Source organism: Oncorhynchus mykiss, chromosome 27 (genome assembly GCF_013265735.2).
Source record: "Oncorhynchus mykiss isolate Arlee chromosome 27, USDA_OmykA_1.1, whole genome shotgun sequence".
NCBI lineage: Eukaryota > Metazoa > Chordata > Actinopteri > Salmoniformes > Salmonidae > Oncorhynchus > Oncorhynchus mykiss.
In genome coordinates, this window is record NC_048591.1 from 13576360 (window position 1) to 13637656 (window position 61297).

Here is a 61297-nt window from a genome sequence, read left to right on the forward strand (position 1 = left end):
AAGCGCAATTGCTGCCACAGGTTAAACTAAGCAGCACGTGGGTGACCCAAATGCCTTGTGCTTCCTTTCTTTATTCATAGTACAGAATAACTATCCGTTTGTTTCATAACGCCATATTTATGGCCCATTGGTCTGAGGGTGTAAAGGCCAGGTCCAGACAGACAGACGGTGCACAACACCAGCTCCTACCACCGTGCCACAGCTCCACAAAATAGCCTGCGCGGTTGCTAAGAGATAGGGCCCAATGAAAACATAGCAACATCTGCTGTAATGATCTAAGAGAGGCGGACCGGCCGGGCAGCGGAGCCCCTTCTCAGCCTGGCACCAAGCCTCCCCTGGAAACCCACCTCCAGGGGAGACAAGTTGGAAGGGGAAGGAGAGAGAGGCGATGGAGAAGAGAGTGAAAGGAGAGGGATAGCGAGGGAGAAGGGAGGGAGGAAAAGCATAGGAGAGGGAGAGTGAGAAAGGAGGGTCTAGGTAAGAGATATACAGAAACAGACAATTTGCAGGTGTGACATCAGCCTACACACTCTCCCCTAAAATCTGTTCCCGTTTCAACTAAAACAGCATGGGTTGAGCTAAAATAATCACATTTGCTTTTGATGAGGCTTGAAGTGGTTATGTAGCCAGTCCTCAGAGCTGCTATAGATAAGGTGAAGCTGCCATTGTTTTTACACTATTTATATGTATCTACATATAAATATATTGCTGCAAAGAAATCTCTACTAAAGTACAAGCAATGGACATTAGACCGGTGGAAATCTGTCCTTAAGTCTGATGAGTCCAAATTTGAGTTTTTTGGTTCCAACCACCATGTCTTATATAGATCCCTCCCACTTCTAAAACCAAAGTTGTACCCCTGCCTACTACACATACTGTACCACCCAATTACAGAAAGAGGATGCACACATCTGAAGAGGTTGAATGAATGATTGGACTTGTTCATTCATATCATTGTGTGATCATCACTTCCCCCGATCATCCCGTCAATCAGCCAGTCTTCTCCGTACAGACCACAGCCAATGCAGAGGGCGAGTTAGGACTCGCTTCCTGACATTTCACTGCTCCTACTGTTTCCCTGCCCCGGCCTGAGGACAGAAACCAACCCACATAGACTATCTATAGCAGAGAAAGAAAACACAATGAATGTAGTTTACCCTTCTACTTATTCATTGCCTTGATCGTTTGCGTCTTCTTTCAGCCGTACAAGGCTTCACGACAAACCCACAAGCGTCAAATCATCTTTCTGTGAACAGATTGAGAAACAACACTCAAAACGGTCCTATGCCTGTGAACTGTGACTAGAGCTGTTGCTGGTAACTTTCCCTCGGTTCTTCTTAAAGATGTATGGTTTTCATTGGGAGTTTATAAAAACGAACAGCAACACTGCCTCCCTACTTGTTAAAGAGTATATTGGTGTGATATCTCACCATAAGGAACTCACCAGGGACTCGGCTAACCTCTAAAAGCTGTCCAGTGAACAGGAGGCACTCCGTCTCAGTCTGTGTTGGTGAAAACATCATCGCCCCTGAGAAAGCAGCATCATTTGCTGTTTTGTTTGTTTGCTTTCAAGAACCACAGCCCTTAGAGGAGAGACGGCTCTTTATTTTATTGTCCAGTGACCTCATGTCACTGGACATTTACTGAAGAGTCTCTTAAAGAGATACTTCAGGATTTTTTTCAAGTCCCCTGAGACAGATGAACTTGTGGATACAATTTCTGCGTCCAGTATGAAGGAAGTTACCATTGGCTTGCGAAACTGCCTCTAACTATGCACAATGACTTTTGTTCAATGTGCAAGGCAAGCAAAAACAATGTAATCAAAAGACCTCCAGTGAGGCAGGCTGGGTTTGATCATAGTTTATTGTTCCTATGGCTGACACCCTTATTCACACAAACATTGAACAGTGATTACATTCACATGGCCTGGCTTCACAATAAGGGCTCCTTTTTAGGGCTTTAACCCTGTAAAGGCACACAAAGACTACAGCAACTCCTGGCTCCAAGTAGAGGAAAAGGTCAACTCTACAATAAAGTCTTGTGACACAGCTAGACAAAAATACTTTTACCTGGTCAGGTCATGTGGTCAGGAAAAAAACTCCTGACTGATAACACGCATCCTGTAAATGAGCTAGCATGTGATGGTTAATTAGACTCCATCTTATATTGGGATTCTGCACGTGCTGTTAAGGGCGTTGCTCTACTGTCATTGTCCAGTTTTCCTCAGTGGGATATATCGTTTCTCTCATATACACAAAGCACTATGCAACAGAACCAGAGTCACTATCTGATAAATAAAATATGATAAAATGACCCAGACCTTATTTACTTCAGATGACAAAAAAACAACCCTGTCAAGATCAACATCTGTGATGACAGCAACTAGGGAGCATCTGAATGGATGTGTTGTTTGTTTAGGACATGGGGTCCATCCAGGCATCATGACGAGACCCTCAGTCGGAGTATAGTGGGAGAGCTCTCTCGATTTTTTATAGAGCCTAGCGCCTGCTCAGCTCCCAACCAACCGCAGGGAACTAAAAATAGCTCAGCCTCTCTTGGAGCCATGCATCACACCTCCCCGTCCACCTCCCCCTCCCTGCTTGTAATGGATTAGAGAACACAACACAGCATAAGCCTACAACACAAATCAGCCAAACAACAGCTGAGCAAACAGCATCCTCCACAGTGTTGTACAGGACATTAATAATGAACAATTGAAAACGACTGTATACATTGGGTAAACGCTGGTTAATATATATATATATTTTTAAAGGAATATAGACACTGTGGTGTGTGTGTGTCTGGTCAGATGTCTTCGCTGGGTGCTCAGGTCTGGTCTCAGGTAGGAAGAGGACACAGATCAGCCATAGCTGAGGCCTACAGTACCAGTACAGTACCAGTGCAGTACCAGTACAGTGCTCAGAGAAAGGAAATGTAGTGCCTGACACCTGTTCACAAAGAATGGTACTGCACTGCTGTCTGTGTATACAGTATAGAAGTGTGTGGGAGATTGAAAAAAACTGATTCAGCAGTTAATGCAGGTTCAAATCCAATCTAATTGTTTGTTACATGCGCCAAATACAACAGGCGCAGTAGAACTTCCAGTGAAACGCTTACCTTACAAGCCCTTAACCAACAAGGCAGTTTAGAAAAATACATTAAAAAAATAAGAAATAAAAGTAACAAATCATTAAAGAGCAGCAGTAAAATAACAATAGCAAGGCTATATACAGGGGGTACCAGTACAGTCAGTGTGCGGGGCCACCAGTTAGTCGAGGTAATATGTACATGTAGGTAGAGTTATTAAAGTGACTATGCATCGATAATAACAGAGAGTAGCAGTAGAGTGAAATAGTCTGGGTAGCCATTTGATTAGCTGTTCAGGAGTCTTATGGCTTGGGGATAGAAGCTGTTTAAAAGCCTCTAGGACCCAGACTTGGCGCTCTGGTACCACTTGCTGTGCAGTAGCAGAGAGAACAGTCTATGACTAGGGTGGCTGGAGTCTGACAATTTTTAGGGCCTTCTTCTGACTTCCTCTGGTACAGAGGTCCTGGATTGGTGGAAGCTTGGCCCCGGTGCTGTACTGGGCTGTACGCACTACCCTCTGTAGTTCATCCTTTCCCCTCTAGATTAGAGATGGTTGTAATCTCCACATTTGTCTCAGATTATATACTTTGTTACACACGTAATTTCCACAGCTGGATACTGTGGTCTATTCCATGAGACAGAAATATAATGAATAGAGCAGACAGACACGATTCCCTGTTCTACATGACAGGTAACCTCACAGAAGCCTTGTGTTACAATAAGGAGTGGTGTTCAAAGAATGACGAAGACAAATGCTAAACGGCTGTACATAACTTTAACCAACAGTGTACTTTCATGGGCATTGATGTTGGCAGCAATGTCTTATTACATAGATGTCAAGGAATTGACTTGAATCAGGTATGTTTCTAGGTATTTGTAAACAGGCCTTTAATGAGTGGAAAAGAAAGCGGGATATTGGTGCATTAGTCTACTCTCAGATCAATGGGAGACAGTTAAAAGGACCACAACTTTGTTTTTCCATGCAAGAAATCAAATCAATACTTTCCACAAAGGCTCTAGCTGAACATTGAAAGAGGATATGTTCTTTCTCCAGTCTTACTGTTCATACTGTATACTATAGTATAGCAGTAACAATGGTTGCGATGGATGTTAATACTGTGTAAATACTATACCCCTACTATTCAAAACTGTGCTGAATCGATTGAGTGATATGAAAAGGTATGGTTTGACCCCCACCCCCCCACCCACCCACCTTTAGTCCCATTGTCTTGACATTAAACAAATGTGTTCCGTCCACAATTAATCACGCTTATATAACAGTATTACTGTACAACTCACACAGAAGGAACTTAGTTCATCTTGCTACATTAAACAATTATTAAATGTTAGACAATCCACTCTTGACCGTTCCTAACAGTACAGAGCCAGACATCCATCCTACAGCTCCTGTATCAATCACTATGATTAAAATGTTTCAGAATAATTCTCCCCAAGTGCATTACATCAAATAGAATCCTTAGAAAGAGTACATGATGAGATAACGTCCTAAAAGAGGAATGGGATGGGCCATCTGGAAATAACCCACGAGTCACTCAATCATTTGAATGATACATTTTCCTAATCACTTAAGGGTTTTAAACATTAAATATTCATGAACATTTCAAGGACTTTGAAAAAATGGTGGCAGCTTACCTTGATCAGTCTGCATTGAAGTGAGCAACAACAACAAAAACAAGCTTGTCATATTAAAGTTGAAATATTTAATTTTAAAAATGGGAACAATTATACGCAGATACATCGTTTTTAGTATATCATACAAAGACATTATTTAAATGTTATTGAGTACTGTGTGTTTCTCATCGACTACAGTGAGCGGCAGTTTGAAAGGCTGGCTGAGCTGGTTGGACTACAGGCACAAACCAAAGGGTGAGGGGTCAATAACCAGGAAGTACACGTTAAATCATCATTAAATACCCAGTGTCACAACTTTTTATATAAAACAACCAAAAGCAGAGCAGGATAATAAAACCTCAAAGGGACATTAAGACACGCAGGAAGACAAACTCAAAGAGCATCACACACAGAGACAGTATACTGTGATTAAACCAGATCAGGGTCCAAATAGGATTCATACATTTTTTTGAATACTTCTTGAATATCATTGCGTTTCATTGAGCCTGACTGGAGTGCCCGATGGGCGTGTTTTGAAGTACATTTGGGACTCTTTCATTGGTTCCATTGCACCAGGCAAGCTCAATCAAGCGCAGCTAAAGTATTTGAAAGGAAAACAAATACTGAATGAAACCCTACTAATCTAACTCATGGTGTACTCAACAACATACGATATTCCCATATCTTTTCATAAAGCCAGATTGAAGAGCAGTAGTGACCACTGGCAAGACAGGCGAGGAGAATTTATGATAGAGTCTCTAATGTGGTAGCTCTGCGGTGCAACACTGCCCTCTTGTGACAATGTAACATTTAACACAGGTCCAGGTATACCCTCCCTGTTTCAGTCTGTTTTCTTCCATTTGGTGCCTAATGAACACAGCCCAGGTGTTATTGCTACTGTAGACAGATGGAAGTTGTCGGTTTCCCTTTCTAGGCTTTACAGCTACGTCGTCTGGGGAAGCTGATAAGAACCCAGCAGTGTGGGTGTGTAGGGCTGCGTTACAATTCCCTGCCTTTCTGCTTATTACTTGTTCACTCCCACCAGATTTCTTACACAAGTCCATTCCTTTCAAATCAATAAAAGGGGTGGTGCCTCGGAGAAGAGTAAATTATCAGACGTCAGCTTATGGAAGTCCTTTTTCCAGCCACGCTAGACACCAAGAAGCCCAGAGCCACACAGCCAATTAACGGTCCAGCATGATCAGTGTCCTGTTCAATAGGACACTGCGTAGCATACCATTTAGAAAGTGGAAACGAGTGTTTCATATTGGACACGTTTAGGTACTACCTTTTCATCCGTGTTGTGCCTAATGAACACAACCAGGGGCTCAAAGCAGCCCCAGACATTCTCACACACACACACACACAACTTAATCTCTAGCTTCAACTCCAGCAACAGTCCTCTGGCTGCTCAGACACGCTACACTTGTGCCTTTAGCAAACCTAAACCCCATTAAATGGGTCGGGGCTTTTTGGTATCCACAGGGTAGTTGGGCGTCTAAACAGTCAACTCTAATAATAACAACAACAACAGTCATCATGGTCTTTAAAACAGGAGGCGAAAAGGCAGAAGTCCGTATCCCGGTGGGCGTATAGCTTAGATGGGGTGTGGGTTGGACTACTAGAGATGTAAAAGCTCACAGTGAGTGGAAAAAGAGGATCCAAGAGAAAATAAAAGTGGGGAGGCAGTGAGGGAGGGAAGGGGTTAGCTCTCCCTCTAACACAGGGTGCAAGTTAACAACCCCTACCACTTAGAATAACAACACAACCGTTTAGTGGGAGAAAAAAAACGCCTGTTTTCGTGGCACTGATGAGACATGGGTAGGCAGGTGGAGGGCAAGGGGTGGGGTCTATGTGGCAATCAGTCAAGTCTCCCTCTCATGAGGGATTGGCCCTTGTGCAATGCATTCCAGGATGTCTGGTTGTGAAGAACTTGTGCTCGCGGTGGGTCGCTCCACAGTCACACTGGTGGTGCTCCGACTGGGATAAAGTGAACCGTTGGAGAACTGAAATAAATACTTGGTAGAAGACAGAGGAACCATCAGCTGGTGTGGTATTTCTCAAGGGGCCCAGGCAGGTAGTCAATCCATCCCGCCGCTTTCCCTCCTCATCAATGTCCAATTAGAAGCAGCTGGAAACAAGATAATTTTTAAAAAGCACCTTTTTTATTTGGCTTTCATAAAAGATAAAAAATAAAGGGAAAGACCGAAGAGAGTGTATAAATGGGGCAAGAGGCAGAGCGAGAGAGAAGTTAGTCTTGTGGTTGGAGGAGAGGTGGGGAGCAGACCTCAACCTGTACCTGTGAGTAGAAAAGAGGGATATTAGACTGGGCTTCAACACAACCAATTATACACAATCGCTATTTCTGCCATAGTGCCTCTGCGTAATCACGTTGAGACACACATACGCACCTTCGTCCTCCTCCCCCCAGCCCTCGGCCACCCCGGCCAGCTCGTAGTGCTTCTTCCTTAGCTCCCCTAGACGCTCTCGCTCCTTCTGCAGCTTTGTCTCCAGCTCTAGAACAGAAACCTGACAACACACACAAAAACACGGTTTACTTAGACCTGTAACACACACACACACAGCCACCCCACATTGCTCTTACCTGTGAGTCCATCTCCTGCCTCTTGATCTGAGTGAGGGTCATACTGGAGAAATCCATGGTGTCTGAAGCACACAGTCATAGGAGGGAGAGAGATGGAGAAAAGAGAGAGAGAAAAGGGAGGGACATATGAAGAGAAAGGAGAGAGAAAGAAATTCAGCATTCGCTCACAAAACATTCAGTCACAATACATCTCACGTTGATCGCTCACTGTGTAAATCCACGGGCACGCTACTGTTAATCCACTCACCTTTCTCCTCGATCTGGGACTTCCCGGACTTGGTGGAGGCTACAACCCCGGCGGTGGCCTGTGTGACCCCTTTGGATGCCAGCTTCAGGCGGCCCAGGTTGGCGTTATCTTTGTCTGCCTTCACCTGCCCAACAGACCAGAGAGTGGATGGGTCACCAACGGGAATGGGTCACAGGTGTGTCTTAAACACATGTAGAGATATGGTTGACACACTGAGTGATAAGACCGATCTAACTTGGCATGTGTAGATCCGGTTGTGAGTGAGTGTCTCAGGCTTGCACGCACAAGCACAGAGTTTCAGTTACCACAAATCATTACATATAAGAAGTACCGTCTCACCTTGGATGCGGCCACCAGCTGTGCAGTGCTGGCTGCGATCTCATGCGAACACACCATCAGCTCTTCGTACTTGCCCTTGCCCTGCACCACCAGGTCTGCTGCATCTCTATGGGATATATTACGCAGAGCATTATGGGTACTGTAGTGCATCATGCTTCGAGTTCAACGGTTATAGGCTATACAGCACAGGGTGGAGTTTTTTTTCTGGTCAGGTCATGTAGTCAGGAAAATCTTCTGGCCTAAATGGGTGTATTCCAGAACACAATGGTGTTGTGGAGAGGTAACAACACTGCTGTGATACAAGGTTAAGTTAGAAGAGAAAGGGTGATACTACTTACACCATGACTGTGGCGCCCCAGCCCACGGCTTTGGAGGCTGAGATCAGGCCTTCCGTCCAGCGAGAGTTCTTGACATAGAAATCCTTCATGGATGCTGCCCCCTGGTGGAAAAAAGATTGTATTGGAATATACACTGAGTATACACTGAGTATACAAAGCATTAGGATCACCTGCTCTTTCCACGACAGACTGACCAGGGGAAAGCTATGATGATCCCTTATTGATGTCCCTTGTTAAATCCACTTCAATCAGAGTAGATGGAGGGGAGGAGACGGGTTAAAGGATTGTTAAGCCTTGAGACATGGATTGTGTCTGTGTGCCAGAGGGTGAGTGGGAAAGACAAAAAATGTAAGTGCCTTTGAATGGTGTATGGTAGTAGGGGCCTTTGAACAGTGTATGGTAGTAGGGGCCTTTGAACGGGGTATGGTAGTAGGGGCCTTTGAAGGGGGTATGGTAGTAGGGGCCTTTGAAGGGGGTATGGTAGTAGGGGCCTTTGAAGGGGGTATGGTAGTAGGGGCCTTTGAAGGGGGTATGGTAGTAGGGGCCTTTGAACGGGGTATGGTAGTAGGGGCCTTTGAAGGGGGTATGGTAGTAGGGGCCTTTGAACGGGGTATGGTAGTAGGGGCTTTTGAAGGGGGTATGGTAGTAGGGGCTTTTGAAGGGGGTATGGTAGTAGGGGCCTTTGAACAGTGTATGGTAGTAGGGGCCTTTGAACGGGGTATGGTAGTAGGGGCCTTTGAAGGGGGTATGGTAGTAGGGGCCTTTGAAGGGGGTATGGTAGTAGGGGCCTTGAACGGTGTATGGTAGTAGGGACCTTTGAAGGGGGTATGGTAGTAGGGGCCTTTGAACAGTGTATGGTAGTAGGGGCCTTTGAACGGGGTATGGTAGTAGGGACCTTTGAACGGGGTATGGTAGTAGGGACCTTTGAAGGGGGTATGGTAGTAGGGGCCTTTGAACAGTGTATGGTAGTAGGGACCTTTGAAGGGGGTATGGTAGTAGGGGCCTTTGAACAGTGTATGGTAGTAGGGGCCTTTGAAGGGGGTATGGTAGTAGGGGCCTTTGAACAGTGTATGGTAGTAGGGGCCTTTGAACAGTGTATGGTAGTAGGGGCCTTTGAAGGGGGTATGGTAGTAGGGGCCTTTGAAGGGGGTATGGTAGTAGGGGCCTTTGAAGGGGGTATGGTAGTAGGGACCTTTGAACGGGGTATGGTAGTAGGGGCCTTTGAACAGGGTATGGTAGTAGGGGCCTTTGAAGGGGGTATGGTAGTAGGGGCCTTTGAAGGGGGTATGGTAGTAGGGACCTTTGAACAGTGTATGGTAGTAGGGGCCTTTGAACGGGGTATGGTAGTAGGGGCCTTTGAAGGGGGTATGGTAGTAGGGACCTTTGAAGGGGGTATGGTAGTAGGGACCTTTGAAGGGGGTATGGTAGTAGGGACCTTTGAAGGGGGTATGGTAGTAGGGGCCTTTGAAGGGGGTATGGTAGTAGGGACCTTTGAAGGGGGTATGGTAGTAGGGGCCTTTGAACAGTGTATGGTAGTAGGGGCCTTTGAAGGGGGTATGGTAGTAGGGGCCTTTGAACAGTGTATGGTAGTAGGGGCCTTTGAACGGGGTATGGTAGTAGGGGCCTTTGAACAGGGTATGGTAGTAGGGGCCTTTGAAGGGGGTATGGTAGTAGGGGCCTTTGAAGGGGGTATGGTAGTAGGGACCTTTGAAGGGGGTATGGTAGTAGGGGCCTTGAACGGTGTATGGTAGTAGGGGCCTTTGAACAGGGTATGGTAGTAGGGGCCTTTGAAGGGGGTATGGTAGTAGGGGCTTTTGAAGGGGGTATGGTAGTAGGGGCCTTTGAAGGGGGTATGGTAGTAGGGGCCTTTGAAGGGGGTATGGTAGTAGGGGCCTTTGAAGGGGGTATGGTAGTAGGGGCCTTTGAAGGGGGTATGGTAGTAGGGGCCTTTGAAGGGGGTATGGTAGTAGGGGCTTTTGAAGGGGGTATGGTAGTAGGGGCCTTTGAAGGGGGTATGGTAGTAGGGGCCTTTGAAGGGGGTATGGTAGTAGGGGCCTTTGAAGGGGGTATGGTAGTAGGGGCCTTTGAAGGGGGTATGGTAGTAGGGGCCTTTGAAGGGGGTATGGTAGTAGGGGCCTTTGAAGGGGGTATGGTAGTAGGTACCAGGCGCACAAGTTTGAGCCATAACACCTTGAAGAAGAAAAAAAGCTTGAGGCATGGAATGCATAGATGGAACATGTCGGCCATATCTTTAGTGTACAATATGACGTTTCTCCCTCCACGTCAAGTGATAGTGGGAGCACTGAGCAGAAGCTACATTGGCAGCAGAGAAGGCAGCAGCTACATAAAACAAAATACAGCACATGTGCATAAATGGCCATATCAATAGACCCGGCAAGTCAGGTTCCAGAAAAGCCGGAACAGCAGCCACTGTGTCCGTATATTATATTATTATGCACATATGATAGGTTTCTGTTTCTCACTCTGCCACTCTCCACAATGTCCCTTTGCAGATCTTTGGAAGACAGCACGAGCACTTTGATGGCCTGCATCAGGTCTGTACAGGAGGCCAGGATCCTATGTGGGGCGATAGAGGACACATTCGTTCAGCATCTCCACTGCGCAACACATCTTGATATGTTTCACTCATTTGAAAGTTATGCGATTCTCAAAGCCAGGGTTGTGTTTATTAGGGCACGCGATGAAAACAATGTAAAAGGGGATGAAAAAAAAATTGCGTTTCTTACTGGACATGTTCAGGGAGTCCCTCCCTGTTTCAGTCCGTTTTCTTCCATTCGGTGCCAAATGAACACAACCCAGGAGTGGGAGACTCACCTCTCGTTGACCTCCATCTTCACCCCTGTGTCGACAGCACGCGACTTGTCGAGCATGTCCTGTCAATAGTATACAATAGAGGAAATTAGACACCTTTTGGTTGGTACTACTGTAAAATGAAACCAGAGGATTCTTTTCCCACACACATTTCTGTTTTAGTTTGGGTCTTCCTTGGTGATACACACACACACACCCATACACACGTTGAGCTGGTTACCTCTATCCTGGCAGCTGCTGACTCCACGGCGGCCGATGTGGCGGCCATTTCCTGCTCCACCAGATCTCCCAGCTCCCCCTGCTGCAGCTCCAGACCCCGAGGACGCAGTTTCTACAGACCAGAGAGAGGGAGATAAGAGAAAAAGAGAGGGGGCATTGGATGTTGTTTTTAATGGTCCCCCTAGATGCTGTCAGTTTGACATTTCGGCAAAATATTTTTAAAGGACATAGGTCAGTTCCCCCTCCCTGTGCCCAAGTTCAACTTCTATCATAAGCAGGGTTGTGACCTCTCCTCCACAGGTCACATACTTCGTTGAAAGGATATGAGGCACTGAGACTCATCTTATCATGATGACATCCCCTGGTTTAAATGTGCACAAATAGGCATTATGAAGAAGTTGAGGTTCTCAGAATGATTGCAGGGTGTGGACTTGTGGTAAATTTAGTAGACCTAGAGTACCAGTCAAAAGTTTGGACACACCTACCCATTCAAGGGTTTGTATTATTTTCTACATTGTAGAATAATAGTTAAGACATAAAAACTAGGAAATAACACCTATGGAATCATGTAGTGACCAAAAACGTGTTAAACAAAACAAAATTGTTTTGTTGTTTTGATAGTCCCACTAAGTGTAAACCAGATGGATGGCGTATCGCTGCAGAATGCTGTGGTAGCCATGCTGGTTAAGTGTGCCTTGAGTTCTAAATAAATCAGACAGTGTCACTAGCAAAGCACCATCACACAAAGCACCATCACACATCCTCCAAGCTTCATGGTGGGAACCACACATGTAGAGATCATCCATTCACCTACTCTACTTCTCGCATGGCGTTTGGAACCAAGAATTTGAACTCATCAGACCAAAGGACAGATTTCCACCGGTCTAATGTTCATTGCTCGTGTTTCTTGGCCCAAGCAAGTCTCTTCTTCTTATTGGTGTGCTTTCGTAGTCGTTTCTTTGCAACAATTCAACCATGAAGGCCTGATTCATGCAATCTCCTCTGAACAGTTGATGTTGCAATGTGTCTGTTACTTGAACTCTGAAGCATTTATTTGAGCTGCAATTTCTGAGGCTGGTAACTCAAATAAATGAATCCTCTGCAGCAGAGGTAACTCTGGGTCTTCCTTTCCTGTGGCGGTCCTCAGGAGAGTGCTTGATGGTTTTTGCGACTACACTTTCAGAGTCCGGATTGACTGACCTTCATGTCTTAAAGTCGTTGCTCTTTGCTTATTTGAGCTGTTCTTGCCATAATATGGACTTGGTCTTTTACCAAATAGGGCTATCTTCTGTATACCACCCCTACCTTGTCACAACACAAAAAATTGGTTCAAACGCATTAAGAAGGAAAGAAATTCCACAAATGAACTTTTAAGAAGGCACACCAGTCAATTGAAATGCATTCCAGGTGATTACCTCATGAAGCTGGTTGAGAGGATGCCAAGAGTGTGTAAAGCAGTCATCAAAGCAAAGGATGGCTACTTTGAAGAATCTCAAATATACAATATAACACTTTTTTGGTTACTACATGATTCCATACGTGTTATTTCATAGTTCTGGTGTCTTCACTACTATTCTACAATGTAGAAAATAGTACAAATAAAGAGAAACCATTGAATGAGTATCTGGTGTCCAAACTTTTGACTGGTACTGTAGGTAACAGGAGTTTGCAGGTCAGGTATGTCACAACCGTATGTCACAACCGTGTCAGTGAATTTCACAACCAGAGAGTGGCAGGCCAGAGAGTGGACAGCAGCACTAATTCTTCACATAAAGCTTTATATCATAAAACTTCCAAGGGGCAAACAAGAGCCCATGTCTAAGACATAAAACAAACGCCGGTGGACACCAGTCCCCAACAAATGCTGGGACCTAACCAGTGGTCTATTGACATTTCTTTAGGTGCCGGATCGCAAAATAAAAACAAATAAATGTCATCATTTCTCAATCAAAGTTTGTCCTGCAGTAGATCATTGAATAATACCATATTAAAATATGCAGAAATGCATCCTCTATGCAACATCTGCCTATGCCTACACATATTGGCTCAAATAAATATTCACAAATACCAAATTAGGCCAACCACTTGATCTCAATCAGTTTCGTGGGAATAGGCATTTAGATCTACTTGAATGTTGTAACTAACTACTGTTTGAACAAATTTAACGTGCCCTCCATTATTACCAAGACAATAAACATGGGAGTTTGCTCCTCATCCCCATAACTGATTGAGTAAGTACGGTTAGGACATACCCAAATTCTTCCATAAAATGGTGAGTTGGGGACCAGATCTGCACTCCTAATCATCCAGATTCCAGCTAAGATTCAAGCTACACCAACGTTCACCATGGACAGAAAAGGCCTGGTCTGCTCTGTCCTCCAGTTGCTGTCCCTGGTCCAAGTCTCTTCAATCAATCAATGACCTGAGAACCATAGAGTTGGGCAACAGCTATACACGTCACGGCCTCAAGCTGCTCTACTGGGTCGCTCAACAGCTGACCACCAACGGCCGCACAGACGCACATGTCTGTTGGTTGACGCATATCTGAAGTGCTTTGACAGGCTGGTCATTGCTCAAATCAACACCATTATCCCAGAAACCCTAGACCCTCTCCAATTTGCATACTGCCCTAACAGATCCACAGATGATGCAATCTCTATTGCACTCCACACTGCCCTTTCCCACCTGGACAAAAGGAACACCTATGTGAGAATGCTATTCATTGACTACAGCTCAGCGTTCAACACCATAGTGCCCTCAAAGCTCATCACTAAGCTAAGGACCCTGGGACTAAACACCTCCATCTGCAACTGGATCCTGGACTTCCTAAACAGGCCACCCCCAGGTGGTAAGGGTAGGTAACAACACATCCGCCACGCTGATGCTCAACACAGGGGCCCGTGCTCAGTCCCCTCCTGTATTCCCTGTTCACTCATGACTACAAGGCCAGGCACGACTCCAACACCATCATTAAGTTTGCCGATGACACAACAGCGGTAGGCCTGATCACTGACAATGACGAGACAGCCTATAGGGAGGAGGTCAGAGACCTGGTCGTGTGGTGCCCTGACAACAACCTCTCCCTCAATGTGATCAAGACAAAGGAGATGATTGTGGACTACAAGAAAAGGAGGACCGAGCACACCCCCATTCTCATTGACAGGGCTGTAGTGGAGCAGGTTGAGAGCTTCAAGTTCCTTGGTGTCCACATCACCAACAAACTAACGTGAAGAGGGCATGACAAAACCTATTTCCCCTCGGGAGACTGAAAAGATTTGGCATGGGTCCTCAGATCCTCAAAAGGTTCTACAGCTGCACCATCGAGAGCATCCTGACTGGTTGCATCACTGCCTGGTATGGCAAATGCTCGGCCTCGGTTACACAACGTTACAGCAAGTGGTACCGGAGCGCCAAGTGTCGTGGCAGAATCAGAATTATTTAGGTAACATTTATAAATAAAATGTTTTATTTATTTTATGCTTATGTGAGATATGTCATTAGAATGTCTATTTTTGGATAATACTGTTGGCCGGTTGCAGTTATCTGTTCTCTGTCAGGGTTCAGTTACTTGGGCTGCAGAGAGGGGAGAGGTCAAGCTTGTCTTCATATGTAAACATATCTTTTAAACCATGTGAATGGATCGATTGAGGGGGAACCAATTATCTCTTGGCTCCACAATGTCTGTGTGCCAGTCACTGTGTCTCCGTGAGCTTGTCCAGAATGGGAGTGTCTAAAATGACAATTGATATATATCCTAATGTCTTGGTACTATGTTGTACCAAGAACGAGAAGTAGAACCTCATTTTAGGAGAGCAAACGGAACGATAATTTATAGCTAATGCTGTCTGGCTATGGGATACTCCTCTCTCAAGTAAAGTCTTCCTTTGAGATCTGTTATTCGTCATGTGAGTTGAGATGGGTGTGTCTTGGCTATAAATGATACTAAGAACTGTTTTGTAAGGACTCTCAGAGAATTCATTTATAGACACTGAATTGATCTGAGAGTCACAGGGTTGTGATGGAGCTCATATTATTAAAGATGGACTTTATGATAACTCTGACTTGTGTGGTGGTTTGCTCTCATGATTTGGTAAATACAGGAAATGTCCACTACACAAGTCTGGGTCCGAGAGGCTTCTAAACAGCTTCTACCCCCAAGTCATAAGACTCCTGAACATCTAATCAAATGGCTACTCAGACTATTTGCATTGCCCCACCCCCTCACCCCCTCTTTTACGCCGCTGCTACTCTGTTATTATCTATGCATAGTCACTTTAATAACTCTACCTACATGTACATATTACCTCAACTAACCGGTGCCCCCGTACTGGTACCCCCTGTATATAGTCTCGCTATTGTTATTTTACTGCAGCTCTTTAATTACCTGTTCCTTTTATTTGTTAATCATATTTTGTTAAACTGCATTGTTGGATAGGAGCTTGTAAGTAAGCGTTTCACTGTAAGACCTACACTTGTTGTATTCGGCGCATGTGACAAATAAAATGTCATTTGATTCAACGCACACGCGCTGCATTATGGCTTCCATTACTTTGGGAACACCGAGGGGCTACTCCCAGCAATTGATCGGGCCACACGACTCTACTTTGCGGTGGTCAGCCTCAATCCAGAAATCAACCCCGATGCTAGAACCCTGCCAAATGACGCCGTTTGTGATAACAGACAACCCTTTACTGCAGAGAAGAACATGGATCGGATCATTGTCACGATCGCCTATGACCCGCGTCGTGTAGATGTCTCGGTTGTGGAAGACGTGTACATAACGCAGCACCAAACGCCAGGGATACCTTGAGAGAGATACGCAGTAAGAGATATCGCAGCTTTTAAGCAAGAGGTAGGTTGTTGATAGACACCAGGGCTGAAAGTAGATTGACATTCTTGCCAGTAGGCATAGTACAGAATCTTTTGAACATGTAGTCAACTTGTGATTGTTCTTTTTTGATTGTGATTCTTCTTCTGAGATGCCAAGTGTTTACTAACAGCCTTGTTGTCTTTTTCTAGTTAAAAAAATGGACATGTAGTCTATTCTAGTTTATACATGAATCCCTTCATCCCTGCAGGTTGAGGTTTTTCAATGGTTCTGTATCGTTAGTATCAACGTTAACCTGGGCACTGCATAGTATAAAATTTGTTTTTCTCCTCCTCCTTTTAAATCGGCTAGTAATGGTATAATAATCAAATGTTTTTATGAAATCAAATTACTGTAATTTGCACCTAAACTGTACCACGTACTCATATTTACTCTTAAGAATAAAGCAGCAACAATACTTGTATGACCATAAAGACTGGGCTGACCTCTGCGGTGGCCAGGATGCCATCCAGTGCTGCCCTCAGCATGGCGCCATCTGCCGTTGCCAGGCTTTCCTGCTCCTTCATCTGACCCAGCAGGGACAGGGCCTCGGCCCCACACGCCTTCACACTGTCTGACAACGCTGTGGGGGGGAGATACAGACACAGTATGGAGACTTAGAGGAAGTGGGTGGCTAACCGCTAGCCTGGTCTCTGATCTGTTTGTGCAGTCTTCCCAACGCCGATGGTCATTGTCAGCCGGTGACAGGCAGCACAAACAGATCGGGGACCAGGCTAGGCTATCGTTGCGTCTGTGCATTGTCAGTACTTCTCTAACAGATGTATATAGGGATGTAGAGTTTATTTTATATTAGACATGGCTCAATTCAAACTTTATTTAAAAATCATGGAACATTCCTGTCCTGGATGTGAGAGTACACATTTCAGTTGAAAAGACACAGGGACAGCTCACACTCACCGTCCGCTTGCTCCACTGGCACCATGTGAGAGGTGGCACTGCCCTGAACAATGGTGTCCCCCACCAGGTGGGCAAGATGGGTCACTGCCCGCACCAGCTCCGACACACCTGGAGAACCAAGGGTCAAAGGTCAAACTACTATAAAGTCTAAACACAATCAACAGGATATGCTACTTTAATTTTCAAGTACTTGAAGGATGTAATGCTGAAAACCCCAGTATTTTAGCTATAAAGAAGCACTTTACAATCAACCTCCACTGTCCACAAAGAGAATAATGAATACCTGCAACATATTCAATTATATTCAAATATATTAACTTTCTTCTATTGGGAAGAAATCAAATAAGACAATAGAAATCTAGATCTTTCATGTGGGCAAGAAACTGAAAAATGAACTTTTCTTCAAGTAATATACATGTGTACCAGTCAAAAGTTTGGACACACCCACTTATTCAAGAGTTTCCTTTATTTTTACTGCACAGCGGCCGTCGGTGAAAGTAACATTTTTTGGCTGCCTTTTGACCTTGTCTGCTACACAAGAACAACAGCAGCTTCGATAGGTGCCTGAAAGTAGGCGGTGATGACACAAAGCTGACTAGGGGAGTAAGTTCTGAGTCTGACCTGTGTTGTCTGCCAGGTAGCCGTCTCTGGCAGAGTGAAGTCTGGCCATACAGTCCAGAGAGGCCTGACACCTGGACGCCAGGTAGTCTACACACAACGAGGGTACACAGTGAGGGGGGAGGCATCTTCCACCATACAAACAAACATGCACACTATTATGAGGGAACACCATCCTACATCACACCCTGGAACACAAACACACATGTACAAGTAGATTGAGGCATCACACACACATCCAGCATGGGTTTCACAATGTGGCATCATCTCAGACGGTCGGACGGACAGACCGTTGGTTGGAGAAGAGGTTGGAGAAGGTTAGGGGCTGACCTGCAGAGCTGGTGCAGCTGATGTGTGCCGGGTCGTCAAGCTGGGCCAGTGAGTCCTGGACTATCCTCTCTGCCTCCTCCACAGTCCCCTGTAGGGCAGACCAGCGTGCTGCCACCAGCTGGCTCTCCAGGGCCTGCTCCCTGCTCTCCTATCCACATAGGGTCAGTGAGAGAATCAGATATCACACACACACACTGAGAGGCTGACACACAGGCGCACACAAACAGCTGCCACACACCTTCTCATTGAGTTGGTTCTGTAGGGCCTCGGCAGTCTTCACGCCGCTCTCCCTCTCACTGGCCAGGCTGCTCTGAACACGCTCAAGCTCCTCCCCCAGGCCTGCAAGCTCCTCCTCTTTCTTCGACAAGGATTCCACCAGCTCCACCTTCTCCGATTCCACAGTCGAGAGCTGAGAACTGAGCTCCTCACTCGACTGAGACGGAGAGAGAGAGAAAGTGAGTGAGGGGGGAGAGACATACAGAGAGAAAGTGAGTGGGGGGGGGGGAGAAAATGAGTGAGAGAGAGAGAAGAGAACGAGAGCGTGACACACATACACAGTATTTTAGGATCGTACATATCTCTGTTTCCCTGCTGAACTGAACGACAAGGCTCACACACTATACACTCCTAATAACACCTTTTAAAAGACAACGCCCTAAGTGCTACGAGATGTGGAAATGACAACTGCCATTCTTCTACTCTCCCTCACCTGTTTGTGGGCCCCCCCCCCCCTGAGCATGTGAACAAGAACATGAACGAGAGACGGGAAGAAAGAGTTTGTAAGTGAGATGTGTGACAAAGTGACAGAGCATGTGTGTGAGGACAGGAGGGAGTGGACGTGAGAGAGAAAGAGAAGGGGCGAGAGAGAAGTTGATTCAGAAATAGGGGTTGACAGGAGTGGGAGAGTAGAGAGAGGGATGGGCGATATAGAGGAGGAATGGTAATTGGACATTCATGGCCTGGTAGGACTACACAGTGTCGGGATCACGCAGAGATCGAGGTCTGCACCGACGCTCCACACAACCCTCTCCACACACAAAGGCACCGTACACAGACAGAGATGGGTCGAAGAGTAACATGGAGTTGTGGAATGTAAAGACAGAAAACAGAGTAAAGACAATTTGAAGGTGTCAGGGTGAGTTCAAGTGGGGTAGAGTGGAGAGGAGGAATGTACTGTTGGGTGAGTGTTTAGGGTGGAGAGGATATGAGGAGTGTACGGTTGGGTAGAGGACGCAAGGGTGTTTTAGGTTAGAAAGTTGGCTACCTGTTGGGACGAGGCCATGGAGCTTTTCAGGGTGTCTAGCGCCGCCCTGCTGGAGATCAGCTCTCTCTGCAGCTCCTGCAGCTGCTCCACCTGTTCCTGCTCCTGAAGGGAGACAGAGGCAGGAGAGAGAGAGTGGCGGGGGAGATGTGGGAGGACAAAAGAGAGAACGAAACAGAGACGCATGTTATTTGCTAGGTCTCCATCTCTCTACCTCCGTCTATTCTACCTCTCTAAATCCCACATGTACAGCAAGGCATCTCAGTTACGCAATTAAATGATCAGAGACAGACGGAGAAAAAGTTGAAAATGTACTGTAGTATGAAGGAGTGAAGTATATTACATTTGAAGTCCTCTGTGTCCAAGAAAGCGAGAGAGGGAGAGAGAGAGGGGGGGAAAGGGGAGAGAGGGGGGGGAAAGGGGAGAGAGAGAGGGGGAAAAAGGGGAGAGAGAGAGGGGGAAAAATGGGAGAGAGAAAACAGAAAGAGGTGATACATACTGTAAACACAGTATTTCAGGAGAGTGTGCATCCCTGTGGGAGTGTGTGTCTCGCCCTCACCCGTCTCTCCGCGGCCTCCTTGGCAGCCTTGACCTTCTCATGCATCTCTCTCCTCACGCTGTCCATCTCGTCCTCAACCGCCCGCGCCACCGTCATCTGACGAGTCACCTCCGCATTCTGAAGCCACCAACAGAAACACAGACGGTTTTAGGTGAGGGAAGAGTTTTTAGAATTGTAAACAAGAAATGTGGAAGAAATGTGTGAGCATTGCTGCTAGAAGTGTCTTTCCAAGGGGAAGAGAGCCTAAACGGGACTGGCTGAGAGGGGTAGGAGCAAGCCTGCACCATGATTCTGAGGGGTGAGGTTCTTCGATCGTAAGGTGTCTGGATGGGCCTACCTTCCTCAGCAGGTCAGCGTGACTCTGCACCAGCTCTGTGTACTTCTCCTTCAGCTTGACGTAGCGCTGCTCGTTGGCCACCGCTTTCCCTGAGACACACGGACAGACAGAGCTGTTATTGTCACAACAGTCAGATGGCTGAATCCTGACTTGAGATATGCACACGTAATTCAAAAAGTTAGGCAGTAAGAAGTAAGTAAGAAGTAAGTAAGAAGATATTTGAGTGACTCATGTTAATCTTGAGGCCTGGGGTTGTCTGGCGGGCTGTCCCTGAACTCACTCTCGATCTCGGTGAGGCTTCGCTGCTCTTTCTCCGTGTCCTCTTTGACCCGGCGCAGGTCGTCAAGCTCCGCCCGCAGGAACTCGCCCTCTCCCAACGCCTGCATCCTCAGGTGGCTCTGCTCTGCTAGCTCCGCCTCCAGCTCATCGACACGCCCCCGCAGCGCCTGGCGCAGACGCCCACTCTGAGAGAGAGAGAGAGAGAGAAAGAGAGACAGAAAGAAAGAGGAGGGAGAGCGTGTTCTGGTTCAGTGTGTTTACACACTCAGAAGTTCAGGCATTATGGAGAATTGCCTCTGTAGTGGCTTAAGTGCCTCATTAAACCTCCCCCTCCCCCCTCCTCACCTCCAATCTGAAGGACTCCAGTTCCTCCCTGAGGGCCTGGATCTCCCGTGTCAGCTGCTCGATCAGGCGGTCCCTAATGGAAACAGGACAGGACAAGGTCGTGTTCATTAGGCACCAAATAGAGGAAAACAGTCCGAAACAGGGAGAGAAATGGCTGGATGTGGCCAAAGACAAAAGTGTATTTTCGGTTTTCCATAGCAAACTATTCTGGGACGGAAAGCTGCAGGGTTTTCAATGCCTCTGAATACCTCTATTGGAGGTCAGTGTGGTCTGAATTGTGTGACAATCTATACAGACCAAGGATATCCTACAAATGTCAAATTCGCTCATCCAGAGTGCAGCAGTTTGGTTCTGGTGTCTTACTTGTCGTCCTTGCGCATCCCGTTCTGACTGTTGAAATTGAATGGGTCCGTGGCGGCGGACGTGCCAAAGAGGTCGTCGAACCTGGGCTCTACCACAGCAGCCTAGTCGGAACCAACACAGCAAGACAGAGACAGAGAGTCGTTCTACAGGCTTTAGGTTTCATTAGGTTCAGTTGACAGAGCACAGGAAGGGCACCGTCTGTAACATGGCATATTTTGTGAAAAAAATGCATTCCGTGTGCGAGTCAGCTAGTGCACGAAATTCATCTTTCACACACAATAAGGCATGTTACAAACGGCGCCCCATAAGACAGCAGTAATGGGACATGTTCAGATGGGCTACCGGCTGGACGGGGATGTCGGTATCCACCAGGTCCTCTGTCACCAGGTCCACCATGTGTTCCGTCTCGGGGGAGGACGACTCAGCTGGAATGACTACCACGGGACTGATGTGCTCCGACAACGCCGACGCCCGCAGGAAGTTAGGTGGGTTCTGACAGCAGACAGAGACAGAGAGACAGACAGACAGAGAGAGAGAGAGATACAGAGAGAGAGAGAGAGACAGAGAGAGAGAGATAGACAGAGAGAGAGAGATAGACAGAGAGAGAGCGCGAGCATAATTAATCAAATTGTATTTGTATAGCACTTAACCCAAGTAGCTGAACAGCAACCTGGGCCCAAATTCCTCAAGAGCAAGCAAGGGCAACAGAGAAAATGGGAGACTATGTTCATGTGTGTGAATGATACAGTATTAATTTGAAAATACACAGCAGAGATCCTGTCTAATCTACAGGCTAGTTCAGGAGGACTCTTACCTCAGGTAACTGTGGGATCTGAATGAGCCTCTTGAAGTACTGCAGGTTACTGGAGCGGTAGAACAGACTCTTCAGCCTAGCAGAGACGACACACACACACACCGATGAAACACTCCACCATCATCACAACTTAGTTAGGTCAGGTGGCGGAGCACTATGACCTCTGGTCAAAACTAGTGCACTACATAGGGAATAGGGTGCCAATTGGGACGCGGTCCATGACTTGTGTGTGAACTGACTTCTTGAACTGCTCCTGGAAGCGGTCTCTGTGGCCCTGGAGTGTGTCAGCAGGAAGGCCTGGAACAGACAGACAAACAGTTTTGGAATGTGTGTGTGTGTGTTTGTGAAACTACTGAGAATGTGAATGTACTACAGAGTGTGTGTGTGTACTCAGGTTTTAGGCATTTCCTAAGCCTATGATATGACCAAGAAAATTAGGTGAATTATGTGCCCTTGGAATAGCCACAGATTTTCTGGGAAGATCACAGGAAAAATTGTTGGCCTTAGATTAGTAGCCAAGTATGAGGTATTCAGGCTGTCACTCTGCCATTTGTCCAGCGGGGGGCGTGTGTGTTGGACTCACAGGAGTGCAGCTTGAAGAGCAGCTTGACGGTGTAGTCGTACAGGTGGCTGCTGTCCAGGATGACCTGGATCAGGGGAGCCAGGCGACACTGGCCCGCCGCCGTCACCGACACAGACCGCGACATGTCCAGAGAGCTGAACACTGCAAGGGTGGACACGCACATATCAGTGATCATCACACACACACACACACACACACACACACGCACACAGTGTGTGTATGTGCACGCAGGTGGTCGGTCAATCAACCAATGAGTATGTACTGCAACAGTCTCTTTCTTCCTCTCTCATTACAGCTCACTTTCAGTCCCTCCCCCCGCTCTGATGTCAGTCCCTCCATCTCCTTTGCACTCCCTCCCCCCCGCTCTGATGCCAGTCCCTCCATCTCCTTTGCACTCCCTCCCCCCCGCTCTGATGCCAGTCCCCCCATCTCCTTTGCACTCCCTCCCCCACGCTCTGATGCCAGTCCCTCCATCTCCTTTGCACTCCCTCCCCCATGCTCTGATGCCAGTCCCTCCATCTCCTTTGCACTCCCTCCCCCCCCACTCTGATGCCAGTCCCTCCATCTCCTTTGCACTCCCCCCCGCTCTGATGTCAGTCCCTCCATCTCCTTTGCACTCCCTCCCTCCCTCTCTGATGTCAGTCCCTCCATCTCCTTTGCACTCCCTCCCTCCCTCCCGCTCTGATGTCAGTCCCTCCATCTCCTTTGCACTCCCCCACGCTCTGATGCCAGTCCCTCCATCTCCTTTGCACTCCCCCCCGCTCTGATGTCAGTCCCTCCATCTCCTTTGCACTCCCCCCCGCTCTGATGCCAGTCCCTCCATCTCCTTTGCAGTCCCTCCCCCCGCTCTGATGCCAGTCCCTCCATCTCCTTTGCACTCCCTCCCTCCCTCTCTGATGCCAGTCCCTCCATCTCCTTTGCACTCCCCCCGCTCTGATGTCAGTCCCTCCATCTGCTTTGCACTCCCCCCCGCTCTGATGCCAGTCCCTCCATCTGCTTTGCACTCCCTCCCTCTCTGATGCCAGTCCCTCCATCTCCTTTGCACTCCCTCCCTCCCGCTCTGATGCCAGTCCCTCCATCTCCTTTGCACTCGCTCCTTCTCTGATGCCAGTCCCTCCATCTCCTTTGCACTCGCTCCCTCTCTGATGCCAGTCCCTCCATCTCCTTTGCACTCCCTCCCTCTCTGATGCCAGTCCCTCCATCTCCTTTGCACTCCCTCCCTCTCTGATGCCAGTCCCTACAGACCCAGTCATTCCCTCCACACAGAGGTGTAGTTTCCTGTGCAGCCAAACCCTGACACACACACAGTCAGGGCTCTCAGCTCTTGGGTGACGTGATGCTTTAGCCTGCAAAACATCTCTCCTGATGGGAGGCAAAGAGTCTCTGTGTGTGTGTGTGTGTGTGTGTGTGTGTGACATGAGGAGACAGGGTAGAAATTAGTCCTACTGAGAGTGTTCAAACGGAGGCAGAAGGGCAATCATGTTGAGACAAATGGAAGATGAAATATGTGCTTTACTTTGTGAAGAGCTTATAGTGGAAGGGAGACAGGAGAGTACTGTATAGCTGTTTTAATGTCCATGCTAGTACGCTACTTTCAATGAAGCAATGTATTGGGCACACATTCTAGGTGGTATGCTAGTGTGGCTATAGGGACGTAGCCTATGACGCCAAAACCAGGGTCATGTTCATTATGCCTCAAACGGAAGAGAATGGACAAAAACAAAAAAAGGGACTACCTGGACTTAAGAAACGCTCATTTTTGTTTTCGGTTGCAAAATGTTTTCCGTTGTGTGCACGGATGAACATGACCCTGACATATAAAAGCTAGAACCAGGTTGTGTGCACGGATGAACATGACCCTGACATATAAAAGCTAGAACCAGGTTGTGTGTGCGGATGAACATGACCCTGACATATAAAAGCTAGAACCAGGTTGTGTGCACGGATGAACATGACCCTGACATATAAAAGCTAGAACCAGGTTGTGTGCACGGATGAACATGACCCTGACATATAAAAGCTAGAACCAGGTTGTGTGCACGGATGAACATGACCCTGACATATAAAAGCTAGAACCAGGTTGTGTGCACGGATGAACATGACCCTGACATATAAAAGCTAGAACCAGGTTGTGTGCACGGATGAACATGACCCTGACATATAAAAGCTAGAACCAGGTTGTGTGCACGGATGAACATGACCCTGACATATAAAAGCTAGAACCAGGTTGTGTGCACGGATGAACATGACCCTGACATATAAAAGCTAGAACCAGGTTGTGTGCACGGATGAACATGACCCTGACATATAAAAGCTAGAACCAGGTTGTGTGCACGGATGAACATGACCCTGACATATAAAAGCTAGAACCAGGTTGTGTGCACGGATGAACATGACCCTGACATATAAAAGCTAGAACCAGGTTGTGTGCACGGATGAACATGACCCTGACATATAAAAGCTAGAACCAGGTTGTGTGCACGGATGAACATGACCCTGACATATAAAAGCTAGAACCAGGTTGTGTGCACGGATGAACATGACCCTGACATATAAAAGCTAGAACCAGGTTGTGTGCACGGATGAACATGACCCTGACATATAAAAGCTAGAACCAGGTTGTGTGTGCGGATGAACATGACCCTGACATATAAAAGCTAGAACCAGGTTGTGTGTACGGATGAACATGACCCTGACATATAAAAGCTAGAACCAGGTTGTGTGCGCGGATGAACATGACCCTGACATATAAAAGCTAGAACCAGGTTGTGTGCACGGATGAACATGACCCTGACATATAAAAGCTAGAACCAGGTTGTGTGCACGGATGAACATGACCCTGAAATATAAAAGCTAGAACCAGGTTGTGTGCGCGGATGAACATGACCCTGACATATAAAAGCTAGAACCAGGTTGTGTGCACGGATGAACATGACCCTGACATATAAAAGCTAGAACCAGGTTGTGTGCACGGATGAACATGACCCTGACATATAAAAGCTAGAACCAGGTTGTGTGCACGGATGAACATGACCCTGACATATAAAAGCTAGAACCAGGTTGTGTGCACGGATGAACATGACCCTGACATATAAAAGCTAGAACCAGGTTGTGTGTGCGGATGAACATGACCCTGACATATAAAAGCTAGAACCAGGTTGTGTGCACGGATGAACATGACCCTGACATATAAAAGCTAGAACCAGGTTGTGTGCACGGATGAACATGACCCTGACATATAAAAGCTAGAACCAGGTTGTGTGCACGGATGAACATGACCCTGACATATAAAAGCTAGAACCAGGTTGTGTGCACGGATGAACATGACCCTGACATATAAAAGCTAGAACCAGGTTGTGTGTGCGGATGAACATGACCCTGACATATAAAAGCTAGAACCAGGTTGTGTGCACGGATGAACATGACCCTGACATATAAAAGCTAGAACCAGGTTGTGTGTGCGGATGAACATGACCCTGACATATAAAAGCTAGAACCAGGTTGTGTGCACGGATGAACATGACCCTGAGATATAAAAGCTAGAACCAGGTTGTGTGCACGGATGAACATGACCCTGACATATAAAAGCTAGAACCAGGTTGTGTGTGATACGCGCGGTTGCAGATGACATCTATATATAAATAGAAAAGAGAAATAGCTTACCACCCAGGAAGAGGTTGAGCTCACACTCCAGGTAGTCCAACATCTCCACTGTCAACTGGAAGCTGTAGTGAGAGGACACACACACACCAAACACACACAAAGGTGTTGGATTGGAGGGTTCACAGCATGTAAAGTGGAGGCATAGCCTACACATCACACATACAGAGGCTGTAAGACCCATGTAGCAATGACCCGGAGTTGGTTTGTATACATATAACAACAGTCATATGCTCTATATGGGGTCTAATAAAAGGCAATAACAAAAAATTATTCATCATTTTCTTGTCATGTTCAACACCTGTTATCATAATCAAAGGGAACATTGGGGGTATATTAGAATATGTATCATTATAGATCCAGCCCTCTGTGCTTCAGTGCGAACAACAAAGGCAAGCGACACTCACAAGTTGTTGACGTCGTTTTCTCCCGCCTCGTCAAGCTGCCTGTTTGACATCTGAAGGTTGCCAGGGAAACGGGGATTCTGGGGGAGAGAGAAGAACGAGTCATATCAGAAATGGGGCTGAATCTCAATTGTATTTCCGTGATTCCTCGTCTCATCTCGCCTTCCCTCCTTCTCAAAACGCATCGGAGGAGAAGATTCAAGGTCTTCTGCTACAATGTTCTTTGAGAAGGAGATAGGACGTGAGGAATTAAGGAAATACAATTGAGATTTACCCTCGGTTTTTTCCAATTCGATAGGCATCTCCATTTAAAAATCAGGAACCACGACTAAAACCTCCAGAGCAACACCAAGTCTGCTGCCTGCAGTATTTCACCGAGCTTAGCGGTCTATGAACTACTGATTCCTAAAAGGCCATTAGTTTTAGAGACGTGTGTCTGTGTGAGGAATACCCCTAGAGAAGGGTATATGAGAGAGAGAGAGAGAAGGGAGACTGGTCTGTCTGTCAGTCAGTCATACAGGCTGGGGCACTACTCACTTTGACGTGGAACTCCATCTTGGTGATAAGCAGTTTGAGGTAGATGCTGCACAACTTCCCATAGCCTTCACTCAGGTGACCCTGAGGGCAGAGGGGAGCAGATGGAGTGAGACACCGGAGAGAGGGACCAGATCAAAGTGAGATAGACATGATCTTCTCCAGAGGCTTGGGAGAGTTCCTAAAGGGATCGCTAGTTGCAGAAGGAATTTTATCATGAAATAAAATGGATCTGCTTCTGCAAAGTCTTACACTGTATGCGTGTGTCAATAGTATGTATGTTTGTGTGTTAGTGGTGTGCGGGTCAGCTCTTTGTTCACCTGCACCCTCTCGTGATTGCTAACCCATCAGCAGAGCTCGACTACGTGATAACGTGAAAATCTGAGGCCCACACCCGACCCTAACCCGCCAATATAGAAAATGCATTGTAGGCTACAGTCAAAGACGGCGGAACAATTTTTTGACAGGGGGTGCAAGATTAGTTTTGCCTGATTTTAGATATGTTTCTGCTTATAATTTGTATCATCTATAACTAGATACATGCAGCTTCTCTTCTGTCATTATATGTTGCCCTAGAAGACAAAAAAATGCTCACCAGAATAATGTCATAAATGGATAGAATGAATGTTTAAATCTAGTTGATGTCAGTAAAGATCTATTTGTCATCTCTGCTTCTTCACAGAGAAAAGATGTTTAGTGACTGGGGAGAAAATGCAATAGCTAAAAATAAAAGACTGCATCAGTTTGACACATATATTTACACACTCAGAATTTCACTTGGCGATATGGTGCTGCTATTGAAAGACAACATTAAGAGTCAGGCAGCTGGTTGAGAGAATGCCAAGAGTGTGCAGAGCTGTCATCAAGCCAGGTCGGCTACTTTGAAGAATCTCAAATATTTTGATTTGTTTAACACTTTTTTGCTACCTACATGACTCCATATGTGTTATTTCATAGTTTAAGTCTTCACTATTATTCTAAAATAGTACACAATAAAGAAAAACCCTGGAATGAGTAGGTGTCTAAACTTTTGACTGGTACTGACCATATATAAAGATATATATCTGTAGAGGTGCTGACTGAACATTTGCATTCTTTCAAGATACTGAAATAAAATATTGTTCTGGATAAATAAAGTATTGTTGCCAACTTGTGCCAAATTGTTGCTTACAATTTCACTGTAAGTAATGCTTAATTCTGCAGGAGTTAATATTAAGACTGTGAGATGTTATTTACCTCCAGTCAGTGTCCAGAGTTCAGTTTCTATTGAACCCATCTGAACAGCAGGCTAGTTCCCTTGACGTGCCAGAGGCCTATTTGAAGGCCTACGGTGCGCGTACAGTTAGGCCCTAAAGCTTAGGCTTGCTTACGCACGAATGCCAGATAGCCTAAAATAATGAAAGAAAAATGTGTAATTGTTGTGCAATTTAAGTTTATGTATAATTCTGGTGCAATTCATATCTATAGGTATTATTTTCTCTTTATTCAACCTGACCCCCACACCATTTTTAAATGACCTTAAACCCGCCCGCCAACAGATATAACCACAAGGACTGTGGGTTATGAGTCAACCCACGCATCATGTAGTGTGTGTGTCAAAAACTGAATAGCCAGCTATGAAGTCAATTGCTTCTTCTCGCTTCCCTTTCCTTGGGCCCTCAGTGTGATGTCACAACAGGAAGGAAGCAGTACTGGTCATCAATGTCCCTCTCCCAGAGTCCTAGTATATTTTGTCCCATTAGCAAATACCAAGAGAGACCCGACTAAGTGTACTTCCAGGAAAAGGTGACTAGTCCCTACTACCCCCACACTCCTACACACTGAATGACTGAGCAGTAATCGTTTCTTCCACTTTACTGCTGCAACCCAGCGGCAACTCTTATTGTAAGGTGGCTATGTCATGTAAAAATAACAGTCAACAGTCCTGAATCAATCATTCACCTGGATGGAAACAGCCCCCACCCCCCCACCCCAAAATGCAATAGTTTATACACAGTATCACCATTAGGATACCATAACAGCAGCGTGTGTTATTTAGTCCGACTCGGGTTCAGCAGAACCACACCGCTGTGTGTCTGTCACCTATTAGAATGTCGGTCTCCCCGATGGCAACACTCACAGCAGACCGGCATGGACACACCACGCTGATAATAATGATGACATGGTGGTGATGATTATGATTTTACTCCCTCAGTCACTGTCCATGACACGTGTGTTCTATATCACATCATATTCCCTATGGAATGCCAATTGATCCGAGTGCCAGGTATGGTTTTCCTATGCACATTTTTGTCTAACAGTTTCATTTCATTTATTATAAACGTCTTCATGTCTCAAAATGAAAATGATACAACCATACAAAGTATGTCAGCTACATAAAAATAGCATACATATAAAGCCAACCAATAACACGGCAGCCTGCAGGTAGGAAATAGCCAGAGAAAATGAAATAAGACTATAAATCACATTGGCGTCATGTGGCAATGCACTAGAAACATTGTATCAACTATTAACTTGGTCAGGCCTGAAGTTCATGCTAGAAAACTTGCAACATTGTATAAAATATTCAGGGCCCTCAAAAGTTTCCTGAGCCAGTGAGCTCAGGACAGACACAGCTGTAGGCTATTTACACAGGGGACAAGCAGTAGGACTATTTTCCACTGGATCAGAGCATGCCATTATCCCCTTTCACGCTGGGAGAGAAAAGGAGAGCTGGAAAGATGTGTTTAATACATTGAGAAACTACTGTCATTCTCAATGAATGTAGAAACAGACTTTGTTTGCTTGCTGTTTGAGGTGAAGAAAACATGACTTTGAGAAGATCCACAGGTCATTAGTGGTGGTGCGTTAAGCCAATCAGAAATACTATCAGACCCCCAAATGGGCACATTTATATGCCTACATTTGCACGCAGGCCAGGTAGCCTATAGGTCTACTTCTACGGGTAGTCAGGCCCGCGTCCTTACTCAACATTGACAGGAGCACTCCAAAAAAAAAGACAATCACTAAATTAACAAAACTCGTAAATGGAATTAAATAAAACAAAAACTACTTTCTCACAAGTGTAGCATAGGTTGTGCGCTCTGGAAACAACGTGTCCACTCCGACAATGACAACGGTAAAAGACTGGATTAATATATTGAATGCATTAACAGAAATTACCGTAACCAAACAAACATTGTAGATTCAAAATTCTAGGAATTAACAGTAAATGTACTACTGCTGATATACAGTATGAAAGGAGGAATTGATATACACTGACAATCAAATCACACAACAATGACAGTGCACAAATTGTCGGGAGAGCGTGCATTCTAGAGAGAGACGTGTATTGTCTATCTTAGCCACACACCCCTTCTTCTTGGACTGTGCCATCCCTGTAGCCTCCGCAATGGATTAGTTCACCGAGATGGGCGCGAATAAGACGTGTCTCATGTGCCATAAAAAAATAAACATATTTATTTGCTACTGCTCGACCACCCAAAAATTGCATTTGACCAACATATCTACCAAACGACTAATTTGGGTCAGCCCTACCCTATATAGTGCACTACTTCTGAACAGGGTCGGCAGAGGGCTCTTGTCAAACTTAGTGCACTATATAGGGAATAGGGTGCCATTTCTGACACATCCAATGTGTCCATGCCAGCCTGCCGGTTAAGAGTGGTAGACATGCTGACTGGGGCTGAGAGCTTTTCCTGGCCTTAGGGCCCTAATGGCAACCGTCGGTGCGGTGTTCTGGTCCTTACCCACATTCTGCTCATGTCACTGAGGTCCGCCTTGTTCCTCATCGAGTCCTTTATCACCTGAACACACAGACACAGAAAGAGAATTTAGACAAGGCTGAAGCCACAAGACAAAAGTTCAGAATGTTGCTGATTCAACAGAGAGCACTACATGTGAAGTTGTACTGTATGCATTGTGTGGGTGTGTTCAAGGCCAGTGTGTTGGGCAATCGCCAGGGTGCTCAGAAGTGAATGTGTATGGGGGTGTGTGAACAGCACTATGCTGATAATTTGCATGGGGCGTTGTAGTTAATTTGGCTAAACTGATGAGTTGTCATCTCACTGTACAGTAGGATATATTCATAAAAGTAGAGGCCATGTAGCCTGGCCCCAGATCTGTTTGCGTTTGGCATGACAATGCAATATGACTTGGCAAGGCAGCACAAACAAATCTTGGACCAGACTAACGGCTATTCTGAATTAAGTGCAAATCTCAAATGATATTCCCTATGGGCCGGTTTCTTGGACACAGACTAAGTCTAGTCCTGGACTAAAAGCATGGTCAACAGAGAATCTTCATTTAAATATATTTTTTGTTCAGAACTAAGCTTGATCTGTTTCCAGGAAACCGCCCCTATATTTAGTTGACTTAAACCTTATTTTACCAGGTAAGTTAACGGAAAACACTCACTCATTTACAGTAATGACCTGGGGAAGAGTTGCTGGGGAGAGGACAAGAGAGGGGTTTGAAATGAGCCAATTGGAAGCTGGGGATGAGGAGAGCTGGATTAGGAATTAAGACAGGGCGACCAGGGTTAACACCCCTAGTCTTGGGATAAGTGTTGTGGGATCTTAGGGATCACAGAGCGTCAGAATGTCAGTCTCCCACTCAAGCCCAACCCTGGCCCTATCCTGCATAGCTTCAAACCAAAGCCAGCCGAGTAATAAACAGGGAATAATGTTTCATTTGAGACCTCTTGAGCACAAGTCTACGGAGAGATGCGCATGTCCCTGGCATGCAGCATGTTCAGGATCCTGTTCATTAAGAAAACGGAGTGAAACTGGGAGGGACTACAGAGTCTTGCCCAATAAAAAAATGCTCATTTCTGTTGCAAAATGTTTTCTATTGCATGCCTTAAAGATCACGACCCAGGTGTGTGTCCCATCAGGGCTGTGTTGGTGGGTTCAGACTTACGTTGGGATGGCCGTCTCGCAGCAGCTTGTGGAAAACGTGGCAAAACTTCCAGCAGAGCACCGCATTGCTGGAGAGCGGCAGCCGGTTGACCGCCGCCCAGAAGGTGTGGGCGCCCTTCTCATGGTGGGTCCCCAGGATACAGGGTGAGACGAACCAGTCAAGGAGAAACACACAGGAGATGGCAGAGAGAGCACACATACTCTGACGAAGGCTGCTATGACAAAATGTGCTGGGGGAGTTAACAGAGAGGTGTTTTGCTTGCCTATTCAACATCCATTGTTCTCTCAAGAGGGGCTGAAAACCTCTCACACATCTCTGAACTTATCTCACAGAAAGACCGTACAGAGCAGTCCGTCTCTCAGTCTCTTTCTCAGACACACAGCTAAATGAATGGCCTGGTCCCGGCTGACAACCACCGTCAGGTTACAATACTGTTTTTGTTTTGCACAAACATAACCCTGAGTCATGAAGGAACACTCAAAGAGCTTCCACAAACCCATGGGAATCAACATAAACACAGCTCTCCTTTCTCTATAGTCAGAGGAAAACAGATTCTATCCAACACACACACACACACACACACACACAGAGCGACTCCACAAGGAGGATATTCCTGGCATGCTTCTCTTTGACGGCGACCTCCTGCGTGTTGATGGCCTTGTTGATGCTCACAGCCTGTGCAGAGGGGGAAGTGGAGGGAAAGAGGAAAGAGACAGAAAATACCTAAATCAGGGCAATGCTTTTCACTCCTCACTCGAGGAACACAGAACACACAAAATTCTTTATTTTTAGATGATTTAGCAGACGCCAAAGTGAACTACTGTTAACCTCTACGGGCTAGGGGACAGTGTTTGTAAGTTTGGATAATCTGACATGCCCAAAGTAAAACTGCCTGTTACTCAGGCCCAGAAGCTAGGATATGCATATAATTGTTTGTATTTGATAGAAAACACTTTGAAGTTTCTAAAACGGTTAAAGTAATGCCTGTGAGTATAACATAACTGATATGGCAAGCAAAAACCAGAGGAAAATCCACCCGGAAAATGTGTTTTTTGAGCTCCCAGGCCATTCCTATGTTGGCCTATTGAATTTCCAACCAAAAAGGACCCAGATTGCAGTACCTATGGCTTCCACTGGATGTCAAGTCTATAAAAGGTTTCAGGCTTGTTTTTTGAAAAATTAACAAGTAATTGTAGTTTTTCCAGGGTGTCCCTCATTAGGACGTGTGTCTTGTGGCGCGCGTGAATGAGGGCAAGCATTTCGTTATTTATTGGCGGTATTGAACATACTACATTCCCTCTTAAATTGTATAGTTTTTTTTACATATTAGGGTACCTGAGGATTGATTAGAAACGTTGTTTGACTTGTTAGGACGAAGTTTACCGGTAACTTTTGGGATTCCTTTGTCTGCATGTTGAACGAGTGGAACGGGTGGATTACTGAATCAAACGTCCCAACTAAACTGACTTTTTTGGACTATAAAGAAGGACTCTATCGAACAAAATGACCAATTGTTGTGTAGCTGGGACCCTTGGGATTGCAAACAGAGGAAGATCTTCAAAAGGTAAGTGATTAATTTTATTGCTATTTTTTGTGACTCTGCTGGTTTGAATTTTTTTATTTTTTTTGTATGCGGGGTGCTGTCCACAGACAATCAAATGCAATGCTTTTGCCGTAAAGCCTTTTGTAAATCGGACAAAGTGGTTCAATTACCATGATTCTAAGCTAACGAATTATGTATTCCTAAGGCTTGTATTTTCATGAATGTTTAATATTATGATTTATGTATTTTGAATTTCGCGCTCTGCAATTTCACCGGATGTTGTCGTAGTGGCACGCTAGCGGGATACCTGGCCCAAAGAGGTGTTGACACATTCAGTAGGCTACAGGTCTATGTGGCAATCAAAGCCTAACCCTAATGTTTCAAACACCATACTTTAACTGAACCATTAGAACACACACACACACACTGACAGCAATCCTTTTCAGGACCCTGTCTTTCAAAGATAATTTGTAAAAAGCCAAATAACTTCTGATTTTCATTGTAAAGGGTTTAAACTAGAGGTCGACCGATTAATCAGAATGGCCGAATTATTAGGGACGATTTCAAGTTTTAATACCAATCCGAAATCGGTATTTTTGGACGCCGATTTTGCTGTTTTTTTGTTGTTTTTTTTTACACCTTTATTTAACCTTTATTTAACTAGACAAGTCAGTTAAGAACAGATTCTTATTTTCAATGACGGCCTAGGAATGGTGGGTTAACTGCCTTATTCAGGGGCAGAACGACAGCTCGGTGATTCAATCTTGCAACCTTACGGTTAACTAGTCCAACGCTCTAACCACCTGCCTCACGAGGAGCCCGACTGTTACGTGAATGCAGTAAGAAGCCAAGGTAAGTTGCTAGCTAGCATTAAACGTAATCAATCATAATCACTAGTTATAACTACACATGGTTGATGATATTACTAGTTTATCTAGCATGTCCTGCGTTGCATATAATCGATGCGGTGCGCATTTGCGAAAAAGGACTGTCATTGCTCCAACGTGTACCTAACTATAAACATCAAAGCCTTTCTTAAAATCAATACACAGAAGTATATATTTTTAAACCTGCATATTTAGCTAAAATAAATCCAGGTTAGCAGGCAATATTATTAACCAGGTGAAATTGTGTCACTTCTCTTGCGTTCATTGCACGTAGAATCAGGGTATATGCAAAAGTTTGGGCCGCCTGGCTCTTTGCGAACTAATTTGCCAGAATTGTACATAATAATGACATAACATTGAAGGTTGTGCAATGTAACAGGAATATTTAGACTGATGAATGCCACCCGTTAGATCAAATAGGGAACGGTTCCGTATTTCACTGAAAGAATCAACTTTTTTTTCTTCTTCGAGATGATAGTTTCCGGATTCAACCATATTAATGACCTAAGGGCTCGTATTTCTGTGTTATTTTATAATTAAGTCTATGATTTGATAGAGCAGTCTGACTGAGCTATGGTAGGCACCAGCAGGCTTGTAAGCATTCATTCAAACAGCACTTTAATGAGTTTTGCCAGCAGCTCTTCACAAAGCTTCAAGCATTGCGCTGTTTATGACTCCAAACCAATCATCTCCCAAGATTAGGCTGGTGTAACCAATGTGAAATGGCTAGCTAGTTAGCGGGGTGCGCGCTAATAGCATTTCAAACATCACTCGCTCTGAGACTTGGAGTAGTTGTTCCCCTTGTTCTGCATGGGTAACGCTGCTTTGAGGGTGGCTGTTTTCGATGTGTTCCTGGTTCGAGCCCAGGTTGGAGCAAGGAGAGGGATGGAAGCTATACTGTTACACTGGCAATACTAAAGTGCCTATAAGAACATCCAATAGTCAAAGGTATATGAAATACATATGAAATACAAATCGTATATAGAGAGAAATAGTCCTATAATTCCAATAACTACAACCTAAAACTTCTTACCTGGGAATATTGAAGACTCCTGTTAAAAGTAACCACCAGCATTCTTATGTTCTCATGTTCTGAGCAAAGAACTTAAACATTAGCTTTCTTACATGGCACATATTGCACTTTTACTTTCTTCTCCAACACTTTGTTTTTACATTATTTAAACCAAATTGAACATGTTTCATTATTTATTTGAGGCTAAATTGATTTTATTGATGTATTATATTAAAGTTAAAATAAGTGTTCATTCAGTAGTTGTAATTATCACAATTAAATAAATAAATATATATTTATTTATCGGTATAGGCTTTTTTTGGTCCTCCAATAAATCGGTATCGGCATTGAAAAATCATAATCGGTCGACCTCTAGTTTAAACACTGTTTCGCATGCTTGTAGGCCTGTTGTAAGGCAGATCCTCACCAAACATCACCGGTATCAACGTCGTCTATGTGCACAAACCCACCGTCGCTGGACCAGACAGGACTGGCAAAAAGTGCTCTTCACTGACGAGTCGCCGTTTTGTCTCACCAGGGGTGATGATCGGATTCGCATTTATCGTCAAAGGAATGAGCGTCACACCGAGGCCTGTACTCTGGACCTGGATCGATTTGGAGGTGGAGGGACCGTCATGGTCTGTAGCGGTGTGTCACAGCATCATCGGACTGAGCTTGTTGTCATTGCAGGCAGTCTCAACGCTGTGCATTACATTGAAGACATCCTCCTCCCTCATGTGGTACCCTTCCGGCAGGCTCATCCTGACATGACCCTCCAGCATAACAATGCCACCAGCCATTCTGCTCGTTCTGTGCGTGATATCCTGCAAGACAGGAATGTCAGTGTTCTGCCATGGCCAGCGACGAGCCCGATCTCAATCCCATTGAGCACGTCTCGGACCTGTTGGATTGAAGGGTGAGGGCTAGGGCCATTCCCCACAGAAATTTCCAGGAACCTTCAGGTGCCTTGGTGGAAGAGTGGGGTAACATCTCACAGCAAGAACAGGCAAATCTGGTGCAGTCCATAAGGAGGAGATGTACTGCAGTACTTAATGCAGCTGGTGGCCACACCAGATACTGACTGTTACTTTTGATATTGACCCCCCCTTTGTTCAGGGACACAATTAAATTTCTGTTCATCACGTCTGTAGAACTTGTTCAGTTTATGTCTCAGTTGTTGAATCTTATGTTCATACAAATATTTACACGTTAAGTTTGCTGAAAATAAATGCAGTTGACAATGAGGACGTTTCTTTTTCTGTTGAGTTTATACAATAAAACAATTGTAACAAAAAAAGGGAATACTTGTACACTACAAGTACAAGTAGCCTACTTGTTCTGAATATTCAAGAAAGCAATCCTCAGCAAACTGGCCCAGTGTGGGCTTCACTTGTCCAGTTATATGTGGTGGTAGTGGCCTACCTCCAGTTCTGAGAGGGTTAAACAAACAAGGCTGAGCAAATGCAAAAGGACACACACACACACACACATATCACAACCCCATCAGCCATCTGCCAGGTAAACATCTGATTCCTCACACACACTCCCAGAAAGCCTTCCATACCTTCCAAGAATAATCATTTCACTTCAGGGTTGTCATATTTCAAAGCAGGAGACATTCTTTTAACTTCTGTGTAAAGAGCCACATTCTTTCCCCTTTAGTGATAGGCCTATTAGATCTCGGCCTCCATCTGAGAGGAAAAGGCAGCCCCCCTATGCACCTCCACCTCTTCTCGGAGCCTTTAAAATCAGGGCAACACATTTTGCCATGGGGCGGAGAGAAACGTATGCAGTTTTTTAAGCGTATTTCCTGCAATTCTACACATTTTGTCATGACTTATGCCATGTTAATATGATATCCGAGTGAGAATGACAGACAAAATAAATTACCCGACCTAAAACTGGTCTATTATTCAACCATGATTACAACAAGATTAGATAGCTGGCTAGACTAAAGCAATCTAACTTACCAATGTCAGCTGACATGGCTAACTGAGTAGCTAACTGAGTGACTGACAAAATGAGAAAAACTGCTGATGCACATCCAAATGTCCAAATTGCAGCTTGTGTATCCTACTATTCTAACTCTCATCAGTAAATTGAGACCCCGAAAAATGTGTGCTCTAGATATATATATATATATATAGATCACACATCTGTGGGCCTACAAAAGGTGGGCGGGCCGGCAGGTGCCAATCCCTGCTTTAAATGAATAGCTGTGTCACATGTAGCATGTTCTCCGATAAAGAACAGTGACATGGAGGTCTGAAGTGGAGTGGATGCGGGGAGTGTTCACAAAAGGACAGGCCCGGTTGCCCGATCTCACTTCCCCCAGATGTCCTGAGTCCTCTCTGGGAGGGGAAGCAGAGGGTGATAAATCATCACAGGTCCACTTCCCTGGTGGTTCACTGGGAGCACAGGAAGTGTGTTGGTTTCACATGAAGGAAGAACTTGCTGACCATGGAAGTCAGAGGAATAGCCTAGGTATAGTACACTACACAGTCATGCTTGGTTGGAGTAAAGTACACACCAGAAGTGTATGATGAGCAAGTCACAAGTCAAACCCCAAAAATGTCTATTGTGTGATTTTTATGGACACCTTCTTCATTTGGACATGTAGATTACAGAAAAAATGATCAAAACTGTGTGTGTGTATATATTACACACACACACACACACACACACAGTTTGGATTATAGAAACAATCTGCATATACATATTACACAAACAAGGGGCGCAACAGTCATGACGAGAGCAGACAAAATAGCATACGTTTCTGTGTTTTTCTCTCAGCCTCATTACGAATGGCATATCCCAGCTCAAGGTGACAAAGATGGGCGTTGTATTGACAAGATTGATTCATTAAGTCACAGCTGTGCCTTCTGAAGAGGAAGGAGAGAAGAATGCAGAGCTGGCCAACAGCTCTCAACACACACTGCTCCCTGGTTTAAATTCCACTCCAGCCGTGTCTCTGTGCTTAGCTTGTAGGCCTGCAGAGGATGAACCACAAACCATGCTCAAATCTACTAGTCATGCCTTCAATCAATAAAACATACATGCAGGGTTGATATGGACATTGGTGCTACTGGTAGAACTCCTGTTGTTACATAATCAAGCACAAGCCAAGAGATGTGTGTGTGTGTGTGTGTGTGTGTGTGTGTGTCATCATGTCAACACAGAGCCATATACATCTGACCAAAGTCTCCTGTGGTTTCCTCTGTGTTTACTGAAGATCTGACCACAGGCAAGCTAATGTTTGACCTTTTCAAGTGTCACCATTGTTTGTCTGTGAGAATCCACTGCAGGATGGATGAGACACTTATTGAAAACCGCTTAGGAGGAGACTGGACAAAGGACAATATCTAGATTCCACTTGGATATAAATACTGCAAATACAGTCTACAGCATCTTCTATACTGAGCAAAAATATAAACAACAATTTCACTGAGTTACAGTTCATATAAGGAAATCAGTCAATTGAAATAAATAAGGGCCCTAATCTATGGTTTTCCCCTGACTGGGAATACAGATATGCATCTGTTGGTCACAGATATTATATATATATATATATATATATATATATGGCGTGGATCAGAAAACCAGTCAGTATCTGGTGTGCCTTATGCAGAGCGACATCTCCTTAGCATAGAGTTAAATCAGGCTGTTGATTGTGGCCTGTGGAATGTTGTCCCATTCGTTTTCAATGGCTGTGCGAAGTTGCTGGATATTGGCGGGAACACGCTGTCGTACACGTCAATCCAGAGCACATCAGACCATGGAAGAACTGGGACATTTTCATCTTCCAGGAAGTGTATACAGATCCTTGTGACATGGGGCTGTGCATTATCATGCTGAAACATGAGGTGATGGCGGCAGATGAATGGCACGACAACGGACCTCAGGATATTGCCACGGTATCTTTGTGCATTCAAATTGCCATCGATAAAACACAATTGTGTTCGTAACTTATACCTGCCCATACCATAATCCCACCGCCACCATGGGGCGCTCTGTTCATAACGTTGACATCAGCAAACCGCTCGCCCACACAACGCCATACACGTAGTCTGAGGTTGAGAGGCCGGTTGGACGTACTGTCAGATTCTCTAAAACGATGTTGGAGGCAGCTTATGGAAGAGAAATTAACATTCAATTCTCTGGCAACAACTCTGGAGGACATTCCTGCAGTCAACATGCCAATTGTGTTGTGTGACAAAACTGCACATTTTAGAGTGACCTTTTGTCCCCAGCACAATGTTGACCTGTGTAATGATCATGCTGTTTAATCAGCTTCTTGAAATGCCACACCTGTCAGGTGGATGGATTAACTTGGCAAAGGAGAAATGTTCACTAACAGGGATGTAAAAAAATGTGTACATATGGAACATTTCTGGGATCTTTATTTTCAGCTCATGAAACAGGGGACCAACACTTTACATGCTGCATTTATATTTTTGTTTAGTGTAAAATAGCACTCTTATCTACCCTTACATTTCACTCAAAACCCCACACCAATTTTCCCCTAAAAAATGTTTTTTATAAAAAGTTTCTGAAAACCAAGGAACGATAAAAGGCTCCCAGCACTTGTGCAAGCAGCTCCCACACAGGAACGACCCAATTAGTCCACAGCGTGACTGTCATCTGAAAGAGAGCGTCAGCTGCCCAGGACTCCTGGCAAGCCAATGGGACTGGAAGTTGGAGCGGCTCGCTGGCATCGACAGGCCTATTAACTCATCTCATTGCAGTATGGGCAGCCGATGAAGTGAGATGATGACAGAAATCAAATTAAATTAGGAAGTGAGAAACAGCCTAGTGGTGAGTGTGTTGGGGGAGATTAGACAGAGGATGAGGCTTGCCTCACAGACAGACTAGTCTGGACTGGGCACACCTACGTCGTGCACAGAGACCTCTGGAGGCCTCTCCCGTCGCCTGGCTGTGTGGCAGAGGCACTGTCAAGAAACAAAACGTCAACGGCCTACACATTCGTTGATCTTAAAGGATAGGCGTGAGCAATATGGTTTAAACTCCACTCAGCCTATCAGAAGGCAAGGTGAAGGAATTACCATACTGTTTAAACCTATCAGATCCTTTGATATCTACAGGAGTGCCCAGGCCTTAGGGGTGGATTGAGATTCAGCATGAGCCTGTGTTGTCTAGTACTGCGCAGGACCCAGCCAGTGCCTTCAAAACAGCCCATTTAATAATGCAACATTGAGGAGTTATTTGTCCAAGGAAAACATTTGAATAATGGCTTTGAATGCTTCACATGAACATGGCCCATCCCATGGCAAAATGGGGAATTTCTCCTGCAGACATAGCGGTACTAGGACACTACATGATTATGACGACAGCGCATAATTTTTTATCACTGCTCTAGGAAACTTGTGGAAGAGCAGAATAAACTTAACGATGGTCCAAAAACATCTGTATTTAGAGATGGCAACCTCTACTCCTGTGCAACAACAATTATGATCAATTGAATCAATCAATTAACACAATCAGTCTAATCAAAATAATAGTCTAAATCAATAAGCCTGGGTTCTAACGAGTTTTGGGAGATGCCATCATTACATTAGAATTTATATTTAACTAGGCAAGTCAGTTAAGAACACATTTTTATTTACAATGACGGCCTACCCCCGGCCAAACCCTAATCCGGTGAACGCTGGGCCAATCGTGCGCCGTCCTATGGAAGAAGCTACATGGAAGAAGAGTGATTTTCCGGTGGTGATAGTGTTTTGGATGCTCTGCTGTTCACGCAGTGCTGAAACCACACCAAAACACAAGCAGGGGCCAAGCAGCACACACTATTCCCTGTTCTCACAATAGTGCTTTTATCTGGCCACATCTCTTCCAAGATTCCTTTTTCTGGAGAAAACAATGAGTAAAAACACATTTAAAAAAAAGGTTTTTAAATCAGGATCTCACCGATTTTTCACAGCCAACCTTGTGACGTTCATATGATCGAACGGTACGATGAACTCACTGATTATGGGGTGGGACCGGTGGGGGAAACAAGGGGAGAGTTTGTGTTATCTTATACCGTGCATTTGGAAAGTATTCAGACTCCTTGACTTTTTCCACATTGTTATGTTACAGCCTTATTCTATAATTGATTAAATTGTTTATTTCCCATCAATCTACGCACAATACCCCATAATGACAAATGTAAAACAGGTTTCATTTTTTTTTTTGCAAATGTATAATAGAGTTCAGACCCTTTACTCAGTACTTTGTTGAAGCACCTTTGGCAGCGATTACAAGCTTGAGTTTTCTTGGGTATGACACTACAAGCTTGGCACAACTGTATTTGGGGAGTTTCTCCCATTCTTCTCTGCAGATCCTCTCAAGCGCTGTCAGGTTGGATGGGGAACATCACCACACAGATATTTTCAGGTCTCTCCAGAGATGTTTGATCGGGTTCATGTCCGGGACCTGCTGGACCACTCAAGGTCATTCAGAGACTTATCCCAAAGCCACTCCTGTGTTGTCTTGGTTGTGTGCTTAGGGTCGTTGTCCTGTTAGAAGGTGAACCTTCGCCCCAGTCTGAGGTCCTGAGTGCTCTGGAGCAGGTTTTCATCAAGGGTCTCTCTGTACTTTGCTCCGTTCATCTTTCACTCGATCCTGACTAGTCTCCCAGTCCCTGCTGCTGAAAAACATCCCCACAGCATGATGCTGCTACCACCATGCTTCACTGTAGGAATGGTGCCAGGTCTCCTCCACATTGAACTCTTTGGCCTGAATACCAAGCGTCAATCTTTATTTCATCAGACCAGAGAATCTTTTTTCTCATGGTCTAAGAGTCCTTTAGGTGCCTTTTGGCAAACTCCAAACAGGCTGTTATGTGCCTTTTAAATGAGGAGTGGCTTTCGTCTGGAGACTCTACCATAAAGGCCTGATTGGTGGAGTGCTACAGAGATGGTTGTTCTTCTGGAAGGCTTTCCCATATCCACAGAGGAACTCTGGAGCTCTGCCAGAGTGACCAACATGTTCTTGGTCACCAAGGCCCTTCTCCCCCGATTGCTCAGTTTGGGGGGCGGCCAGCTCTAGGAAAAGTATTGGTGGTTCCAAACTACTTCCATTTAAGAATGATGGAGGCCACTCTGTTCTTGGGGACCTTCAATGCTGCAGAAATATGTTGATATTTGTGCCTCGACACAGTCCTGTCAATTTCAGAATAAAGCTGTAACGTAACAAAATATGGAAAAATAGAAGGGGGCTGAATACTTTTTGAATGCACTGTATGAGGAGAGTCAGGCACCGTGGACAGGAGGTGCATGGCGGGCTGCTGCGCTGGTACTGCCGAGACTTGCCCACCACCTCAAGAGGAAAGGGTAAGCAGCAGAGAATGAAAACAGGAAACATGGATCGCCGTCTGTACACGGAGGTGCTGTGGTGGGGAGAGGGTCAGTAGGTCTGGGGTGTGGTAGAGAGACGGGGGGGGGGGGGGGGGGGGGGGTGCTCATTCAGGCTTCCTGTCTTGGCACACTTTTTCCTGCCCATATCCTTTCTGCCGAAAAATGCACCCAGCTCCTCCCTTCTTCCTCCACCTCAGGCCTAGTACCCGGTGCCAACCCAAACAGACTTCACAGCTCCAGTTCCAGCTCCCCTCTTATAATGTTTCCTTCGCCAGCCTCTTCCAAGTGGCCCCAAAAGGTCAATTTCCCCCCCCTACCCAAAGACAGACAGAGACACACATTTGTAGCTGTTTGACACTAATAATGCTCTCCTGTTGACAACGATAGCTTTAAATGGATATTTTGAACTAAAAATACTACTTGCCACTTCCTGAAAAGTTACTCACTTCACATTACGTCATACTACACAGACGGTGTGAAAACAGTCATCCAACTATGCACTTTAAAAATAGAAATTTTTAGGAAGCAAATGTGAAAACCACATACAGTTGAAGTCGGAAGTTTACATACACTTAGGTTGGAGTCATTAAAACTCGTTTTTCAACCACTCCACAAATTTCTTGTTAACAAACTATAGTTTTGGCAAGTCGGTTAGGACATCTACTTTGTGCATGAAAAGTAATTTTTCCAACAATTGTTTACAGACAGATTATTTCACTGTATCACAATTCCAGTGGGTCAGAAGTTTACATAAATTAAGTTGACTGTGCCTTTAAACAGCTTGAAAAATTCCAGTAAATGATGTCATGGCTTTAGAAGCTTCTGATTGACTTAAAATTATGTCTATTAGCCATTAGAGGTGTACCTGCGGATGTACTTCAAGGCCTACTTTCAAACTCAGTGCGCCTCTGCTTGACATCATGGGAAAATCAATTGAAAATCAGCCAAGACCTCAGATTCTTTTTTTTTTGCAGACCTCCACAAGTCTGGTTCATCCTTGAGAGCAATTTCCAAACGCCTGAAGGTACCACGTTCATCTGTACAAACAATAGTACGCAAGTACAAACACCATGGGACCACACAGCCGTCATACCGCTCAGGAAGGAGACGCGTTCTGTCTCCTAGAGATTAACGTACTTTGGTGTGAAGTGCAAATAATCCCAGAACAGCAGCAAAGGACCTTGTGAAGATGCTGGAGGAAACAGGTACAAAAGTATCTATATCCACTGTAAAATGAGTCCTATATTAACATAACCTGAAAGGCCCCTCAGCAAGGAAGAAGGCACTGCTCCAAAACCGCCATAAAAAAGCCAGACTATGGTTTTCAACTGCACATAGGGACAAAAATAGTACTTTTTGGAGAAATATCCTCTGGTCTGATGAAACAAAAATAGAACTGTTTGGCCATAATGACCATCGTTATGTTTGGAGGAAAAAGGGGGAGGCTTGCAAGCCGAAGAACACCATCCCAACCTTGAAGCACGAGGGTGGCAGCATCATGTTGTGGGGGTGCTCCCTCAAAAGCAACAAGCTGCAAAAGCCATAGAGCGTAAAAGTGAGTGGGTTTAGGTTATACTATTTCTACAGGTTTGAACTCCGCCCCTTTTAAAACGTCAGCACACTAAAAAGGGCCCTCTGTTTTACAAATGTGCTCATATCTCTGACGTCGATATCCGCTCCCATGGAACATTCCCTCTACACCTCTAAAAGCCTGCCATGGTGGGGAAAGGAAAAACAAGACAATCCCTCCAGCATGGCCACTCTTCCTGACTATGTGAACAGAGAGGCAACATGGATTACACCAGGGTTGTGTTCATTAGGGCAGCATAGCAAAATGTTTCACAAAGAAAATGTGTTCTTCTTGGACAAGTTTAGGTAGTCCCTCCCCGTTTAAGTCAAGAGTTTTTCCCTGGTCAGGTCATGTGCTCAGAAAAAAAGTCAACACTGTGGATATAAAGCTGTCCAGAATCAAACTGGTAGGCCTAAACATGTTTCCACTGAATAGGTATATGCTACTGTATTGTCCATCTACTTCTCATTGTCTCATGTCTATTAAGACTCCATTATCACATCAAAACCTCCAGCATTGAGCTAGTCAAAGTCTATGACCTCACCGACAGCAGGCTTTTGTTCCTGGGGGGCTTGGGCTGGAAGACAGAACAGCAGGTGGTTGAAGAGAAATACTGGCCAGAGTGTGGACCCTGGGGTCCAAAGGCCATGGCTAGCGTAATAAAACCTACACCCCATGCTACGTTTGCATACAAGCCTCCTTTGTCGAGACAGTTTTGTGCAACGTCCCGTGAGGAAGGCCTCCTATCTGCTTTGTGCAACTAGTGTAACTAACTTACTGAAGAAGTGCTGACGTCATAAAAACACTGTAAAAGGGCAAGCACATCTGCAGCTGAACTCATTTGTGGTTTCTCTACGCACATTCACACTAATGAACCTTGACAAAAGATGCTATGACACTGTAGAAATGTAATACAGTTTTACAAGACTAGGTTTTAGTTCACCTTAACAACAATAGTAGGACCTATACCCAAGATGTAAACGACATGGCTGTTCTCTGGGCCCTCTGAGAACGATTTGACATCCGTTTTTCATTCTTGCATCTGCCAAGACTGTTGATGTTTTCATACCGTTGTCTCTCAGGTCATGACATAAATGACCAAAGCAGAGGCATCTGAGTTAAGAGAACACTGACAGGCAGGTGGCAGGCAGGCGGCAGGCAGGCCTTCATCTTCCTCTGGCTGAGAGAGAGAAAGGAATTCATCTCGGAGAGCAGCCTTGAGGCTTCGTCTGTTTGATCCAGAGGAGTGAACAGCGCTCCAATAACATATAACATGACTCTGAGCAACCGGTGTTGCTTCCAAGAACAACTGAGGAACTTTTTCCCCATCACAATCAGTGTCTGTCACAAACAAACTTGTGTGTCCTCAACAGCTACCTCCATGCCAATGAGCTTTCAGGAAGGAGCACAAATCCCCTGGATGCTTTTCTAATTGGCCCCCTTCCCCCACTCCTCTATACAGAGCCAGAGTAGCCTACACTGTGTTGGCACTGAAAGGGCAGTTTTGGTGCTTTGGCCCTGCTAGTACACCTGCTCCGGAACTCACATCAAGTCCTGCCAGTGTTGAACTGACCCTGAGGGGATTTCTCAAGTGGGGATTCCCCTATTCACAAATTACTAATCAATGTTCTCCACCAGCTGTTGAAGGCCATTCATGATCAATCATTCACAACAGCATACATAGCCTCTATCGCTATAACGCATGATATTTGCAATAACACTCATGCTGTAATAAAAATGTGATGGTTGTGTATCAATAAGAGTGATTATTAGTCCGGACTAATCATGTATGGTTCGTAACGCTGTATCTTATGTCACTGGCGATTCGTTTTTTTTTTTTAAATTATGTTTATGGGTTGTGCAATCCAACCTATTACTAGATAAGCTGCTGTGTCCAGTAGCCTTATAGAACGTGTTTAGCTGACCATGACACACATTGCAAAGCAGCTGGGCTACCATAAATGTATGTCTGACATCGCTATCGTCCAAGAAAACAACACTACAGTCAGATAGCTCGTTCTAGATGACATTCCAGTCACCGTGAAAAACGTACGCGTGCTTACGTTATCTAATGACTATAGAGAACGGGCTACTGTGAAAAAAATAAAGTCCAGGGAAAGTCCGATCAGTCCAGGGAAATTCGTTAGCAAACTATAGCCCAATATACTAGTTATAGCCTACACTAAAAACATGCATCTGACTGGAGTCTGGACTATCCTATAACAAACCATATCCTACACGGCCAACTTAAAAAACACCACCTCGATATAGTTTAATGATCAACGGATTTAGAGCGAACATGAACATATGCAGTATCTTACATTTTCTAAAGAAACAATCCTGGTAACAAATGAGTAAGCTCTCACCATAAACATGCATATCTGTTGCGCCTTTAACGCAATAATGCTAAATGAAGAAAAAAAAAACATCGATATCTGGAAACCTACCATTTTACTAAGATCCATAGTCTCAGAAAAATGCAGGGTGGCTGTGAGATCAAAGACGAAGCGGGTCGCTGGCAAAACTTCCGACACAGTAGTCTACAACTGGGAAAGGAGAAATCTAGAAACGCTTATGAGGGAAACGGTGGTGGAGTGGGCCCGTTAACTCAACATGTGTCCCGATTTGGTATCAAATTCTCTCCTTCCGTGTCCATTCTACTCTCCCCGGCCTTACGTGCTCAGTTGACGGTGGGGGCTCCCAGACACAGCATCCGACTGTCGAGAAGCGGAACCGAACCGTCTATAAAACGACAGTCTACACACGGGAACGTGTACGGTATGCTGCACCTCTGCATTTTCCGCATGTTTCATACCATTTTAGATTGCAGTATTAAAAACGACATGACAGTGTCTAAGCATCGAGTATTTAATATCTGTCCGGGGCTTTTGTGTTAACAGCGTGCTCTCACTGAGACAATAGGTGTAGACCGGGGATGGTACAAACCCCCGCCCAAACTAACCTCGTTCCTCACCACGTAACAAATTATACAATCCCGAATAAAAAAAACGAACTATCAAATAATTTATGAGAAGACGAGACACCAGAGCAGCGCGGCTCGGACACACTGCAAATAATCATGATGGTAAACAATGTAACTTTCCATCACCAGTATAACAAATCATCAGTGATTGGGTGACTGCTACATGTGGCCATAACATTACTCTCTGATGTAGGCCTATGTCTATGGGCCATATTGAAATATGATGTGCTTTACAAAAAGTGTACCCTACAGTAGCATTATTAAAGTAAGTCACTGTCAATATCAAAGATATGCTGTGACTCTACTGCAAAAAGGAACCGTTTTCAGTCTTCAGCTATGCTGAGGCAATGTGGCTATGAACGTTAGCCGACTGAGTAATTTTAGGTAAATAGTGCCCCCCGCTGGTTACTTTATATCAGAATCATGAAATGATTGCACTGTCTGGAACCTTCACAAAAGAAATCGAACAGCTCAGATAATTTCAGATAGCTATTCAAACGAGTTGGCTTCTTAAATTATAGAAAAAGCAAAAATAAGTCAACATTAGCCCAAGCATATCATTCTTTAGTAATAACCTCAGAAATGTGGTATTTTTTCGGAATTGTTTGCACATCATGCATGAAAATCACATGAACAAATAAAGTTACTATTATTATTATAACTACTAGGGCCAATTGAGGAGCATAGTTCACGGTAATCAATATTTGACCCATTCTCCTGCTGGCAGACTGGCCGCTCCACACAAACAGTCACTCTTCAGACAAAGCCTGCTCTTCACCACAGTCTCTTCACTTCCTGGTACTGTGTGGGTGGACCCACCGAGCACTGCTTTATGGAGAGTCTGCAATTCTCACATACACTACTCTAGGCCTTTGAGTATCATGTTTACATTGTAGTCAGTTATATAATATTGATTGTTTACAAAACTTGAGTTTCTCTTTTCATCTAAGTCCCCATACATTGATTCCGCCTTTGTGATGGTGGTGCCGAGAACACACACACACACACCAAGTTTCAAGGGTCAAAGTCCCCTCTGTCTCAATTATGTGGGCAACGTTCATATAATGGCCTTGAACATAGCTGAGACAAAAAAGTTACAGACCAAAAATCAACTTACTGGTAGGTCATGCTGGCATTTCATTGCGGAGTAGGCCCTTCTAGCCAGTTGGCCAGACTCAGGGCATATCGCTACTGTGTGTGAGAACAGTATCCACTAAGCAATACTAGTTTTACTCAATAATATTATCAAGTCCGATAGAAATTAGATCTAAAAATCACAAGAATTATTGTAATAATGAACTCAATAATACAAATGTAGGTCCTTGTGATGATGTAACCTAAGCATCCAATGTCCAATTAACTTTTTTTCAGCATGTAAAATATCTAATCTACTCCAAATTAAATGCCAGAGTTAATGCCATTATGATCTCATCTCGGCACTTTGTTCCAATCGCTGACCTGCCACTCATGTCCAGGACCTTTTCAATTTACAGCCGGTGCAATGAGGCCACAGCCCAGTGCCTGCTGTTTTTGCTGCCTCAGTGGTTTTAGTGGGCCCGGGCCGCTTTCGCTCTCCCTGTGCGTGTGTGTATGTAACTACCTCTCTCTGGTTATAATGACAGGGTACAAGCACATGGTGGGTGTAACTTACAAAGGCAGGGAGAGAAAAAGGAAGACCAAGAGTATTTGTAACAGACAGAGAGATTAGAGAGTCCACCCTGCTGTGCTGCTCATGCCCAAGGGACATTCCACAGCTGCCAGGGCACCACAGTGCCCCACTAAAGGGGGCACAGGCGTTCTCTTAGTCAAACCAAGGTACATGATCTAAGAACTAAACTGTTAACATTGTCCAAAAGTGTCAGAATGACTCTTACTCTCAAAAAGCAGAGAATTTTAACACCCACCATCTCAGATTGTTTTGAAATGGTTTCTGTTAGAAACATAAGATTATCATTCCTGCAACATCATTTAGTTTCATTTATTAAATAAAGCATAATTTAGAAATTAAGCTAATTGATTGCACCAAAATTGGCAAATTAAATTTATAGGGTTCATATAATATTCAATAAATATAGTACCTAACATAGTACCAATATAGTACCGATTTGGACTAAACGGTTTTCTAACAATGGGTAAGACATGAGGAATCCAAAGAAATTGTCACCCACGGACACCCCACCCCAAATAACAAGTATATAGCATCAGTTTTCCATGTCTGACAAGCAGTATGGAACTGCAGCTCAGAGTATTGTTTCTTCATTCCCAGTGAATTTGGTGATGTTTTTTCCACTGTTCAGTTGAAAGTCATTGAAGTTGTTAGGTTTATGTCCCAGCCTACATCCTGATATTACCAGGTTCTGGCCACTAGATGGTGCTGTTCCAGGTGATTACTCTTATTTTAAAAGGCGGCTTTTGACAATTTCTTTGGATTCTTCATTGAATATTATATGATTGCTATAAATTAAAATGGCCAATTTGGGTGCAATCAATTAGCTTAATTTCTCAGAGATCTAATTATATATTATATTTCAACCAAATAATGTTGCAGGAATGCTAATCTTATCTGTTTCTAACAGAAACCATTTAAGATGGCGGGTGTTATGGCTTGCTGAAATGACATGGAACGACCCATACCGAATACCCAGAGGCAGCCTGCCTTGTAGAGCTGTGGGATGCAGCAGACAGGCAGGAACGATCTGGGTCTAAATGTAAGGCCTTAATTATGTAAGCCACACTGCTGTGTGGTGGAGTCGATCTCATGATGTATCCCACAATAGAAAGCCCAGTCTGGGAGGCCCATGAGAGGTTCTAAAGTGGGGTGCCCGGCTGAACGGAAGTAGCCTTCCCACAGACGCAGCCATGTTTCTCTCATTTCAGACGACTATCCAGACAGACACTCTGTCATTGTAGCAGGCAGTACTTAGCTATGGTTTCCGACCACAACAGTGGTGTTCATCACCATGGTGCATTCCAGGGAAGATGGATGGAAAAACATCAACATGTAGTCTAGGCCTACCAGCCTATTTCAGGAATAAATAGAAACTAATTAAACCAAGACTCTTTTATTGTTTCAAGACAAAGTCAGGCCTGTCTTTCCAGACGAGAAAGAGGTGGATAGCAGCTCTCCCCTGGAAGTTAAATGGTTAGTTAAAGTGGTACGGTTTTCAAATGGAGGTGGACTGCTGAAACGACTAAAATAGTTTCTCAAGTTGGTCACTGAGCTCATTTTTCAACAACTGTGCCATTATGTTTCATGACCGATGAGAAACTCTTACGTAGCACCACAACTGTGACTCCAGAGAGAGGCCTTCATAAACAAGCACACCATAGATTAATTCCATCCACAAACAGAGAGAGCATTACTAATTTCAGGTCTCTAAACATGTCCTTATATGTATGCTGTATGTGTTACCTGGCCCTGGGCGAGGTATTTTTATAACTCTGCAGACAAAATGATGGAGCGAGGACTCCGAGTCTGAACACACCCTTGTTGTTTACCCGACTCTCAGGCTTTAAGCCTCGCCGAGATAGTAGCCCTGGGACCCATAACTTCACCCGTACCACTATCAGTCTACTCTAGAGACTTGTTCTGTGTCAATGCATTTCTATGCACCATAAAAAGACTGCATGTTTCCAACTCCTACGGTCATTTGTGTAACCGCACAAACTGATCTGGGACCAGGCTAGATTGTATTAGAGTGCTTGTGCCTGAACAGAGGAGCTGGAAAGAGGTCTTAGAGCAGAGCCAGACTGGAGGTTTTGGGACAGTGGTGAAAGCCAGCAGATTCAGGCAGATCTGAGCTAAAACAGATCAGATTAACTCGGGATGATCCCTGTATTAAAGCACAAACAAGATTTCACCGATTCCTCCCTGCGCCACAGAACAGCTTTACGACTGCTGACAAAAATCTACCATAACAAAAACAACTGCCATAACCAGATTAGGAATCATATCCAATTTGAGCAATTTTGAGAGGAATGTGGTGTGATTGATTTTAGGTGAAAGCCTAAACTTGTCTATGCCACAGTCGCAGCACACTACGACTACAAGAGACAGCAAACCTCTGCTCTCTGGATCAATCTTCAGTCCCGTAAATGAGTGCTCAAAAGCTTACTGATTCATTTAGCAGTGGTCGTAGTAGAAGATGGGAAAAGCAGGTTGCAGCAACCGCTGAAAAATATATAATCCGGCAGAGCAGGGTCATTCAAAGGCTTGATTCACCTGGCCTACTTTTGACTGGTCTGGGAAGAGGGGGGAGAGACCGCCAAGCAGGAAGTGTCTTGTCCACATAGCTCAGTAGCTTGCTTGAAAAACGAGATTGCGTTTTTTCTGGACTTCAGCTCTTGAGTAACAGCCTGTCAGCTACATGGGATGGATAATTCATATAACATCCAAACCATTAAAAAAAAGGGGCAATCTGCAGTTGCTACATCCATTTTTGGATTTATAAAATGACAATATGTACCCATTGATTCTAGAAGAATATAACTTAGAAATGCCCCATGAGCTTAATTCAACTGTCCTACCCCATCAAAACCTAGAATAAGCTTGTTTCACTCCAATGTTTGTAAACAAACACTATATAGCCTCAAAATATGATTAAAACTAAAACATTTGATATCATGGATGATCAGTCCTTGCATCCATAGTTCTGTCTATGAACTCTCCAGCCCCATCCCTCAGTTTGTTTTTACAAACACTTTGTTAGAACTGCGGATTTCCCCTTTAAACCGCATCAACAAACAGTGCTGCTCAGTTCCACCATTTCTTCCTTCCTTTCCCACAATTTATTTCCCTGTATCAAAGCAAAAATGATAGTCCCACCCAGCTCTCTCTCACACACACCCCACCCAGTATGTAGGCTGATTGCACTTTCCAGAACCCATTACAATATCCCAGGTCAATAGTTCTAGTGCTGTGTCCAGGAGTCACTAATAGGCTTTTACTGCAGTTCGATACATGGTAGTGGTATTTATAGATAGTCCAGGCAGACACACACAGCATTTTTGCGAACCTCTCTGAATAGTCCAGGCAGACACACATAATTTAGCCGCTCTCGCCACAGTTGTGGGCGTCACCTCTCCTTAGATATGGTAAATCAGACCTGTTCTTATCAGGCAGAATTCCTCAAAAGGACTACATTTGTGCTCATAGGACTAACCCATTTCAACAGATTTTGATCTTGCACTGAAAACCCAACACTGATGTCATGTCTCTATAATCTTTGCAATGTCAATTTTATGTGATGGCATATTTTCCTCCTACGGGTGCTAGGCTATTTGAGGCATAGCAATCAAAAACTAATATTAGATATGTTACCCCCTGCTAAGAATGAGGAGAGATGATGTTGGCTTGCTGTTGTGTGGTGGTACTACAGTACTGCATTGTACTACAAACATCGTAAACAATGCATTCCTGTAAACACTCGCTGATTTAGGTCAAATTGGCGCGCATGGGTCATGAGCAATGTTCACAAAAAAAATCCATGGAAATTCGAATGTGCGAGGCAGCACCAATCAGTCAAGCAGATGAATCATGACATGTCTGCACGTTCTCACGCTGAAAGGATCATTGCCAATTTCAACGCAACGGACGGTTCGAACTCGAAGCTATACCAGAACTATTATAATATCTTCACATTTCTTAGTCCCTTCTAATTCTGTAAACGAAATCCCGAATTCCCACTAAACAAGTGTTTTACCTGACCGCGTTCAAAGTTCTCCTTTTCAAGTTCGAAACTGTTGGCACCACCGGTCCGACGAATCAGCGCTTTGTGAATTGGGTTCGGTACTTGCTGCATGGAACTCTTCACTCGGTCCATTGTGTCTCTTTAGAATTTCCACTGAAAAATAATATTTCTACAAAGTCATCGTCAAATTATTAATGAAAATTGACAATAATAGTCCATGCAGTCGACCAATTCAGGAGATCATTTCGCCTGGCCACTGCGTCTCCCTCTGTAGGCGATGTCATGTTTTTAATCTGGGTTCGTAACCAAGTAGAGGGTGGGATTTTACTAGTTGCGAAGTGGTCAATACCAGTTGGATGCGTTCATGTGCTTTGAATTTGTTGACAAACGCAGATTTGCTTATGCCCAACAAGCTGTGTAGACCATAAACTAAAAGTACAGCTATCATGCTTGTAAACAAATGATAGTGTTCAGAAAATATATAAATAAATACAATTTTAAATAATGCAGTGTTTTGCATTTAACTGCCAAAATGCTGTTATCAAGATAATTTTCTTAGTAGGTGGTCAGTTGTCAGTTTGTGCGAGAAATGTGAGCTCATGATGATAGAGTTTCCCACTTGTAATTACCATTTGGAAGGCCATTCAAGTGGATTTTTCCCAGTCCTATGTGGTAAATTCCCACTCCGCACTTGATTATGAACGCAGGGTTAAACCTGATGTGCAGTGGGGTTGCTGGTTGTACTAAACTGATTTTAAAATATAATCCTCATGCTCTCATGTTGTTACCCTTTCTCCCTATGCAGTCTAAATCCGTTTTTTTGCGAAGGTGTTGCACTGTTTTGACACTGATGAACCATAGAGTTGCCCAGAACATAGAGATACATAGAACTCATTTTTGTATCTGTGCTATTATGTTTTAACCTTTATTTAACTAGGCAAGTCAGTTAAAAACAAATTCTTATTTTACAATGACAGGCTACCCCGGCCAAACTCTCCCCTAACGCGGACGACGCGTCTGTGACAGCGCCATTGAGGCATCTCCATAGGAGTAGTTCTTCTTCACGATTGGTTGATCCTTTCTGATGACCTGGTTGGACATGACTCCAGCAGGGTCACCAGGAAGGATCAGCCAATGAAGTTGGAAGTCCAACCTGGACTCAGAGGTCAACATAACATAGTACATGTAAATCCGGGACACACTAATTAGTATGATATGTTAGGTTTCAAATGGTACTGTAGGTATTAATTTCTGATTGTCCATCATTCATGTCGTATGATATGTTACGAATTCCAATTCGTATGATATGTTACGAATTGTAATTTGTACAGTATGGTACAAATTTGCTAAACGTATGATATGTTACAAATTCCAATTTGTTGTGACTAAAGTTAGCTAAATTAGGGGTTATTGGTTAGGTTAAAGGGTTAAGGTTAGGATTAGATAACATGCTAAGTAGATCAAAAGTAGTAAATAGTTGAAAAGTTCCTAATTATCTAAAAAGCAAAAGTTGTCCGCGATGACAATCGAACACGGAACCTTTGGGTTCTTAGAAGTTCACTAGACCTTTGCCTTATACATTTCATACTGATTTGAGTATCCTGGATTATAATTTAATATGTTACTTCTAGTCTATGAGACCAGGCTGGAAAGTCCCACCCAGTTGACTACATTAAAATTGTGGAAGCCCTCAATGGTGCTGACTATGCTAATATGGTATTTTGGCCACGCCTTTTGGCCACTAGAGGCCTCTATCATTCTCTACGGCCCAGATGCACTGGCTGGAATTCCGCTGTTGTTGAGCTGACCCCAATTAGTTGACTGGTCGATTTTTTTGGCTGTTGGTCGACCAAGATTGTTTTAGTCGAGCAGTAACAAATATATATTTGCGGCCATCTCAGTGAACTAATCCGTTGCGGAGGCCAAGACTAAATGCCAATTTATGCTTGATTTGAAAATGTGGTTGTATGCTCCATATGGAGGCAATTGTGGAGCCTCCAGAGGCACGCAGAGGCCAAATCAAGCTCTGTAAGGCATCACCATGGGCCTCCCAAATGTTGTAACAATGCGGAGGGCACCACCCTCTTTTTGAAAGATGCTGACCAGATTCCTAGAGCAGTCGATGTGATAAATATTTTATGTTTCTTGGCCCAAGCAAGTCACTTCTTATTATCTGTGTCCTTTAGTAGTGGTTTCTTTGCAGCAATTCGACCATGAAGGCCTGATTCAAGCAGTCTCCTCTGAACTGTTGATATTGAGATGTATCTGTTACTTGAACTCTGTGAAGCATTTATTTGGGCTGCAAATTCTGAGGTTGGTAACTCTAATGAACTTATACACTGCAGCAGAGGTAACTCGGTCTTCCTTTCCTGTGTCGGTCCTCATGAGAGCCAGTGTCATCATAGCGCTTGAAGCTAAGTAGTAACATCAACATGATGCCTTCTAATTGCAGTCACTGTACTCATAATATACAGGAGAACGATCGCCTTACGGCGAGGATAGCTGTGCTACAAGCCCAGCTTCAGATGCAATCTTTAGGCAAGGGTAATTTCAGTGTAGGAACGAACGGATGAAACAGTGTCTCTGCCACCAGTAAGTACATATCGTAGTAAAAATCCCCTTGCACAGTCACCGCAGCCGGACAACTTTCTCATGGCTTCTGGAGGAAAATGCTGTAGGAATGCTCAACCGGTGTCGCTCATTCAGCCGACAGAAACTTTCAACCGGTTCTCCCCATTAAGCATTAAGCAGCAAGTCGGAGTCAGAGGCCAAGCCTTCTCTGGTCTCTACTCCTACCGTTACGGGGAACTGAGACGCCGAAGCCTCCCACTATTAGATCTGACAAATTGAAAACCCTAGTCATTGAAGACTCCATTACCCGCAGTATTAGACATAAAATGAATCATCCAGCGATCATACACTGTTTACCAGGGGGTAGGGCTACTGACGTTAAGACTAATCTGAAGATGGTGCTGGCTAAAGCTAAAACTGGCGAGTGTAGAGAGTATAGGGATATTGTTATCCACGTCGGCACCAACGATGTTAGGATGAAACAGTCAGAGGTCATCAAGCGCAACATAGCTTCAGCGTGTAAATCAGCTGGAAAGATGTGTCGGCATTGAGTAATTGTCTCTGGCCCCCTCCCAGTTAGGGGGAGTGATGAGCTCTACAGCAGAGTCTCACAACTCAATCGCTGGTTGAAAACTTTTTTCTGCCCCTCCCAAAAGATAGAATTTGTAGATAATTGTCCCTCTTTCTAGGACTCACCCACAAACAGGACCAAACCTGGTAGACGCAGCACTTCCCAGGAGTCACGTGTATCCTCTGTCACAGGAGGAGACTGCGGCTATGGAAACATATGTCTCCGACTCTCTGGGGCAGGGATACATTCGGCCTTCCACTTCACCTGCCTCCTCGAGTTTCTTTTTTGTGAAGAAGAAGGATGGAGGTCTGCGCCCGTGTATTGACTATCGAGGTATCAATCAGATCACTGTGAGGTACAGTTACCCGCTCCCTCTTATAGCCAGTGCATTGAGTCAGTGCACGGGGCGCGCTTCTTCACAAAATTGGATCTCAGAAGCGCTTACAACCTGGTGTGTATCCAGGAGGGGGATGAGTGGAAGATGGCATTTAGTACCACCTCTGGGCACTATGACTACCTTGTCATGCCGTACAGGTTGATGAATACTCCATCAGTCTTCCAATCCTTTGTAGACAAGATTTTCCGGGACCTCCGAGGGCAGGGTGTAGTGGTGTATATCGACGACATTCTGATATACTCCGCTACACGCGCCGAGCATGTGTCCCTGGTGTGCAAGGTGCTTGGTTGACTGTTGGAGCATGACCTGTAAGTGAAGGCTGATAAATGTCTGTTCTTTCAACAGTCTGTCTCATTCCTAGGGTACCGCCTTTCCACGTCAGGGATGGAGATGGAAAGCGACCACATTTCAGCCGTGCGTAATTGGCCGACTCCAACCACGGTAAAGGAGGTGCAGTTCTTAGGGTTTGCCAACTACTACCGGAAGTTTATCCAGGGCTTTGGTCAGGTAGCAGCTCCCATTACTTCACTGCTTAAGGGGGGACCGGTGCGACTGCAGTGGTCGGCTGGGGCGGACAGGGCTTTTGGTCACCTGAAGGCTCTGTTTACCCAGGCTCCCGTGCTGGCTCATCCCGATTCCTTCTTGGCATTTATAGTGTCTAGGAGGGTAGTAAGTTTTAAGTTCCTCGGCGTACACATCACAGACAAACTGAATTGGTCCACCCACACAGACAGCGTTGTGAAGAAGGCACAGCAGCGCCTCTTCAACCTCAGGAGGCTGAAGGAATCCGGCTTGTCACCAAAAGCACTCACAAACTTCTACAGATGCACAATCGAGAGCATCCTGTCAGGCTGTATCACCGCCTGGTAGGGTAACTGCTCAGCCCACAACCATAAGGCTCTCCAGAGGGTAGTGAGGTCTGCACAACGCATCACCAGGGGCAAACTACCTGCCCTCCAGGACACCTACACCACCCGATGTCACAGGAAGGCCATAAAGATCATCAAGGACAACAACCACCCGAGCCACTGCCTGTTCACCCCGCTATCATCCAGAAGGCGAGGTCAGTACAGGTGCATCAAAGCAGGGACCGAGAGACTGAAAAACAGCTTCTATCTCAAGGCCATTAGACTGTTAAACAGTCACCACTAACATTGAGTGGCTACTGCCAACACACTAACTCAACTCCAGCCACTTTAATAATGGGAATTTATGGAAATTGATGTAAAATATATCACTAGCCACTTTAAACAATGCTATTTAATATAATGTTTACATACCCTACATTACTCATCTCATATGTATATGTATATATTGTACCCTTCCTTCGTCACAAGGAAACACCACGATCCTGGTCGTTGTGGATCGGTTTTCTAAGTCCTGCCATCTCCTACCTTTGCCCAGTCTTCCTACGGCTCTAAAGACTGCGGAGGCCCTGTTCACCCACGTCTTCCGGCACTACGGGGTGCCTGAGGATATAGTTTCTGATCGGGGTCCCCGGGGTCTGGAGGGCGTTTATGGAACGTCTGGGGGTCTCGGTCAGCCTCACATCAGGTTTTCACCCCGAGAGTAACGGGCAGGTGGAGAGAGTTAACCAGGATGTGGGTAGATTTCTGCGGTCCTATTGCCAGGACCGCCTGGGGGAGTGGGCGGCTTTCATCCCCTGGGCAGAGATGGCCCAAGACGCCCACAACTTCACTAACCTATCTCCTTTTCAGTGTGTACTAGATTATCAGCCAGTCCTGGCACCGTGGCATCAGAGCCAGATCGAGGCACCTGCGGTGGATGAATGGTTTCGGCGCTCGGAGGAGACATGGGACGCTGCCCATGTGCACCTGCAACGGGTCATCAGGCGGCAGAAGGCGAGCGCCGACCGCCACCGCAGTGAGGCCCCGGTGTATACACCGGGGGATCGGGTCTGGCTCTCGACCCGAAACCTGCCCCTTCGCCTGCCCTGCCGGAAGCTGGGTCTGCGGTTTGTGGGGCCATTTAAAGTCCAGAGGAGACCAAACAAGGTTTGTTATAGGTTACAGCTCCCCCTTATTACCATATTAACCCCTCATTTCATGTGTCTCTCTTCAGGCCGGTGGAGGCTGGTCCGCTCCAGGAGTCTGAGGTGCGGGAGGTTTCTCCGCCCCCTCTGAACATCGAGGGGGCCCCAGTGTATAATTTTCGAGCCATCATGGACTCAAGACGTCGGGCAAGGGGCCTTCAGTACCTCGTGGTGTGGGAGGGGTACGGTCCAGAGGAAAGATGCTGGGTGCCGGTGGAGGACATCCAGGACCCTTCGTTACTGTGGGAATTTCACCGTCTCCACCCGGATCGTCCTGCGCCTCGTCCTCCGGGTCGTCCCCGAGGCCAGTGTCGGCGCACTGCTGGAGCTGCGCATCAAGGGGGGGGGGGGGGGGTACTGTCACGACTTCCGCCAAAGTTGGTGCCTCTCCTTGTTCGGGCGGCGCTCAACGGTCGATGTCATCAGTTTTCTAGCTGCCACCGATCTACGTTTCATTGTCCATTTGTTTTGTTTTTATTGTACACACCTGGTTTCCATTACATTATTATTTATTCCCTATTTAACCCTCTGGTTCCCACATGGTTTTGTGCGTGTTTGTTCGTTGATAAGTGTTCACTATTTCTGTGAGCTGTATATTTTCCCTGCGTGGAATTATTTTGTTGTTTATTCAAGTAAAATATGTTTTTTACTCAGTTCTGTGTCCTGTGCCTGACTCCGTCCTACCTGCTGCACATTGACACTTGACAGAAATAGGGTGCAGGCCTGGCAGCAGGCTGCTAACCAGCCTGCCAGCTTAGTGGAGTCTGTCACTAGCACAGTCAGTGTAGTCAGCTCAACTAATCACTGATCACAATCTTGATGTGATTGGCCTGACTGAAACATGGCTTAAGCCTGATGAATTTACTGTGTTAAATGAGGCCTCACCTCCTGGTTACACTAGTGACCATATCCCCCCGTGCAACCCGCAAAGGCGGAGGTGTTGCTAACATTTATGATAGCACATTTCAATTTACCCCCCAAAAAACAACGTTTTCGTCTTTTGAGCTTCTAGTCATGAAATCTATGCAGCCTACTCAATCACTTTCTATAGCTACTGTTTACAGGCCTCCTGGGCCATATACAGCGTTCCTCACTGAGTTCCCTGAATTCCTATCGGACCTTGATTATGAAGAAAAACATTAAGATCCACAACATTTATTCCACAGGACAAAACTAGGTCCAGAGTATGACTGTGGCCGTGAGTAGGTCTGGAGACATGTTGGCCAGACCCACTGAGTCGATGATGGCTCCGAATGCCTTTTGGAGTGGGTCTGTGGACTTTTCCATGTGAATATTAAAGTCACCAAAAATTAGAATATTTTCAGCCATGACGGCCATCACTATTTTATTAAGTTTGCAAGCGCAACAAATAATCTGCTCAGACCCCAACCAAGGATCATCAAAAGTCGTGCTATAAATTCTCGGACAACCCAAAGATTCCTAGATGCCCTTCCAGACTCCCTCCGCCTACCCAAGGACGTCAGAGTACAAAAATCAGTTAACCACCTGAGGAACTTAATTTAACCTTGCACAATAAATACCCTAGACGCACCCTTAAAAACAAAACACATTTGTCATAAGAAACTAGCTCCCTGGTATACAGAAAATACCCGAGCTCTGAAGCAAGCTTCCAGAAAATTGGAACGGAAATGGCGCCATACCAAACTGGAAATCTTCCGACTAGCTTGGAAAGACAGTACCGTGCAGTATCGAAGAGCCCTCACTGCTGCTTGATCATCCTATCTTCCAACTTAATTGAGGAAAATAAGAACAATCCAAAATTTCTTGTTGATGCTGTCGCAAAGCTAACTAGAAAGCAGCATTCCCTAAGAGAGGATGGCTTTCACTTCAGCAGTGATAAATTCATGAACTTTTTGAGGAAAAGATCATGATCATTAGAAAGCAAATTATGAACTCCTCTTTAAATCTGCGTATTCCTCCAAAGCTCAGTTGTCCTGAGTCTGCACAACTCTGCCAGGACCTAGGATCAAGGGAGACACTCAAGTGTTTTAGTACTATATCTCTTGACACAATGATGAAAATAATCATGGCCTCTAAACCTTCAAGCTGCATACTGGACCCTATTCCAACTAAACTACTGAAAGAGCTGCTTCCTGTGCTTGGCCCTCCTATGTTGAACATAATAAACGGCTCCCTATCCACTGGATGTGTACCAAACTCACTAAAAGTGGCAGTAATAAAGCATCTATTGAAAAAGCCCAACCTTGACCCAGAAAATATAAAAAACTATCGGCCGATATCGAATCTTCCATTCCTTTCAAAAATGTTAGAAAAAGCTGTTGCACAGCAACTCATTGCCTTCCTGAAAACAAACAATGTATATGAAACGCTTCAGTCTGGTTTTAGACCCCATCATAGCACTGAGACTGCACTTGTGAAGGTGGTAAATTACCTTTTAATGGTGTCAGACCGAGGCTCTGCATCTGTCCTCGTGCTCCTAGATCTTAGTGCTGCTTTTGATACCATCGATCACCACATTCTTTTGGAGTGATTGGAAACCCAAATTGGTCTACACGGACAAGTTCTGGCCTGGTTTACATCTTATCTGTC

General features: G+C 45.0%; 1 protein-coding gene and 1 non-coding gene across 4 annotated transcripts; both read right to left on the reverse strand.

Moving 5' to 3' along the window:
- Positions 1-4791: 4791 nt before the first annotated feature.
- On the reverse strand, positions 4792-53498 carry LOC110507077 (huntingtin-interacting protein 1). 3 transcript variants are annotated; one of them, XM_036964918.1, is made up of 32 exons: positions 53147-53498; positions 32703-32766; positions 32092-32234; positions 30921-30977; positions 27175-27255; positions 26641-26717; positions 26237-26298; positions 22574-22714; positions 22230-22287; positions 21991-22066; positions 21519-21668; positions 21177-21277; positions 20814-20886; positions 20470-20653; positions 20190-20278; positions 19853-19969; positions 19637-19648; positions 19297-19398; positions 18271-18465; positions 18033-18180; positions 17706-17792; positions 17085-17192; positions 16613-16749; positions 11301-11411; positions 11084-11142; positions 10732-10825; positions 8249-8349; positions 7911-8016; positions 7572-7695; positions 7325-7386; positions 7131-7248; positions 4792-7018 (listed from the first exon to the last, which is right to left on the reverse strand). In XM_036964918.1, the coding sequence occupies exons 1-32, from the start codon at positions 53264-53266 to the stop codon at positions 7008-7010; spliced, it is 3168 nt and encodes a 1055-aa protein (XP_036820813.1). In that variant the 5' UTR covers positions 53267-53498; the 3' UTR covers positions 4792-7007. The 3 variants fall into 3 exon arrangements, with proteins under 3 accessions (XP_036820813.1, XP_036820815.1, XP_036820814.1); XM_036964920.1 differs by lacking the exon at positions 53147-53498 and adding an exon at positions 46909-47537; XM_036964919.1 differs by lacking the exon at positions 19637-19648 and having other exon boundaries at positions 53147-53495.
- On the reverse strand, positions 17546-17652 carry LOC118944789. Its single transcript, XR_005040106.1, has one exon. It is a non-coding gene; the product is annotated as a small nucleolar RNA SNORA16B/SNORA16A family (small nucleolar RNA).
- Positions 53499-61297: the final 7799 nt, after the last annotated feature.

Coding starts and splice junctions, on each gene's coding strand:
- LOC110507077 (XM_036964918.1), bottom strand. CDS start 53,266: ATGGACCGAGTGAAGAGTTCCATGCAGCAAGTACCGAACCCAATTCAC. Junction 32,767..53,146: donor AGAACTTTGAACGCGGTCAG/GTAAAACACTTG, acceptor CCCTCTGCACAG/GCTGTGAGCATCAACAAGGC. Junction 7,249..7,324: donor GGCAGGAGATGGACTCACAG/GTAAGAGCAATG, acceptor GTGTGTTGTCAG/GTTTCTGTTCTAGAGCTGGA.